The sequence below is a fragment of the Pinus tabuliformis genome, chromosome 6 (assembly GCF_031772625.1).
Source record: "Pinus tabuliformis cultivar Carrire ecotype Pingquan chromosome 6, CPIR1, whole genome shotgun sequence".
Taxonomy (NCBI): Eukaryota; Viridiplantae; Streptophyta; class Pinopsida; order Pinales; family Pinaceae; genus Pinus; species Pinus tabuliformis.
Genome location: NC_142292.1, coordinates 1,708,462,138 through 1,708,534,226, shown reverse-complemented (window position 1 = coordinate 1,708,534,226; position 72,089 = coordinate 1,708,462,138). Strand labels below are relative to the sequence as shown.

Sequence of the window (72,089 nt, the reverse complement as noted above, 5' to 3'; positions counted from 1 at the left end):
ACACAATTCATAAAATATCATTTTCCTATAGAGCTCATAGTTAGTTCTTATACTTGATGACATTCTAATTAGGTTTCACACACATTTTACACAAGAAAATATTTGTTCGGCCTTTGAGTTAAACCGTCCGCTTCACCTGGAACCTCAAATCTCAAGTCTCATGCTTTATGCATACACTGATTTTCTGCATCACCTTGGTTAGCCAAAACATTATTATTTTCCAAGATTCTATCATCAAGTCCTAATAGAATATTTCCATTCAAATATTTTACTATGTCTCACTTCTAATGTATATAAAAAAAAAATATAAGCTTCATATATTTAAGGAAAACATAAACAATTTTCCTTTTTTTTGTATACTTATCTGATAACCTTCTAGGATAGGCTAAAGACCTCCATGATCCACCCAACTATGAACCAACTTTTTGGTTGGTTCCCCCCTCCTGCCCCCATAGCTCTCCTCTAACTACGAGGGAAAACTTTTACAAAATTTATTCTGATTTGTGCCTCTTGAACCCTTAGCAACATCCTACTAATTTTTTCTAACTTTTGAACCCTTAGTAGCGTCCTACTAATTTTTTTGGGTTCTACCAATTTTTATCTCCCACTGGTAATATTTTCATGTATTTTCTTTATCTCCCATAGTCCTGATTTAATAGAGACCACACTGTGGCATTTATCTCCAACCATAAATTTTATTGTGGTTAGTATATCTTTTAGTTTTTCTTCCTCTTTCCCTTGAATCTTTTCAATGGAATTTTTCTTTTTTCCTTTGATTTTGCCTCTACTTCAACCATTTTTTCCTTGAGAAATAGATGTTAATCTCTCACGTACATATTTTTGAGAGGACTATTATACTAACATAATTTCTCATTTCATTTTCTTTTTGAAAATAAAAATAAAATAATATTTCATCACATGTCATTTTTCTTATTATTTATTTATTCTCATTAACTTTTCAACCAAATGTTAAAAGTCATAAATATTACAAATATATAAAGAAACATCATGTAATATATGAATAAAAAATTGCTTATGCTTGGCTAAGAGCTTGTCTTCCTCGGAAATAAGGAAACAGGCTAACGGCCCAAGACCCATAGGCATCTGGAAGGAGTGAAAGCCCGCCCCCTTACGGACCACTGTTCTAGGTGGCATGGTTTTCCTTGAATAAGGGTGATGAGTCAGCCTGCATTCGCAGTTAGAAACCACATATGGTTGTCCTCACTACTGGTGTGACAATTGAGTTATGATAGGTTTTCCCACTTGTGAAAAGAAAAAAGTAATTGATCTTAAAAGGAGATGTTTGGAATGAATTTTAAACAATGTATGAGATGTTTGGAGAAAATTTTGAGTTAATTTTTAACTTAATGGCATATTTTAGAGAGATATTGTAATTTGTTGGACATGAGTAAGGTCAACTGTTATAAAATTCAATTGAACGATTGAAGAAAATAGATTTGTAGAAAAAAGTGAATATGGTAGGTGTAATAGAGAATGAAAAGAGTTTTAGATTAAAGAAACGAGATTGATAGAAAAATTCAATTGAAAGATTGAAGAAAATAGATTTGTAGAAAAAGGTGAATATGGTGGTTGTAATAGAGAATGAAAAAAGTTTTAGATTAAAGAAAAGAAATTCATAGAAAAATGTAAATATAGTCAGAGTAATAGAAAATAAAAATAAAAATTGTTTTTATAGGTATTTTGATATTTCCAATTTTCTTTCAAAATTAAAAATATTTATACAACCATAAAATGTCATCATCTTTAATTATTGTCTTCATATTTAATTATTCTCTTATATAACATTGCAAACATCCTATAATATATAAAGAAGTATCATGAAGTATCATGTGATGTACAAATAAGTAACTACTTGCAAACATCCTATAATATATAAAGAAGTATCATGTGATGTACAAATAAGTTACGACTTTTTAAAAGGAGGAGATGTTTAGAAAGAATTTTAAACAACTTATGTGATATTTGGAGAAAAGTTTGAGTTAACAAATTTTGGAGACACTTTGGAATTTGATGTAATGAATGATGTGAACTATAATAAAATTTAATTAAAATGTTGAAGAGAAGAGAGTTGTAGAAAAATGTAAATACGGTGGGTGTAGTAGATAATAGAAAGGAAGTTTTTAGGAATTTGTTGATATTTCTAATTGGTTTTTTGAGAAGATTTTTTTGGCGTCAATCACATTAGAATGCATTTGTACATATGTTTCCAACCAAGTGTGGTTAGGACAACTTGGACAACTTGTCCTGATGAACCACACTCATTGGTTAGGACAACTTGGACAACTTGTCCTTATGAACCACACTCGTTGGTTCAAAACAAGTCGACAAATGCATTTTAATGTGATTTACACCGAAAAATCTTCTCAAAAAACATGATATGGATCGCAGAAGCCTAAATTCAAAAATTTCAAATTGGTGTTGTTTACATAGGCTTGTCGTCAAATTTTCTTATAAGATTAAAAAAAGGAAAATAAGGAAATTTGGAAAAAATTATTTTCAAAAAAGACTAGTAAAAGTGTTTGAATAATGGTTTTAATTGGAGTACTATCAGGAAAAAAAAATATCGGGCACCCAAAACCTTACTGTAATCCAAATTTACAAAAAAAAAAATTGTAAAATTTTATCAAATCATACTTAAATTTCCAAAATTTTCTAAGCAACTCTGACACCTCTTTAGACTACAGATTTCCAATTTTCATTTATGGTTATAAAAGTTAATCAATATTTAAGAAAAGGTAAGCAAATGTGTTAAATGCAGTGGATAACAGCGTGAAAAGTGTTACGATAACAATCGTGCTGTGTTTTTATAGTTTGAAAGTTCATTTGAATATATTTGTGATGCATGTTGCCACCGCAATATGCTTTTACAAGCCTAAGTCTGCAGTGAAGCTTCTAAATGTGGAAGAGAAAAAATTAATGTAGGATATCATTAATTTGTTGTCTCTCAGTGATTCCAAATTTGTTATCAAAAGTAAAGTGTTCGGAAAAATATTTCCCCGTTTGATGTGATGTAAAAAAAATATTTCCTCGTTTGATGTGATGTCTAATATTGATGTATTAATGCCAAAAACATTATAAGGTAGTTTTAAATTGAAAAGATGATGATTTAGGGTAATTTTAAAGTGAGAAGATGATGAACTGTAATCTTGATAGTCAACTATTTTAACTATACGATAGATCAAACACTAATCTTAGCTCATGCAAGAGATCCATGTGGGTTAGCAATGACTTATGCTTTCAAATAAAGTCACTGTTGATCATCATTTGCTATCATATTATAATATCAACAAAGATTCGGATATCAGTTTGGTTTTTGTTTTCACATGGACAAGTGTTTGACAAGATTCGGATATCAGTTTGGTTTTTTTTTCACATGGACAAGTGGTTGACAACGGAGGGTCTTCATATGTCCCAAGAAAAGCCCTCTACTTTAGCTAGTATGAACCCTGCTCTATCTGGTACATATATCATGAAGAAGTTTATAAAGGTAGGTTTATTTATTTATTTATGTTTGGGTAATTTTGTGAATTCAATGATTTTTGGTCATTAATATAAATTTATATTAATTGAAATCAAGATATTTTAAAATGGTTTTGGAAAGGGGAGAATTTTTATTTATGTTTTAAAATTATTTTTTTACTAAGAGTTTGTTTAATTTTAGATAGCATAGTTTTTTTAATAACATTAATGAGTCTACCGACAAGTTATAAATCGTGAATATGTAATTCTAGATAATATAGTTTTCTTTGAATAACATTAATGAGTCAACGCACATGCATTCAAGGAAGGATTTGAGGAAGGCATACATTTTCTACCTCTCTGATTTTAAAGATATAACCTCTTAAAGAAAACATACTCTTAACCATTAAGCCCACTAAAACTATATACAATGCAATAAATGCTACCCAATATATTAGAATTACATTAAAATATCATCATCAAAATAAATTCTCAAACTAAAACTATATACAATACAATAAATACTACAATACATTAAAATTACATTAGAAAATAGATTCTCAAATCTAAAATCAAGTTTATTCTATATTAATAGATTTTCTAACCATAAGGAATTTAGATGAGACCGTTTATGTATTTCAAAACAAAACCTGGAGTTGATGATACTAGAATATCTTCAACAAAATAGATTCGCAGGCCCTCGGATCAAGTTTATTTTATGTAAATAGATTTTCCAACCCTAAATTTTTTTAATGAAGCCAAGTTTATTTGTATATTCAAAACAAAAGATAGACTTATTGAGCGCCAAGAATTCCCAACCAAAATATCTGAAATGATGAATATTTTATATAAATAGATTTTCCAACCCTGAGAAATTTAGATGAAGCCAAGTTTATTTATATATTTAAAACAAAAGATGGACTTATTAAGGGCCAAGAATTCCCAACCAAAATATCTGAAATGATGATACGTCCAACGCCAACTATGATCTTATTTGACCAATTTAAAACCGCAAGTACGTACTCCCGGAATCAAAGTAAGTGGAGGGTTTCTATGGTTTCCAATCTGGGATCATTATCGATAACGTAATTACCGGAGGAATTGGTGGATAGTAATCTACCAGTGCCTTTCTTTGAAATATCTGCGTTTGTCTCTGTACCTAGAAGTTTAGAATTACTTACTTCACCAGTACAATCCACTTTGTTTTTTCCCTTATCTACCTCTCCTACTGGCAAAAGAATAGTTATGTACCGGATCCTGCTAGAACCTTCCGTAATTTTGGCTGGATCTCCTCATTCTTCTTATCAGAGGCATAGCCATGGTGATAAAAGTAGAAGTTTACTAGCATGGTCGAGTTTATGGATTCTTCAAATATTCGGCAATCAAACTGAAAGTAAAAGTTTACTAGCATGGTCTTTGATATGGGTATTTTTCTTTCAAATTTAAAATTCCTACCCTGATTAGAAGAATGGCAGTTAACCACCTTTCTACTACACCAAATACTCGCGCTGCTTCTTGCGTCATCTCCGTATACCAGAAATACTCGCGCTGCTTCTTGCGTCATCTCCGTATACCAGAAAACCACTGTGCAAAAGGGCGGAAAGTGCCCAGTAAACTAGAATCAGATAAGGTATAAATGTTTGTCAATGTTTAAAGGTACACCGACTTAGGTTTAAGGAATATTGAACTGCACCGCCGTATCAAGATTGGCCATCTACTTATTACAAGCTTTGCACACGACGAAATTTCTATGGGGAATATCCATTCGTTTACTTTGGTGCGTTGTTGTCCAATCCTCCGAACGCACAGTCACAATGAAAACAAATTTATGAAAGGAACAAATTAAGTTGGAAATTAGGTTTACCGTGTCCAACTTGGTTTCGTTTTATTTAACTCCATGACGTCTTCAACTGTTTTTTTCACTTTGCCGAAAGAAGTGTATATTTTAATCGGTTAAGAGTGTTTTTGGTTTTTGTGAAAGTATTTTTTTATTGGTTTTTGTTATTTAAAATATATTGTGTTTTTTTGGCTCAAAGTATTTTTTTATTAGTTTTTGTTATTTAAAATATATTTTTAAATATATAAATATATTTAATAGTTTAAAAAATATTTTTGTGATATTTTAGTTGTGTAAATTTGATAACTTTAATTTATGATTTTTTGTGATATTTTAATTATGTACATTTGGTAACTTTAATTTGTGATTCTAATATATCTTTAATAGATTTTAGATAAAATTGACTATAAAAATGTCTTATAAAAAGTAAAAAAAAAAGTAAAAGTATTACATTAAGAAAATGTGTTTTTGAATGTAAAAGTAATAGACTAGGAAAATGTGTTTTTGAAAGCATAAATGGATTTGAAAAATATATTTTTAAATATATAAATATATTTAATAGTTTAAAAAATATTTTTGTGATATTTTAATTGTGCATATTTGATAACTTTAATTTACGATTGTTTGTGATATTTTAATTGTGCACATTTGATAACTTTAACTTGTGACTCTAATATATCTCTAATAGATTTTAGATAAAATTGACTATAAAAATGTCCTATAAAAAGTAAAAGTGTTACATTAGGAAAATGTGTTTTTGAATGTAAAAATGTGTTTTTGAAAGAATAAATGGATTTGGAAAATATATTTTCAAATATATAAATATATTTAATAGTTTAAAAAATATTTTTGTGATATTTTAATTGTGCATATTTGATAACTTTAATTTATGATCTTTTGTGATATTTTAATTTTGCACATTTGATAACTTTAACTTGTGACTCTAATATATCTCTAATAGATTTTAGATAAAATTGACTATAAAAATGTCCTATAAGCAGTAAAAAAAAGTAAAAGTATTACATGAAGAAAATGTGTTTTTGAATGTAAAACTAATAGACTAGGAAAATGTGTTTTTGAAAGCATAAATGGTTTTGGAAAATATATTTTTAAATATATAAATATATTTAATAGTTTAAAAAATATTTTTGTGATATTTTAATTGTGCATATTTGATAACTTTAATTTATGATTGTTTGTGATATTTTAATTGTGCACATTTGATAACTTTAACTTGTGACTCTAATATATCTCTAATAGATTTTAGATAAAATTGACTATAAAAATGTCCTATAAAAATTTAAAAAAAATAAAGTAAAAGTGTTACATTAAGAAAATGTGTTTTTGAATGTAAAAATGTGTTTTTGAAAGCATAAATGGATTTGGAAAATATATTTTTAAATATATAAATATACTTAATAGTTTAAAAAATATTTTTGTGATATTTTAATTGTGCATATTTGATAACTTTAATTTATGATCTTTTGTGATATTTAATTGTGCACATTTGATAACTTTAACTTGTGACTCTAATATATCTCTAATAGATTTTAGATAAAATTGACTATAAAAATGTCCTATAAAAAGTAAAAAAAAAAGTAAAAGTATTACATTAGGAAAATGTGTTTTTGAATGTAAAAGTAATAGACTAGGAAAATGTGTTTTTGAAAGCATAAATGGATTTGGAAAATATATTTTTAAATATATAAATATATTTAATAGTTTAAAAAATATTTTTGTGATATTTTAATTGTGCATATTTGATAACTTTAATTTATGATTTTTTGTGATATTTTAATTGTGCACATTTGATAACTTTAACTTGTGACTCTAATATATCTCTAATAGATTTTAGATAAAATTGACTATAAAAATGTCCTAAAAAAATTAAAAAAAAAAGAGTAAAAGTATTACATTAGGAAAATGTGTTTTTGAATGTAAAAGTAATAGACTAGGAAAATGTGTTTTTGAAAGCATAAATAGATTTGGAAAATATCTATGAAATTTGGATTGTGCACATTTCATATCTACAAATTGTAATTCTCTCTCATTTTGTTGGATTTCACAAAAAATTCCATAGCTCAAACTTGTGATTTCTTCACATCTATGTTAGATTTCAAACAAAATCTACCAAAAAAATATGCCCCAAAATGGGCCAAACTGTAGAATTATTAGAGAATGGCTATAAGAAGTTCACGCTCTAACTATTTTAAGATTTTATTTTTTAGCTTGAATCCAAAATTATAATTTTTTGTGAGCTAATGATTTTTTTTTATCTAAAATATGTTAACCTGTTTTTGAATCCTTAAATGCATTCAACACACTAAGAAGCTCTTTGAGACTTCATATCTATACATTTCATAACTCAAATTTGTGATTCCAACACATCCTTATGGGATTTGAATAAAATTTGATTAGAGAATATGCTAGAAAAAAAAGATAAAACATGTAACTTTTAGATTATAGCTATAAGGAGGGAACAATTTAATCTAAGTTTTGGATTTTTCTGTTATGGGATTTGAATAAAATTTGATTAGAGAATATGCTAGAAAAAAAAGATAAAACATGTAACATTTAGACTGTAGCTATAAGAAAGGAACAATTTAATCTAAGTTTTGGATTTTTTTGTTGGAATTTATAAATACAATTAAAAAATAGATCCAACACCATTCATTATTAAATATATAAATGGACACTAGGATTGTGGGTTACATAAGGACAACTATATCGCCATTCATTTTCCAATAAAGAAAGCATCAAAGCTTATCATATCACTAGTAGGATTTAACTTTGTGTTGAGAGGCTAATAATTATTTTTCTTAACCACTCAAGATAACCCGAAATTATAGTAAATTTGTTATTTACTTGAGTATGGGTTATTTTTAGGGATTTTAATTTTTGGTGGTTTTGCTAAAAAACCTTAATAATAAGAAATTATTGTCGAGATCATATTTAAAATTCATGACAATAATATTACAACTATATCTAAAAATTACATTAGCAAATGTAGGAGATAAATATTCACTTGACATTATATTATATGAAAGTTGCAATAAACCTTTCAAATTATGATCTCATTAAAAAAATATTAATAAAAAATATTTTTCAAAATTAAACTTTATATTTTACTTTAATTATTGTTGTACTATTAATAATCAATATACAATCTAATTTTAATAATTTTTTTTCATAAAGATTAATAAAAATTTATATTTTTTATATTTATTTTATAAAATTTTATTTATAATAAACTGTAAATATATTTCTATATAAAACTTTAAAATTGATATAACATATATAAAACTATGAATATTTTACGAGATAAAATTAGTTAAAATTATATATATTCCAATATGTCCCTTCGCAAAATTATACAATTAATGTGTATTTGTAAAAGGAAATGACATATTATGAAGAGGGTTGGATAACAATGGTAAGTGAAGTGGTGGTAAAAAGAGAGGACATATTATGAAGAGGGTTGGATAACAATGGTAAGTGAATGGGGTAATGTTGAAGAAGGGTAAGTGATTTTTGTAACATCCCTCGTGAAAAGTTAATGTTGGTAAATAGTAAAAGTAATTATGAACAAAGACTTTATTTGAAAAAGTATATAACTCTATTATTAATTTTATGTTAATTAAAAACAATTGTGTTAGTACTATTTGAGCTGAGCCTATAATTAATCATGGTTAGAAACTGTGGAAGTAGTTACAATGGAACCCTAACTACCTTCAGGAGGTAGTTGAGGCCCCAGAGGAAAAAGGGGAAATATTTGCCAAGTCTGGTTAGGATCAGATGGTAGAGAAGAAAGAAAATGATCATGCTATGTCTGGTTAGGATCAGATGGCATAGGGGGAAAGGAATTTTCCTGTGTACGCTACGTCTGGTTAGGACCAGATAGCGATTACTGGCGAGACGAGTGTAATTGCAGTCGAGAGGACCTGCAAGTGCTTGGGGGTGGAAGATCAAAGAAGAATTCTTCCTACGGACGGGTGGATTGACAAGCATTACAAGTAGGTTGCAGATAAGTAGGTAAGGCTTATAATGCATATATCTATTGAAATATTCCTTGCATTGTTCTATACTGAGAAAATAGAAATAGTTGAAGGACATCTGGCTAATCTTCTTTAATAGAAAACAAGGAAAAGCATTAACTTCGGTATTATAGACAGAGACTGAAATAACATGCAATCGGTAGGGAAGAGTATTAAAAGTTCACATGAAAAACTTGCATTCTTTATTCGAAATAAACAGAAACAGAAGTAAACAGTTCAATCATTTCGGTGACAGCAGGGAATTATCAACAGGGAATGATATGTTAAAACCCTGTATTTATATTCAAGAATCGAGGAAAAGAACTAGAAATCTTTACGCTCAGATAATCGAAAAAGAAATACCTACGCGTTCTTTGCTAAAGAACTATATTAAACACATAAAAATCATGACATTTACCATAAGGCGAATCTGGTGTGTTCCGCCATCTAACTGAATCCAAAAATAAGCCGTGAGATTTATCATAAACAGTGCTGTTGTATATATAGAACCTCGGTCGAGTAGACCGTGAAGAAAACACAGAAAGGGTTAACAAAACCGGACCACACCGTAACAGTTCAGATAACCATATAGCTGTGACGCACAGACTGACTAAATAGATTTACGCATTCACTGTTACAACATAACAAATATGTATGGATGCCGAGGAAAGAGCAATGGTAACCAGATTCCCATGCTCCCTCAGCCAGTTTAACCAGCGAAACCCCGACTTGGTGAACCTCTCGAGCCGAAGCCGAAGGCGAAGCTTGTGCTCGGCTAGCGGAAGCACCAAAGCCGAGATCTTATGTTAAATATATTTCTCATTTAAGCTAGAAGGGAAATATAGAAACTCTGTAAAATATAAACATATATTAACATCAAACATTAAGCCTGTAACAGTTCAGTGAAGGCGAATAACCAGAAGGAAATAAAACGAGTAGAGTAAACCCACGGGGTTCCCGTGATAAAAATACCATATTCCAACAAGATTACTACATTTCAACAAGATTAGACAAGATCAAACCCTCTCAGTTCGGAGTCACAGTTTGCGTTCAAAGGGAACCAGTACATAAATTAAACGATAATTACATTTGATAATAAGTCATGGCTACACAAACAAAGCTCATAAGGAAGGACCTCCTCACAGAGGAGTCCGTCTACCAAGGGCTAAATTCAGTGGCCATCAGGGAAGACCCTGAGCTTGTGCAGGGACAGACCCGAGAAATTAATGCCCGGTATCCCTGCCAAGGGAATAAAAAGATAACTCAGTCATAGATAAGTAAATCCAATACACATAGTGGGGATAGTTTCGGAACGTACCTGGCGATAGGCTAGCCAGCTGTTTAGAGAAACCCTCGTTCATTATGGATTAACTTTGAACCACCTGCATAGAGAAATTTAGCTGGGTTAATAAACGGAATACCCTGGTGTAAATCCATGATAGAATGTAAAGAACAGAGAAAAGACATTAATACCTTCAGTAGCCAAGTCTGGTGTCGTTTAAGCAAGAATGCCCGATAACCTCAAAGGATGAAGGGGCCGAACCGAAAGGCAGGAGCTGCATGCCTGAGACCAAAGAGCGGTGTAGCTGGATGCGGAAAGAATGCCGACAGAGCTAAGACTTACAGCGCTGTGGCGAAGCAGAGGTATGAAATGAGAACCCAAGCTACCGAAAGGAAAAAAACATTCATTTAAATAGCTCCATTACCTCACCGTTTCGTGGCACAATTATAACCTTAGATCTGCGGTAAGCTTCTGTTAGCCGTTCGATTGTCGGTGGCCTCGGTGGAAACTTCGGGCGCGAAAATGGCAAGCCCGAGGGTCAAGCTCGGAGTACAGGCGCACATGGCAGCTTGCCATCTGCCCTTCATCCCTCCAAATGGACGACGATAAACCCTCCAGCTGGATCGAGGCTAAACGCCGGACAAAGTACCTGAGTTTTTTTTAGCTGTGACCATAAATACGCCTTTAAGACTGACAGTGCCAACTGTGCGTTAATTGGTTCTCGAGCTACCATTATAACATATGTGGATGATACCATTTCAACATATACATGTTCATATAGTTAGTCCACGAATGTATATTTCCGCGAACCTTCAAAGTGATGTCTGTGGATTATATTTCATTATGACTGTTGCGTATTTGGGATTTTGTATTGGTAAATAAATGTTTATGATTAATGCTTATCCAAACATAGGTAAATGCTAATGTAAGAACCTTATGTAGTAGAGGTTAATATTGCTGTAATTAAATTTTTTTTTATGTACAGCTTAGAAGTGTGACAAATTGGTATCAGAGCCCAAGGTTTACAACTCTGTGACCTTTGGGAAAATTTCAAAATTACAGTAACATAAATATAAACAGTATCATGATAAAAGTTCAGAATACGCTAAAGATGAATTATATCTGTTTAATGAGTTATTCTTAAGCAGGTAGTAGCAGAATGAGGAGAGCAAATAGTGCTCCTTATGGAAATTTGGAACCACCTGATAACATGAGGCAACCTCAGGGAAATCCTGAGCTTTGGGTGCAATTGGGAGCAGAAGGCCGCAATACTGATTCGACGCTAATGAGGACAGTTCAGGAGCTAAAGGACGAAATGGCCCGGCTGCGTGCGGATAACGCAAGATTAAATGTAGAACAGGAGAGGATTCTGAAAAGCTTATCCGATAAGCAACATCAACAACAGTCACATCCGAGGCCCGAACAGCCACGGGTAACAGATGAACAGAGCTATCATACTGAACAAGAAGAAGCAGAGGACAGAGCAGAGACGCGAGGAGAGAAGTCTGTCAATGCTTCTGAATATCAAACCCCAAAAAGACCCCGGATGGAACTACAAGGGGAGTTTCGGAAGATTAAACCACCTCATTTCGATGGGGAATCAGAAGAAGCTGCAGAGGCTTGGCTAATTAATATGAATAAGTATTTTCAAGTATACGAATATGATCATCATCTTAAGGCAAGACTGGCTATATTCCAGCTGCAGGCCAAAGCCACGCTATGGTGGGAGGAGGTCAAGATGGTGCGGGGAGTGAGTGAACAGGATGTGACCTGGGAAATGTTTCAAAGATATTTCAAGGAGAAGTATCTGACAGAACGCTTTTATGATGAAAAAGCACGAGAATTTCATGATCTGCGGCTTGGACAGCAGACCATTGACGAGTTCGTAACTAAATTCACATCCCTGCTTCGTTACGTGCCATATATTCGTGAGGAGAAGGCTAAGGTACAAAGATTTGTTAGTAGCCTACCTCTGGCAATGCGAGAAAGAATAGAGTTCGATAATCCGAAGACGATGGATGAAGCAATTCGGAAGGCAAGACTGTGTTATCAGCAAAACAAATCAAAAGGAGAAAATTCTGGGAAGCGTTGGACAGATAAGCGGGGCAGAAAAATGCCTATGGGAAGTAAGGGAGCACGCAGCAGTTTTCAAAAAGGATTCTCGAAAGGAGCCAATACTAGAAATCCAACTAAAAATCAGAACATATTCAAGCCTCCTGCAGAATCCAAATATAGTGAACAACAAGTTAGATTGGACAATGAAGGCTAAGCTCGGCCACCTGTTCAGTGTTGGGGTTGTGGCGGACCCCATTATATTAAAAATTGCCCTCATCGGAAGGACAGCGATCAGTTGTCCCAGATCTATGAAGCTTCGACAGTAGGAGATGTGGCTCGATCTATGCCCAGAATCAATGCAGCACTGGAGGATCGACAAGCTGATTACCAGCCAACAATGATAGAGTTTGAAGGTAAGATCTTTGATCGAACTGTTTCTATTTTAGTAGATCCAGGAGCTACTTTAAGCTATGTAAGTCCCAAAGTTGTGGAAAGTTGTGGTTTGCAAACTACTAAATTTAAAAGCCCTTGGCTAGTACAGCTGGCCACTGGGGCCAAAAGACGAGTACTAACTAAAGTCAGCAACTGTCCATTAAGGTTAGCTGGCCAAACAATAACAACTGAATTAAACGTACTCCCTCTTGGTTCCTATGATGTGCTGATAGGAATGGATTGGTTGGAACGACGATGGTCTGTAATTAATTGTAAAACAAAAACAGTCTCTTACCGAGATGAACTGGGTGTGGGAAAAGAGATTCAAGGCATCCATAAACAAGTACAGATTCGGCCGATCACGGCCTCACAGCTGGTTAAGTGTATCTGGAAGAAATGTCAGATTTATGCAGTACAAGTGGGGTTCGCAGATTCTGTGGATAAGGTTGCAACTGTTAAAAATATACCAGTAGTGCAAGATTTTGCAGATGTATTTCCTGAAGAAATTCCAGGGCTGCCGCCCAAAAGGGATTTAGACTTCACCATTGAGCTGATACCCGGAGCAGCCCCAGTGTCCCGAGCACCCTATCGGATGAGTGTGCCGGAGTTAACTGAGTTAAAAATGCAACTGCAAGAGCTGCTGGAAAAGAAGTATATCCACCCCAGTGTCTCTCCTTGGGGAGCTCCTGTGCTATTTGTAAGGAAAAAGGATGGAACTTTGCGTATGTGCATAGATTATAGGCAGCTGAACAAACTAACGGTTAAAAACAAATAGCCCCTACCCCGCATTGATGAGTTGTTTGATCAGGTAAAGGGGGCGACAATCTTCTCAAAGATCGATTTAAGATCAGGTTACCATCAAATCGGAATCAAAGATGAGGACATAGCCAAGACAACTTTTCGTACTCGTTACGGACACTACGAGTTTGTGGTACTGCCTTTTGGATTAACTAATGCACCTGCAACATTCATGTGTTTGATGAACAGTGTATTTCATCAATACCTAGACAAATTTGTATTGATCTTCATTGATGATATACTTATATACTCCCGGAATATCAAGGAGCATGAGGAACATTTGAGGATAGTGTTACAGACATTACGGGAGCATCAGTTATATGGAAAATTCAGCAAATGTGATTTTTATAAAGAATAGATCCTGTATTTGGGCCACATTATTACGAAGGAAGGTATAGCTGTAGGCCCCGAAAAGATTAAAACTATAATGGAATGGCCTACACCCAAGGATGTAGCAGATATTCGATCCTTCATGGGGCTGGCTGGATATTACCGGTAGTTTGTAGAAGGTTTTTCCAGAGTTGCCTACCCTATTACCTCCTTGCAAAAGAAGGGAAAAGTGTTTAAATGGACAGCAGACTGTCAACGGAGTTTCGAACAGCTCAAACATTTACTTACCACCGCACCTGTGTTGTGTGTGGCAGATCCTGAAAAGGAGTATGTAGTTTGTACAGATGCCAGTAAGGAGGGCGTGGGTGGAGTGCTAATGCAGGAAGGTAAAGTGATTGCATATGAATCCAGAAAGTTAAAAGAACATGAGCAGAAATATTCTGCCTAGGATCTGGAATTAACCGCTGTGATCCATGCATTGAAGATGTGGCGCCATTATTTAGTAGGGAGGAAATTTTTGTTAATGACGCATCACCACAGCTTGACTAGTTACTTTAGTCAACCCACTTTAAACGCAAGACAAGCAAGATGGGTGGACTTTTTGGGAAATTTCGATTTCGAAATTAAACATTTAAAGGGAAAGGAGAACAGAGTAGCTGATGCACTGATCCGAAAAGTGCATTGCATTTATGAGATTGGTATTAGTCAAGGATGGTTCACCCTTGACAAAGAGATTGAGGAGGCTGCGGCGCAAGATCAGATTTATTTGCGAAAGAAGCATTTGGTGCAGAATTCATATACCCGTTCAATACAACAAGGTTACACCTTGAATGCAGCCGGAATTTTGTGCTACCAGAAGAAGATTTATATACCCAATCAGAGCGGTATTAAAGAAAAGATTCTGGATGAAAATCATAGAAGTCCTTATGCAGGACATCCTGGTTACCAGAAATTAATCACCTCGCTAAGAAAGGAGTATTACTGGCCAGGCATGAAAAAGGATGTTATAGAATACCTGGCACATTGTTTAGAGTGTCAACAGGTGAAGGCTGAACATCAGCACCCTGCAGGATTACTACAGCCATTACCCATACCAGAATGGAAATGGGAGACCATAACCATGGACTTTATTACCGGTTTGCCGAAATCCAAAAAGAACAATGATTCTATAACGGTGGTAGTAGATAAACTCAGCAAGTCAGCTCACTTCATACCGGTTCAATCCACTTATCGTGCAGCTCAAATCGCAAATATTTTCATGCAAAGTATATTTAAGCTTCATGGGCTGTCGAAAGTAATAATATCCGATCGTGATGTTAAGTTTACCTCAGTTTTTTGGAGGACCTTATTTGAAGGTCTAGGAACTCAATTGAGCTTCAGCACCGCATATCATCCGCAAACTGACGGACAGAGTGAGTGAGTGAATCAAGTAGTGGAAGACATGCTGAGGTCTTATGTGATGCAGCAACCTACGCGATGGGAGGAGTATTTACACCTAGTGGAATTCGCCTATAACAATGGTTATCACTCATCCTTGAAGATGAGCCCATTCGAAATACTTTACGGTTGGAAATGCCGCACACCCTCCAGTTGGGGTGGATCGGAGGACAAATTCTTGCTGGGTCCTGAGATGTTGGAGGAAATGGAAGTTATGGTGAAAAAAGTTCGAGCTAATCTAAAGATGGCACAGGACAGGCAGAAGAATTTTGCAGATCGGAAGAGAACATTTAAAGAGTACCAAGTGGGTGAACATGTGTACATCAGAATTTGAGCTAGAAAAAATACCCTCCAATGGAATGCTTGTGCCAAATTGGCACCGCGTTTTTGTGGACCATTCCAAATTCTGGCACGAGTAGGGCCGGTAGCTTATCAGCTCGCCCTACCCAGCCATATTCGGGTTCATAATGTCTTCCATGTATCAGTTTTAAAGAGATATGTGTATGACCCTAGGCATATAATAAGTTGGCAGGACATTCAGGTAAGGGAAGACTGTTATATAATGTAAACTGAAATAGAATACTAGTAAGCAGCTGATCTGATTGTCATGTGTTTCAGGTGGAACCGGAAGGAGAGTTCCTGGTCGAACCAGTGAACATATTAGATCGGAGAAGAGTCGAGCTGCGGAAAAAGGTCATCAGCCAGGTTAAAGTGCAGTGGCGGCACTTTGGGCCTGAAGAGGCCACCTGGGAGGATGAACAAATGATGAGGAATACTTATCCCAGACTGTTTTTGAATGAACAGCAACATCGAGACGATGTAGACTTTCAGGAGGGGGAGATGTAACATCCCTCGTGAAAAGTTAATGTTGGTAAATAGTAAAAGTAATTATGAACAAAGACTTTATTTGAAAAAGTATATAACTCTGTTATTAATTTTATGTTAATTAAAAACAATTGTGTTAGTACTATTTGAGCTGAGCCTATGATTAATCATGGTTAGTAACTGTGGAAGCAGTTACAATGGAACCCTAACTACCTTCAGGAGGTAGTTGAGGCCCCAGAGGAAAAAGGGGAAAGATTTGCCAAGTCTGGTTAGGATCAGATGGCAGAGAAGAAAGAAAATGATCATGCTATGTCTGGTTAGGATCAGATGGCATAGGGGGAAAGGAATTTTCCTGTGTACGCTACGTCTGGTTAGGACCAGATAGCGATTACTGGCGAGACCAGTGTAATTGCAGTCGAGAGGACCTGCAAGTGCTTGGGGGTGGAAGATCAAAGAAGAATTCTTCCTACGGACGGGTGGATTGACAAGCATTACAAGTAGGTTGCAGATAAGCAGGTAAGGCTTATAATGCATGTATCTATTGAAATATTCTTTGCATTGCTCTATACTGAGAAATAGAAATAGTTGAAGAACATCTGGTTAATCTTCTTTAATAGAAAAACAAGGAAAAGCATTAACTTCGGCATTATAGACAGAGACTGAAATAATATGCAATCGGTAAGGAAGAGTATTAAAGTTCACATGAAATAAACTTGCATTCTTTATTTGAATACCAACAGAAAACATAAGTAAACAGATTCAGTCATTTCGGTGACAGCAGGAAGTTATCAACAGGGAATGATATGTCAAAACCCTGTGTTTATATTCAAGAATCGAGGAAAAGAACTAGAGATCCTTATACTCAGATAATCGAAAAGAAATACCTTCGTTCCTTGCTAAAGCACTATGTTAAACACATGAAAATCATGATATTTACCATAAGGCGAATCTGGTGTGTTCCGCCATCTAACTAAATCCAAAAATAAGCCGTGAGATTTATCATAAACAGTGTTGTTGTATATATAGAACCACGGTCGAGTAGACCATGAAGAAAACACAGAAAGGGTTAACAAAACCGGACCACACCGTAACAGTTCAGATAACCATATAATTGTGACGCTCAGACTAACTAAATATATTTACGCATTCACTATTACAACTTAACAAATAAATAAGGATGCCGAGGGAAGAGCAATGGTAACCTGATTTCCATGCTCTCTCAGCCAGATTAACCGGCGAAACCCTGATTTGGAAAACCTCTCAAGCCGAAGCTTGCGCTCAGCTAGCGGAAGCACCAGAGCCGAGACCTTATGTTATATATATATTTCTCATTTAAACTAGAAGGAAAATATAGAAACTCTGTAACATATAAACATATATTAACATCAATCATTACGCCTGTAACAGTTCAGTGAAGACAAATAACCAGAAGGAAATAAAACGAGTAGAGTAAACCCACAGGGTTCCCGTGATAAAAATACCATATTCCAACAAGATTACTACATTTCAAAAAGATTAGACAAGATCAAACCCTCTCAGTTTGGAGTCACAGTTTGCGTTCAAAGGGAACCAGTACATAAATTAAACGATAATTACATTTGATAATAAGTCATGGCTACACAAACAAAGCTCATAAGGAAGGACCTCCTAACAGAGGAGTCCGTCTACCAAGGGCTAAAATCAGTGGCCATCAGGGAAGACCCTGAGCTTGTGCAGGGGACAGACCCGAGAAATTATTGCCCGGTATCCCTGCCAAGGGAATAAAAAGATAACTCAGCCATTGATAAGTAAATCCAATACACATAGTGGTGATAGTTTCAGAACGTACCTGGCGATAGGCTAGCCAGCTGTTTAGAGAAACCCTCGTTCATTATGGATTAACGTTGAACCACCTGCACAGAGAACTTTAGCCGGGTTAATAAACGGAATACCCTGGTGTAAATCCATGACAGAGTGTAAAGAACAGAGAAAAGGACATTAATACCTTCAATAGCCAAGTCTGGTGTCGTTTAAGCAAGAATGCCCGATAACCTCAAAGGATGAAGGGGCCGAACCGAAAGGCAGGAGCTGCATGCCTGAGACCAAAGAGTGGTGTAGTTGGATGCGGAAAGAATGCCGACAGAGCTAAGACTTACAGCGCTGTGGCGAAGCAAAGGTAAAGAAATGAGAACCAAAGCTACCGAAAGGAAAAACATTCATTTAAATAGCTCCATTACCTCACCGTTTCGTGGCACAATTATAACCTTAGATCTGCGGTAAGCTTCTGTTAGCCGTTCGATTGTCGGTGGCCTTGGTGGAAATTTCGGGCGTGAAAATGGCAAGCCCGAGGGTCAAGCTCGGAGTACAGACGCACATGGCAGCTTGCCATCTGCCCTTCATCCCTCCAAATGGACGACGATAAACCCTCCAGCTGGATCGAGGCTAAACGCCGGACAAAGTACCTGAGTTTTTTTTAGCTGTGACCATAAATACGCCTTTAAGACTGACAGTGCCAACTGTGCGTTAATTGGTTCTCGAGCTACCATTATAACATATGTGGATGATACCATTTCAACATATACATGTTCATATAGTTAGTCCACGAATGTATATTTCCGCGAACCTTCAAAGTGATGTCTGCGGATTATATTTCATTATGACTGTTGCGTATTTGGGAATTTGTATTGGTAAATAAATGTTTATGATTAATGCGTATCCAAACATAGGTAAATGCTAATGTAAGAACCTTATGTAGTAGAGGTTAATATTGCTGTAGTTAAAATTTTTTTTATGTACAGCTTAGAAGTGTGACAATTTTTTATTTTTATTTTGAGATAATATTTGAATATGAATATCATATTATTTTTAATTATTTTTAATTTTTAGAAATATTAGAGGATATAGAGAGTAATAAAGGTGGTGGAAAATGGTCCAAATAAATGTGACAATTATGGTAAATATTATATGGTTGAAGATATTATGAATGTTTTCATCCCATAAAAAACTTCAGTCATCATGAATATTGACATTATAAGTTTTTATAAACATGTTTTTTTAAATGAAACACCTAATTATGTATAAGAAAACCTTAAAGTACAATATCAATATTGATTGGGAAAGAGAAAACTCAAAAAAAGATATTATTGTACTTCAAAACCTACTTAAAAAATAAGTTCAACATTTAGCGAATAATTACTAAGAATTTGAAAAAACACATACATATTTGAAAAACTCTTACGCATAAAAGTGTTTGTTTAATTTATAATACTAATAATACTCATTATGGATGAAGATTAAAATTGAGAAGGTTATGATATGAAAGAAAGATTTCAAATCATGACCTTAAAATATCTTATCACAGAAGCCTTAATCTTGTAAATAATCTCCATTGATCATGTGGTAGATATAAAATACGAATTCAAGCGGGATCCCTACGTAACAACAAGGGCTTCCATTTGTAGGCAAAAGAATCATTGAACATGGTTTATTTTCGAGTTATAGCATTAAAAACAATCAACTACTCCTTTGGTTTTACATTTGTATGGAGGTTGAAGGCCTTTGAGCCAAAGGTTTCAAACCTACTTTCGTGTCCTAAATAATCCTTATTAATTTGTAGATTCAATATTTGTTTCTTGCCACTTACATGATAGTTTTATTTAACTTCCACAAAATATTTTAATGTATATTTATATTTTAAAAATTTCTTTTTCTATTCAATATTCAAACTTTCTTAATTATATAAGAAAAACTAATAAAAAATTAAAAAATATTTGTAAAAAAACACCTATAAAGGATAGAATAAATATGTAACATTAAATTTGTAAGTATACCATATACATAAAAATGTGATTTTCTTTTTTTTTTTGGAAATTCCAAATTTCTACTAAGTCGCTAGTAAGATTCTTATGCACCTATCGAAAAGTATAGGTATAACAATTAAAGGTTTTGGGCAGGAATATGATATTAAAAGAACATTTAACTTGGGGATTTTAAATGGATGAATATGCATCACTATTTCTATCTTAAATTCAGTTATACATTAATATAAATTGAAAATTAAAATGAAAGTTGAATTTTTATATATAGTTTTTTCTGTATTTTTTCATGATAAAATTTTAAATTAAAATTTTCATGGCCAACCAATTACAAAGTTCTAAACAAAAGAATTTATCACTTTATTATTTATTTTATAATTTTCTATAAATACACAAATGTAAAATTTTTGGTTAAAAATGTATGTAATAAAGTTAATAAAGACAAAATAAAACCACGGTCATACTACATGTATTCCAAGTTGAATGTTGGGCAAAAACATAGTGATATCGATTACTTGTGATTAATTTATGGCTATGGAAATTGACAAAGGAAATGACAAAGGCAAAGAGGCATTTATTGGTATTTATTTACAAAATAAAAGAAAATAAGAGAAAAAGAAGTGAAGGATCCAAAATTGCATGTGAGGAAAATTGAAGAAAAACTAGAAGTCTCAATGATAAAAAAGCTTCTCAGAATCAATTCAAAACTTTTTGTAAGTTCATTCTTTGGCACTCTCATTCTATTTTCTCTCTCTCCTACTCTTACACACTTCAAGAAATCTTGGAGCGTTGTTGAAGCATGTTTGGAGCACTATAGTTTTCATTGGATTTACAAAATAAGGCAAAAGAAAAGCAGAAAAGCCCAAGGGGATAGCGAGATCAACCACTACAATTCAATTTCTTTGAGGTATCAAGTTGCATGTATGCTTTTCTTGTTAGTTTTGGCATGCATGATATATGCATGTGATTATTTGGTTATGATTTGTCATTTACATGGAGGATTCTTAGATTGATTGTGGTTTTGCCTAGCCTTGTCATTTCCCAGATAGCCATGGTGTTGTGGTTTTCCCACTTGATTGTTTCTGATTGGTGCTCATGTTTCTCATTGCCATGGGTTGAGTTACTAGTTCCTGGAGCCCTGGTTGGACAAACCCTCTTGAAGCCTTGGAACAATTTGGGTTGAACTTACTAGTCCTTGAGTTGGACAAACCCTCTTGAAGCCTTGGAACAATTTGGGTTGAACTACTAGTCCTTGAGTTGGACAAACCCTCTTAAAGCCTTGGAACAATTTGGGTTGAGCTACTAGTCCTTGAAGCCTTGGTTGGACAAACGCTTTGGGGTCCTTGGTGGGTTGACTTACTAGTCTTTAAGCATTGGTTGGACAAAATCTTTGGAGCCCTATGACAACTGTGGGTTAAGTTACTAGTCTTGGAGTTGGGTTGGAACAAATGCTTCAGAGTCCTGGACATCTTGGGTAGAGACCGATATGGTGATGGCTAGTGATGTCCGATCATGAGGTGGAATCACTGGTTGAGGGTTAGGTGGTTGGCCTTTGGAAGTCTGGTTTGGTTTTGCTTGGTTTATTCCATGAAATCTTACATTCATGCTTGGAATATGGCACGAGGGTGATTGGATCAAGGAGAGATTTGGTTCAGCCTAATCTATGGTCGGGTGCTACGTGGAAGTCACTTACTTGGTTGACTTTTGCATATGTTAATAAGAGTTCTTTTCCATTTGCACTTTTATGAATATTTATACTTGTTATTATGTGGCTTTGATGGTTGTTCTATTATTGTTATTATTTTGGTTATATGATGGTTATAAGCTTTGTTTCATGAGAAATTCTAGTTATGGCTCTTACCATGTTTGATTGGTAAATGAATGGTTATTGAATGCATGACCTAATAGATGTTATTGAAGCCATTGTGAGAGGGCATTAGATCTTCTTGACTATTCTGAGATAAGTATCAAACCCGTATGATCAGATATGCATTTATGATTTGTAGATTACATGTTCACGACGTGTTTGACGAAAATTCTGTCATGGTTACGCCTATATAGGTCAGTTTTTGACTAAATTTTGCATTAATGGCTTTGTCCTTATGTCATTCATCATTCTATAATTTTTTATCAAGCTCTCAACAGAGGTTTGGATAGTAGCTCCCAAAAAATGGCTCAAATTTTGGGGTCGCATACTCAGAACTGGAAAATCTAGACTACAGTCGTTGGAACGCGGGGTTATCCATCGGATTGGAGGGTCATAGTCTTTGGCTTGTCCTTTTATGCAAGTGACTTTGAGTACAGATCACTTAAAATGCAAGTATCTGAGGGTTTGGGCACTTGGAGTGGTTGTTTAGCTCGTGTGGGCTCTATAGTTCCTGAGGAAGGTCATTAAAGTTTCATGAGGGTATCTGAGGGTTTGGGCAAGTGGTTGTTTAGTTCCTGCTCCTGAGGAAGGTCATTAAAGTTTCTTGACGGTTAGCTCCTGTGGGCCCTGTAGCTAGTGAGGAAAGTCATTAAAGTTACATTTTCTCGACCATTTCCTTAATGTGATTTAGGAAGTCAAGTCATGTCATAGTAACTCTTCCTCTCATGTTTACAACTCTTCTTCTCATGTTTACCCTCACAAGCCGTGAAAACAATTCTAAATAAAATTACAAATAATAAATTTAGAATTTTCATTCCAAAAAAATGACAAGCTAATTTGTAATAAGTACAGCGAAAAATTCGTTAAACCCATAATGATATTTGCCAGCTTTCTCAGTGTAAACGATAGCCTTCGTTTCCAATGTTCATCCTTACATTAATAAGTTACTGATATCGTAAAACACAGAAGTGCCAACCTAAATAGTACAGTAATTGAAGTTAAGAAACTTAGGCCGATTATAGACGACAGTGGCGGTTTAGACACTAAGTGTCAACCCTACAAAAAAAATGACGCAGCAAAGAAGAAGATGTTAAAGAAAATGTAAAACTAAGGTCCGATTGCCTCCTCTTTGTGTTTGGGGGCTGAACCATAGCGAAGTTACAATGAGAACAAGAACAGTGAAAGTTAGAGAAGCGCTACTGCTATGATATAAAGCCCACCTCCCTTTTTTCAACAACAACGGGAAAACCCCCCTTCATGCGCGCAGTCAAGCTGTGAATGAGCTTTGGAGCTCCCGCAGCAGAATACTCAGCAGGCCGCCGCAATCTGAACATGGAAATCACAGTCGCCGCAACATATTTCATCTGAGTAAACGCCATGTCTTTACCCAGACAGGTCCGCGGTCCTCCATGGAAGACTGCAAACTTGAATGGACTCTGCGGGACGAAATGGCCATCCTACCCCATGGCCCCACATGGCGTCAATTCTACCCATGGCGTACGGGTGATAAGTCACCCGATTGCCTTTGCCCACGAAAGTCCCGTCGGGCAGAACGTCGTTGTGGAGGGCGTGTCTGGAGTCCAAAAGGACCGGCGGATAAAGTCTCATCGATTCGCAGATTGAAGCGTGTAGGTAATGCATGCTTCGCAGATCCTCGTATGAAAATACCAGGGGATTTCCTTCCCTTTTGGCTCCGGGTTTGACGGCCATGAGACGTGTTGTCTCTTTGTGTATTGCATCTTCAACATGGGGATGTGAGGTGAGGAGCCAGAAGAACCACGTTAGTGCAGCCGAGGTGGTGTCTCTGCCGGCCAAAACGAAACTGATGATGGAGTCTCGAAGAAACTCTTCGGAACGATAGGCGTTTCGTTCTGGCAGATCTGCTTGTACATTTGTGAGCCCCATGAATCTGGAGAGCAGATCCTGTTTGCAGGGAGAGCCGCTGGCGATCTCCTGTCTGCGTTGCAGAATAACATCCATTGCGAATTGGTGTACGGCCTCCACCGCTCGTGAGAGGCGCCTTTCTGAGCCAACGTTAAGCATTCTCTTTATCTTCCACACCAACGAGATGGGCTCAGTGGACCTCCGAGCGCTAAGCTCCGTTGCCAAATCGAAAGCCTGCGACAATTCCGAAACAGGAAGGCTTCCATCGAGAAAAGCCGGATCGACCCCAAACGCAACTTTGCATATATTATCAAAGGCGAAACGCTGCAGAATATCCTGCAAATCCAAGCAGCTACCCCGCTCGCTCGCCTCCTCTAGAATTGGCAAGAGTCGATCCGTGACAGCCTCCAGGACATGTAGAATGAAATTGCGGATAGAGTGGGTATTGAACTCGTAGCTGGCGACCTTCCGCTGCAATTTCCAGGCGTCCCCATCAGAATTGAAGATACCCTTCCCCAACAGATCGTGGAGAATGGCCGTGAAAGGCTCGCCCTTGGGATAATTGTCGAACCGCGTCTTCAGTATGTGCTCTACATTCTCCGGATTCGCCGTCACAACTGTTCGAACGTATCCGAGTCGCTCCACCACGATGGTCTGCGTGGGGGATTCTGAAAGCTTCTGGGCGTACCATTCTATTTGCCTGCTTCGATTCCTCCAAAATCCAAGCAGCAAACCCACAACCGGATACCGTCTGGGTCCGTTGATCACCGTTCTGCATAATCTAAATCCTACATTAATGTACAGAAATACCAAATAAAACACCAGGGGCAACAAAATCGCCAATACGAAGAAGAAGAACATCCTCCATGAAGTTTTCACGCACTTTCTTGCACTCGCAACCAGAAGCTTGCGCTTTTATCACGACCAACAGGATGAGGGGTTTTAAAAGCCGCGGTTTCTTAATCTAATCAAACCGACAAGCTTCGCTAAGCGAATGTCACTATCTGAAACTGTATCCAGCACGGATTTCACGTGCGGCAATCTTTGAGAAGCGGTGCGGCAACGTCACCCGTGTATATTAGCTTTTGTTTGGCAGTTCCTATTTCCACCTCCATAGCAAAGTTAATGCTATGGAGGTACACTCTCTGACAGCGGCAGCACCAGTTTTGGATGCATGTTTTGGACCCATATGCCATCGATCCATGATACCATGACCTATTTACATGCGTTTTCTGGCAGCTCCGTCACTCCAACTCCGGGACGCTCCACGGTTCAGCGTAATCAATGCAAGTAATCACGGCATTAATGTTATTCAAATAACGAGGCCATTTGAATTTGAATTCAAATTTGAATTCAAGCGCCCAAAATTCAGCGCTCATCCATATTTCAGCGACCACATTCGAATTCCTTCCGGAAAAAATGCATAGCTGTATCTCCCGCGGTCCTTTCAAATATTTTCAAAAAGGCCGGCCCGCTCTTTTGCATATTGATTCCCTGTTCATTGTTGTTTTGTCAATGAAGTTGCAGACGATAGAATATCATGACCTCGCCCTTCAAATTCGGTCTGCACTTGGAGTACTCATCTGTTTTCTTTATAGGTTTTATGTTGCGGCAAATTCTTCAATGGTATGTAGACAACAGGCGTCGTTTGTTCGATCCGGTATGAAGATTGTACATGGAAAGCGAGTTGCTCACTAATTCCGACACATTGACAGCAGTCGACGCTATGAGAGCTCTTATAGGATTCGTAGCAGACAAATTCATGTCGCGAAAGCCACTGATGCATGTGTCCAGGCTTGTCAAAGCTGCGCTCAGCCAGGTTGGGATATCTTTTTCCTCGTAGTTATTGCTGAAACAAACGTTGATATGCTCAGCTGTGGCTTCAAAGTGCTTCACACAGTCTCGCCACGCTGCACGTTCTCTGCTATTCATTTGCTTATTTCGCAGACTGAACGCCATGTCGTGGGCTTTCCATGCCCGTTCCATGCTCACCCTCATCGCCACGTACATCAAACCGCGAGGCGTTGCCGTTTGATTTCCAGTATCACAGCAAACAGTAAACTTGACGTAATGTCGGTTACCAAAAATTTGGTGCTGCATTTTTTCTTTTCGCGTTCATAGACGTCAACGTGCACATTGTTGTAAGGCCTCGACATCTTCAACCAATTCAGAGCTCTAGAATTACAGAACTTAACTGCAAGATTGCCGATATTTTTTTCAGAACTCGGATATTAGATTAGAGCAGAGATTGCTAAGTTCATGAAATAAAGAATATGAGAATACCATTGACCCTTACAAACTGTGTAAATCGATATATATATATATATAATGCATTCTAATCAATAGATAAATCCATATATATAGCAACATGGTCCATGCATTTTAATAAATATAATCCATATATATAGCAACACGGTCCATGCATTTTAATAAATATAATCCATATATATAGCAACACGGTCCATGCATTTTAATAAATATAAGATTTTGGAAATAGTACGGCCGTAGTAAGTGAACTTAGTCGAATATTTGCTTCACCAATTCGGACAGAATAAAGTCGTCGGTATAAGGCGTTAAGATGTTGCGACGCTTCCTATTCTTTTTGTGAGGCGATAAGTTCATGAAATAAATAATTCGAGAATACCATTAACGTTTAGAAAATATTGATAAGTTGATCTATGCATTTAACAGGATTCATGCATTTGACAAATTGTGACGTCCAATTCGGATGAAGACTATCCCATTGTGACGTCCAATTTTGATCAGGATTATGTACAATTGACATTCCAGTTATTCTAAGCGCGATTTATGGGATTGAAAAAAAAATCCATACATTTTGATAAATACATAAAGATTCTGTAAATAGGATGGTAGTAAACGATACAAAAATGGATCTTTAACCAGATAAGCTTGGTGTTTATTAAAGAATAGGGATTATAGATTTTTTATTCTTTAAAAAATAAAGAGTGTATAGATGGTTTATATTTAATAATTTGTTTCTTTTCAAAGTTTACACACTATATTTGTAATTTTTATTTCTATTCTGTTACAATTTTTCAGCTATTTAATGTGTTTTTTATTTCTGTGTTTCTTATTTCTATTTTGTTACACATTCTTAGCTATTTAATGTGTTTCTTATTTCTATTCGGTTACAAATTCTTATCTATTTAATTAACACATTAAATGACACATTCTTATTTGTTAAAATTCTCAGTTTTATATAAATTAAATAATTAATATATTGAATGGTACATAAGCGTTTTGAGGATGATATACTTTTATCAGCCATTTATATATATAGTTGGGCTAGCCATTAATAAATATGAAGTTATGTTAAATGTATTTTTTTTTTAAGTTTATTTTTTTAATTAATTTGTTAGATTACAAAAAGTTATATAACATGTTTAATCTATATAGTTCATGAGTTTAGAAACACATGTTAAATAACAGAATATTACAATATTAAAAAAAAAATCAATATTTTTTTTTATAAAACATGATAAATAATTTCGATGCCAAATATTTATTTTATCCAATTAATTAATATTTAAGATGAATCCAATCTCAATCTCAACTCACTACTAAAAATAAGAATAAAAATAAAAACATATACCTTTCGTTCAACTTTCTCTTTAAAAACCAATAGAAATTTTGAATTAAAAAATACAATTTTTTATATATTATTTTCTAATATTTCTTTCACCCTTACTAAAACTTACAAATTTTCCACACTGAGAGACCTTGAAATTCTATATTCGAAAACCCACACGACATTTTTTTTTCTCAAATCTCAAGATATGACTACAACTCTAACCCATTGATATGCCATTCTTTTCTAATCTACACAACTCACACAATCATTGCAACAAAACCATCAACAATACATACAACATACATAAAAGATAATAGGATGAAAACATGATAAGAAAGTATGAAGGAAATGATCTAAAATCCTTCCTACTCTATTACCATACTACCGCATATAATCTTGGTTGAATCATAGTTTTGCTTCCATCTTCTACCATTGCGATCTGCTGAAGATATTCTGCATAAATCCCTGCACAGTTTGCACACACCACTCTTCACTCACTCACACTCTCCAAGGTCACACCATCATCCCACTTACTTCCTAAGTGAACCAACCAAATAGTCTCATGATCTCCATCTATTTGTAATCTTTTGTAATGATAAAACAATTAATTCCAATTTTGTAGTGGACCTATGTTCATACTCTGGAAGTGGTTTGGTTCATTGATTCATGACTCAATCAAGCCACCAACTTCATTTACTAATGAATATCCATCTTCTAGAAGCACAATAACCTTTTTCCAACCTTTACATGATGATTCCCAAACAAGACAAGCTAGAAAAACAAATAAACATCTTATGAGCACGAGCAATACGACGAAATTTTAGTGAAAAACCATGGTCGCACCCACAACTCAGGTTTCATGAAACTGGAAATCCTCAGTCACTCCCATAGGCCTTCTTACCAGCGACTAGAGCTTTTAGTCGCTCCCATAAGCCTTCCTGCCAATGACTTGAGCTTTCAGTCACTTCCACAACACTGTCATGTAAGTGATTATGGCAGAGGATGACTAAAATCACTTTTCATTTGCTCAAATTCTTCCCAAACTTGCTCCACTAGTTGATCATCATCAAAACATCCTCAGGAAGCCACTATAGCCTCTACAACACTTAAGCAATCCACTGTAACAACTCCATCATCATCACAAGTCAAACTAGGTTGACTTAGATGCCATCCATCAACTGGTTCAACACTCAAGCCATTAAACTTCACCACATCTAGTCTAACATCTGCAACCATCAAAGGTAGACCTTGTAATACCATGCAACTGATCATACTAGCTGAGAACCATCAATACACACACATAGTACCATAAACATGACTTGAAAGTCTCCAATACTATCAACAAGGTGTAGCAGCTCCACATACTGCCAAGGCATCTACACACGAGCCAAAAACCTGCACTAACATATACAACCACCAAGTCAAGGTTTGCAACCAATGCAAAAGTCAAGTATCATCTCACTAGCATAAGCCTAGTACTTGCACCAATCAACCATGTAGAAACTCATCCATACACACGCACACACACACCAGAGATCATAAACCACTTGTTTGTTCCTCACATTGCAACATTGTTTGTTATTCTTCACATTGTGAAATCATTTTTTATTCACCACACTGCAACATCATAATGTGACACCATTTTTTGTTCATCACTCTATGATGACAAATTTTTTTCACATTCTAATTTCAACTCTTTGTTTACTAATGATTGCATAAATGTCTGCTAATGTTGATAAACTAGCTAATGTTGATAAATTAACTAATGCCTATAAATTCATAAATATATATACGTTACTGTATAGTTATGTCTATGTATAATTATTTTATGTATAGTTATTTCTATGTATAAGTATATTTATATATAGTTATGTATTAATATTTTTGTATTAATGTGTTAAAGTATAGATTAATGCATGATTGAGATTAACCTCTCATACTCATTCCTTGACTCACTGCATCAGTCACACCCTTGTTACTGACAGAGTTATCTTACTTTCCTCTGTGCGACATCGCGGTCAAGGCATTACCTTACGACCCACTGCTGGGACTCCTACACCAAATGGTTTGAGGTTTAATTGGGACTTCTTACCGGGGAGATCCCCTTGACATGTTGGTGGGTCCAGCACCGTCAACATTTCTAGCACTAGAAGGAGGGCCTGATGACAAGCGGTGTCCTCTCATCCAGTTTTGAACCTTTGCATATCTTTCATGGAGTCTTGCATTCTTCTTCCCCCGAGGTGTTTTTTGAATCATGAAGATGTCTCCATCTCGGGGAAGCTTTTCAATATCTTTTCCACTCACACGTATGATGGTGAAGGCGAAGTGGCTTGGCCTGAGCACTTACATAGCTTTCTTTCCATGATTTATGAGGAAGATGAATTTACTGACGAACAGGCTGGTCTACTACTTGCATTCACGCTTCGCGAATCTCCATTTCGTTGGGTGCTCAGCCTACTGGCTTACACCGTGCACTCATGTGAGAACTTTTGTGATCTTATTGAAGACACATTCCATCATTTTGATCCAGAACATCATGACCAGAAACTATTACAATAACGGAGGGCTTTGCATGAATCTGTTATTGATTTTTGGTAGTGCTTCCGTGACTTGCAGTTTCAAGCTCCGAGAAGCCAGATGAAGTTTTCTTATCTCTAGGACCAGTTCAAGTATTTTCTTAAGAAATTTGCCTATCCCAATAGAAAGCTTGATGTCAAGCCTCGCTTAACCTTCTTCTTTGATGGAACTATGCAATCCCATTTGGGAGAAGGAACTGTCTCAATGGACTGTCCGCCTCCCTTTCATTCAATAGTTCCACCATCACCCAGTGATGTTGAGGATCATTTTCGCACATTTGTTCATTCTTCACACCCTCCCAACATCACTCCGCTCAATTTTCGCGCAGAGTTGGTTGTGAGTCCTTTGAGTTCCCATATGCATTATTTTCTTCAACCTACGTCTTTGCACTCAGGTATTTGCTTGCATGATTGTTTGCTTACATTCTTTGTTTGCTTGTTTATTTGTTTGCTCATTTGTTTACTTGCTTCGCTTTCATTTTTCTTCTCTTGTTTTTCTTTGTTGATTGATTAGTTCATTTTCTTGTTTCATTCGTAGGTTAGTTGGCATGAAACCATGTATGACTCTTGAAACGGGCTGGGTGAAGTACAAAGGGCTTGTACAACTATCAGTACTTGGTTATTTGTCATCTTGCCTCTCTACGATGAGCTTGTTACTTTTATTCCATGATACATCGAAGGAAAATACGTACTGTTCGAAGTGAACCTTGGTGAAAACACAACACTTGCACGCTAACTAGTGTCACCTGCTCTAGTTGGTTATTTTTGGGTTAACCCCTGTCAGCTCAGTCAAGTTGAGTAAGGTGAGGGGGAAAACCTTAACAAGAACATTAAATATACAATAAACTACTTCTTTGTTGGAACAACCTCTTCTGCTCTCAATAAGTCAAGATCCCTCTTCCACCTCTGAAATAAATAAGTGTTATGCATAGTGAAAAATGAAAAAAATGAAAAGTCAAAAAATTCAAATGAAAAATGAATAAGGTGAAAGAAGAGAAAGGCTTCCTATGTAGGAAGGTGATGCAAATAACTCCGTCGAGGTACTGACCAAGATCGCTAGCAGCGAAGCCATGCTTTTGTTCCTATGTGACTCCACCGGGGTACTGTCCAGGCCTACTAGCAGTGGAGCAACATCAGAGATGAAACTTAGACTCTAACGAATACACTGCTTGTGCACTTATATACCCCTCAACCGCAATCGAAAAAATCTGTTTTAACTTGGCTTGGAATGTGTGTCAATCAACCAAGAGTCTGGCAGATGCTAAATCTTACAATCAAGCTAGTGTTAAGCCAAGACAAGATGAGAGATAAAAAATACTTTTGTAGGTGTTAGACTTTCTTTTCATGAACAAGGTCCGTTCAGAGAGCTAGAGTTCTACCAATGTGTCGCCAAGTGTTGTATCTGCTACAACCATGCTCCAAATTTTTCCTTAGCCTATTTTGGAGCCTCCCTACCAACATTCATAACAACTTGCCTTACTTCGTCAATTCCTCAAGCTTCAGTGTCTTTCTTGCTCAAAGGTAGCCTGTCGATCACAATTTGATCTTTTCCCTTCATAGGTTGCTCACCTGGACTTGGTCTAGTTGCAGGTTGAGCAGCTTCCAAGTGAAATTTGTGCATTTCCTGAGGGAAACTAGCCTTGCCTCCAGGAATTGCGTAATTCCCTTTGACAGCCTACTAGGCTCCAGGATTGCGCAATTCCCTTTGACAACCTACTAGGCTCCAGGATTGCACAATCCTGCCAGCCAATCCTCCCAGCAGGATTTGCACAATTCTTTCCATCAATAAGCTGTTCAGCCCAAGATTTGTGCAAATCTGGGCAACAGTCAGTTGCTCTACCCAGAAATTGTGAATCCCCTTGGGCAGTCAACCCAGCTTACAGTCAGAAATGCACATTTTTCTCCAGCAGTCGAGCAGTCGCTTGCATGTGCAACTGAGTTGACTAGATCCCTCTGGGACCGAGCAAAATAGACTTGCATGCATAGGTTGCTTCTCTCACGGCAACATGCAAAGGTATCGCTTGTTTTAGGGATCTATGTTTAGCAGTTGGAGCTTACATGCAAGGAACAATTCAGAAACCTCCTTCCAAGTGTCACTTCCCCTAGATTTGTGGCATGCGCGTCACAACCTCGATGTTATCAAAACTCACCAATCAGACATTGCAGAGCTCATTGCTTGCACCAACCCTGTAGCTTTGACATCCCACATCACATCTAGGAGCAGTCGACATGTTCAACTCAGTTGTTTTGGGGTAAGCTTGCTTCCCATGACTTGTGTTGCATTTTTGTCGCTTTTTGTGTATTCACTTGTGTGAGTTTTATTTGCTTGATTTCTTTGAACGCCTGTTGTCGTTTACATTCATTCTAGCTTGTCCTAGTACTGTTTCAATTTTTGTTGCCATCTCACTGTTGTCACATGCGTGAAACTGTTTTGCACGGACATTTGCCCAACCGAAAAATTACCTCACCCACATGCATGTTGATCTGTTTTCTCAATCTTCCATTCATGTTTTGCATGCACTGTTTATCAGTTCTGCTATCACTTAGTGTCATCATGCATTTCATTGACTTACTTGCTTTTAGTTGCCCGTCGACAAGTCAGGCCAACCTTGGCCCAGTCTCTGCCTTCACCAAGGCTGCATTGCACAATCTGGAGAAGGAAGGCTCACCTTCCTCTCCATATTTGTGCATTCTCACCCAACACTGGCCTCTTGGACTGACTTTCACATTTCTAGAGGTAAGTTGCTACTTGGCCCAAAAATTTGCACAAATCTATCCCTAGGCCAACAATCCTTCCCAGTTGGAATCATGCATTGTGCAATCCTAGCAGCCAACTGCCCAACTAGACTGTGCATTGCATAGTTTCAATAATCAGTCAGTCTCTTAGCAGCTCGGACTAGGACTAGGACCTGATCTCTTAGTTAGAAGGAAGATCAAGGATCATGGAGAACTAGGACCTGATTACCTCAGTTGGAGTTCCATTTTTGAATGGCTCAAATTATACAAATTGGAAGGTAAGGATGAGAATCTTCTTGCAACATCTTGATTTAGATGCATCACATCTTCCGTATATGCCCAGTTTCTGTATATGCGCACATCTTCCGTATATGCCCAGTTTCCGTATATGCGCACATCTTCCGTATATGCCCAGTTTCTGTATATGCGCACATCTTCCGTATATGCCCAGTTTCCGTATATGCACACATCTTTCGTATATGCCCAGTTTCCGTATATGCGCACATCTTCCTTATATGCACACATCTTCCGTATATGCCCAGTTTCTGTATATGCACACATCTTCCGTATATGCCCAGTTTCCGTATATGCGCACATCTTCCGTATATGCCCAGTTTCCGTATATGCACACATCTTCCGTATATGCGCCCATCTTCCGTATATGCGCACATCTTCCGTATATGCCCACAGTTTCCGTATATGCCCAGTTTCCGTATATGCGCACATCTTCCGTATATGCCCAGTTTCCGTATATGCTCACATCTTCCGTATATGCCCAGTTTCCGTATATGCACACATCTTCCGTATATGCCCAGTTTCCGTATATGCACACATCTTCCGTATATGCCCAGTTTCCGTATACGCCCAGTTTCCGTATATGCACACATCTTCCGTATATGCCCAGTTTCTGTATATGTGCACATCTTCCGTATATGCCCAGTTTCCGTATATGCGCACATCTTCCGTATATGCCCAGTTTCCGTATATGCGCACATCTTCCGCATATGCCCAGTTTCCGTATATGCACACATCTTTCGTATATGCCCAGTTTCCGTATATGCGCACATCTTCCGTATATGCCTAGTTTCCGTATACGCCCAGTTTCCGTATATGCCCAGATCTTCCGTATATGCCCAGATCTTCCATATATGCCCAGTTTCCGTATATGTGCACATCTTCCGTATATGCCCAGTTTCCGTATATGCGCACATCTTCCGTATATGCCCAGTTTCCGTATATGCACACATCTTCCGTATATGCTCAGTTTCCGTATATGCGCACATCTTCCGTATATGCCCAGTTTCCGTATATGCGTACATCTTCCGTATATGCCCAGTTTCCGTATATGCACACATCTTCCGTATATGCCCAGTTTCCGTATATGCCCACATCTTCCGTATATGCTCAGTTTCCGTATATGCCCACATCTTCCGTATATGCGCACATCTTCCGTATATGCCCAGTTTCCGTATATGCGCACATCTTTCGTATATTCCCAGTTTCCGTATATGCACACATCTTTCGTATATGCCCAGTTTCCGTATATGCACACATCTTCCGTATATGCCCAGTTTCCATATATGCGCACATCTTTCGTATATGCTCAATTTCCGTATATGCACACATCTTCCGTATATGCCCAGTTTCCGTATATGCGCACATCTTCCGTATATGCCCACATCTTCCGTATATGTCCAGTTTCCGTATATGCCCAGTTTCCGTATATGCGCACATCTTCCGTATATGCCCAGTTTCCGTATATGCACACATCTTCCGTATATGCCCAGTTTCCGTATACGCCCAGTTTCCGTATATGCACACATCTTCAGTATATGTCCAGTTTCTGTATATGTGCACATCTTCTGTATATGCCCAGTTTCTGTATATGCGCACATCTTCCGTATATGCCCAGTTTCCGTATATGCACACATCTTCCGTATATTCCCAGTTTCCGTATATGCGCACATTTTCCGTATATGTCCAGTTTCCGTATATGCGCACATCTTCCGTATATGCCCAGTTTCCGTATATGCGGACATCTTCCGTATATGCCCAGTTTCCCTATATGCGCACATCTTCCGTATATGCCCAGTTGCCGTATATGCACACATCTTCCGTATATGCCCAGTTTCCGTATATGCGGACATCTTCCGTATATGCCCAGTTTCCGTATATGCGGACATCTTCCGTATATGCCCAGTTTACGTATATGCGCACATCTTCCGTATATGCCCAGTTTACGTATATGCGCACATCTTCCGTATATGCCCAGTTTCCGTATATGCGCACATCTTCCGTATATGCCCAGTTTCCGTATATGCGCACATCTTCCGTATATGCCCAGTTTCTGTATATGCGCACATTTCCGTATATGCCCAGTTTCCGTATATGCCCACTTCTTCCGTATATGCCCAGTTTCCGTATATGCACACATCTTCCGTATATGCTCAGTTTCGGTATATGCCCAGTTTCGGTATATGCACACATCTTCCGTATATGCCCAGTTTCCGTATATGCACACATCTTCCGTATATGCCCAGTTTCCGTATATGCGCACATCTTCCATATATGCCCAGTTTCCGTATATGCGCACATCTTCTGTATATGCCCAGTTTCCGTATATGCCCACATCTTCCGTATATGCCCAGTTTCCGTATATGCCCACATCTTCCGTATATGCCCAGTTTCCGTATATGCACACATCTTCCGTATATGCCCAGTTTCCGTATATGCACACATCTTCCGTATATGCCCAGTTTCCGTATATGCGCACATCTTCCGTATATGCCCAGTTTCCGTATATGCGAACATCTTCCGTATATGCCCAGTTTCCGTATATGCGCACATCTTCCGTATATGCCCAGTTTCCGTATATGCGCACATCTTCCGTATATGCCCAGTTTCCGTATATGCACACATCTTTCGTATATGCCCAGTTTCCGTATATGCGCACATCTTCCGTATATTCCCAGTTTCCGTATATGCACACATCTTTCGTATATGCCCAGTTTCTGTATATGCACACATCTTCCGTATATGCCCAGTTTTCGTATATGCGCACATCTTCCGTATATGCCTAGTTTCCGTATATTATGCACACATCTTCCGTATATGCCCAGTTTCCGTATATGTGCACATCTTCCGTATATGCCCAGTTTCCGTATACGCTCACATCTTCCGTATATGCCCAGTTTCCGTATATGCACACATCTTTCGTATATGCCCAGTTTCCGTATATGCACACATCTTCCGTATATGCCCAGTTTTCGTATACGCTCAGTTTCCGTATATGCACACATCTTCCGTATATGCCCAGTTTCTGTATATGTGAACATCTTCCGTATATGCCCAGTTTCCGTATATGCGCACATCTTCCATATATGCCCAGTTTCCGTATATGCACACATCTTCCGTATATGCCCAGTTTCCGTATATGCACACATCTTCCGTATATGCCCAGTTTCCGTATATGAGCACATCTTCCGTATATGCCTAGTTTCCGTATATGCCCAGTTTCCGTATATGCGCACATTTTCCGTATATGCCCAGTTTCCGTATATGCGCACATCTTCCGTATATGCCCAGTTTCCGTATATGCGGACATCTTCCATATATGCCCAGTTTCCGTATATGCGCACATCTTCCGTATATGCCCAGTTTACGTATATGCGCACATCTTCCGTATATGCCCAGTTTCTGTATATGCGCACATCTTCCGTATATGTCCAGTTTCCGTATATGCGCACATCTTCCGTATATGCCCAGTTTCCGTATATGCCCACATCTTCCGTATATGCCCAGTTTCCGTATATGCACACATCTTTCGTATATGCCCAGTTTCCGTATATGCACACATCTTCTGTATATGCTCAGTTTCGGTATATGCCCAGTTTCCGTATATGCACACATCTTCCGTATATGCCCAGTTTCCGTATATGCACACATCTTTCGTATATGCCCAGTTTCCGTATATGCGCACATCTTCCGTATATGCCCAGTTTCCGTATATGCGCACATCTTCTGTATATACCCAGTTTCCGTATATGCACACATCTTCCGTATATGCCCAGTTTCCGTATATGCACACATCTTCCGTATATGCCCAGTTTCCGTATATGCGCACATCTTCCGTATATGCCCAGTTTTCGTATATGCACACATCTTCCGTATATGCTCAGTTTCCGTATATGCACACATCTTCCGTATATGCCCAGTTTCCGTATATGCACACACCTTCCGTATATGCCCAGTTTCCGTATATGCGCACATCTTCCGTATATGCGCACATCTTCCGTATATGCCCAGTTTCCGTATATGCGCACATCTTCCGTATATGTCCAGTTTCCGTATATGCGCACATCTTCCGTATATGCCCACATCTTCCGTATATGCCCAGTTTCCGTATATGCGCACATCTTCCGTATATGCCCAGTTTCCGTATATGCGCACATCTTCCGTATATGCCCAGTTTCCGTATATGCACACATCTTCCGTATACGCCCAGTTTCCGTATATGCACACATCTTCCGTATATGCCCAGTTTCTGTATATGTGCACATCTTCCATATATGCCCAGTTTCCGTATATGCGCACATCTTCCGTATATGCCCAGTTTCCGTATATGCGCACATCTTCCGTATATGCCCAGTTTCCGTACCAGTTATCCTCACAACAATCTACATCTAGTACCAGTTATCCTCACAAGATCGTGGATGATAAGAAATCAAAGGAGGAATTCACTAGTGTGAAGCCAAAGATGACTCATTTCCACATCTTGGGTTGTCTACTTTATATCCATGTACCGGTAGATAAAAGGAACCAGATGGGTCCCTCCAAAGTGAACGGTTTATTTGGCGATTATAGTGAGATTTCAAAGGCTTACAAGGTCTATGTTCTAAAGTAGAGGAAGACAGTAGAGATATGGGATATAAATTTTGAGCAGGACTTTATAATCAGGAAGTCCCATAAACCTATTCTAGTGATAAAGGATAAGCCGCAAGAAGATTTGAAGATTGATTTGAGGGTTATTGGTGATTTCCAGGGCAATATAGAAGCCTTTAGGTTAAGACCGGGAGACAAGGGCCCCCTTTACTTTTGACAGGAGACCTTAATGGTTTAGTCAAACATCAAGTGATGTTTAGGAACATGTTGAGACTCCTAGGAGATCTTTCAAAGAGAGCAAACCTCCGAAGAAGTTTCCAAACTATATGGCATTGAACAACATTCTAGATTTCTAGCCACTAGGTGAGCTTCTATTAGAGTTTTTGTGTCCTTGGTTTCATTTATAAGATGGAGGATACATCAAATGGTTATGAAGGAAAATTTCCTTAATGGGATTATTTAGGAAGAAATGTACATAGAGAACCTCTGGGCTTTGAGGAAAATGGGAAAGAGGCCCATGTGTACAAGCATAAAAAACCTTGGTGTGGACAAAAGAAGGCATTGAGAGCATGGTTTTCCAAGACTTATGGGCTTTTGCAAAGTATGAGCTTCCCCAAAAACGAAGCCAATTCTTAATTATATTATATATTTTTCAAAACAATCTTCTTATTTTGGTGCTATATGTAGATGCCTTGTTTTTTAGAGTGCAAATAAGCTCATTATAGAGTGCAAAGAAGACATGTCAGTTGAGTTTGAGTGCAAATATTTTTCTTAATACATTTCAAGCACAAAAATTAAATTAAAAAAAATCTCACATAACCCTTACCCTCTCCTTATCTTTTTAATGTCTAATATAACTTGATTGGGCCTAATGGTTAAGAGCATTGAGCTAGCCTGGCAGCTCGTGAAGTTGTTTATTAAGTAATTTAAAAAAAAAATCACAATCTTTCCATTTATGCCTTCAAAATTGTATTTTAAACAACAAAAGGATACAGCCTGGAGTAGTTTATAATGATAGCAGTTGGAATATACCTCTTATCACAAAAGTAAGAAATTGGCATAGTAGTTTATATTATTAAAAGTATAATAATAATAATATATATTTAAGATATATTAGTATAAATTTAATTTAAACTTTATGCTTTTTAAATATATGGAAAATTTCATCTTAGTTATTTTTAAATATTTTAATACTTACTCAATTTTAAAATTAATAAATTTAAATTTAAAATAATTGGGTTAAAAGATCCTCTACAACCTAGTATGAAGAAGATTTGTAGTGTCTCTAAATAAATGTAAGCATTTAAATATTAAATTAATATGGAGAAAATGTTATAGTGGTTGTAAATAAGTGTAAACATTTAAATATCAACTTAATATGGGAGAGATATTATAGTGTCCATAAAATAAAGCACTAAATATAAAAATAATAATATTAAAAAAGTATAATGTCACAAAAATAAGTTATGAAAATAATAAATCTATTCCATTCAATTTATTATATTGTAATTTTACTTTTATTAATAAAATTACAAACAATTTTTTATTAATAATAATAATAAATTGATAATCATATAAAAACACACACACAACAAATATATTTCAATATATATATATATATATATATATATATATATATATATAATAAGTATATAAAAATTCAATATTTACAATATTTGTTTCTTTAAATTATCTATTTATTTAGATATATCATCAATGATATGCATATAACATTAAAAAATTAAATTTATAAAATTATAAAGTATGTAATTATATAGGCATAGTTTAATTAATACACAAAATACTATTTTTTTATGAATTTGACAACACAATTTTGAGTGAGATTGTGATTTCTTATTATTCAAAATGCACTTCTAATACATAAATGGATTCAACACTCTGAAAAATCCATGAGGTATTCGAACTTTGCAGATTACATAACTTAAACTTATGATGCTTAAAAATCTTTACATTATTTTGGTCAAAATTAACCAAAAAAAAAAACTAAAAAAAGGTCATTTTGTCTATTAGTTAAACTACTAAAATTATCTATAAAGAGAAATTATTTTTTAATCAAATTAAAAATAACAACATTTTTAACATTTTTATATAGAGATGTGAAATTAATATAAAATATAAATAATATTATCAAGAACTAGCATAGAGTTATCTTAAGTTCTAATCTACCAAGTGTGAAAATGGATCAAATCTCTTCAGGTGTAAATGAGGTTTAAATATTAAAATATTTGATCCCTCTAAATATTTAGTAAATTCAAAGTAAAGATAGATCCATTAGGGATCTAGCAAGCCTGGAGAGGGCTCAAATCTCTTGAGTTCTAAATGTATTTTAGAGTGCACAACTTGAAAGTTTTGCACTTTGAGAGATTTGATCCCTATTAGTGCTTCATAAATCTGTGGCTAAAATGGATCTATATGTTTGTGATATGTGTATGTTATCTAGTTAGTATAATTATGTGTGTGTGTGTGAAAGTGTGTGCATGCCAGTAAAATATATCTTAATCAAAGATCGTTGAGAGCCATCAAATCTCTTAAGGTGCAAAATTTTTTAAAGTGCAAAATTTGAGAAAAGATTTGCAACTAGAGAGATTTGGTCCCCTTGCCCCTAAAATCCATCTTAATCAGAGATCATTGAGAGCAATCAAATCTCTTAAGGTGCAAAAATTTTTAAATTGCAGAATTTGAAAAAAAAAATTGCAACTAGAGAGATTTGGTCCCCTTGCTCATATATATATATATATATTCAATTGGATTTTTGAATGCACAAATGGAATCATGCTTTGAAAAAAATTTGGCCAATTGAATTTTGTAAAATACACAACTTAATCTTTTATCGTTGGATTTTATATAAAAATAGACCCAAAAATATACCTAAAAAGAGGCCAAAAGATAGAATAGTAATACTACTTGTTTCCACATTGGAATCATCTATTTCTCTAGATCTCCAAAAAGTCCTGGACAATCATTCCAAGGTATTTGAGACTCCCAAAGGTCTCCCACCTATGCGTGATCATGATCATGCTATTCATCTGATTCCAGGAAGTGTTCCTCCAAACATCAGGCCGTACAGATATCCCTATGTCCAAAAAAGTGAAATTGAACGTATGGTTACAGAAATGTTAGAGGCTGGTATAATTCAACCAAGTCAAAGTTCTTTCTCTGCTCCAGTAGTATTGGTGCACAAGAAGGATGGATCATGGCGCATGTGTCCAGATTATAGGGAGCTCAACATGCTCACTATTAAAGATAAGTTCCCCATTCCTATCATTGATGAATTACTGGATGAATTGCATGGATCAATTTACTTCACCAAGTTGGTTCTTCGTTTGGGATATGATCAAATCAGAATGAAGATTGAAGACATTTTGAAAACGGCATTTAGAACTCATGAGGGTCATTATGAATTTTTGGTCATGCCTTTTGGCCTTACTAATGCACCTTCAACATTTCAAGGTTTGATGAATTCAATTTTCAAACCATTCCTTAGAAAATTTGTGTTAGTATTTTTTGATGATATACTAATCTACAACAAGTCTTGGAAGGATCATGTTGAACATGTTGACAAGGTGCTACAACTATTAGAGGAGAAACAATTATTTGAAAAAAGGTCCAAATGTTTCTTTGGAGTCCAGGAGGTGGAATATTTGGGTCATATTGTATCTCATGAAGGAGTTAAGGTAGACCCTAGCAAAATTAAAGCCATTAAGGAATGGAAAATCCCCACATCCATAAAGCATCTGCGAGGATTTCTTAGGTTGATAGGGTCTTATTGCAAATTTGTTAAGAATTATGGGAGAATAGCAGCACCTCTAACAACATTATTGAAGAAATATTCATTTTCTTGGACTCCGGAAGCAACAAAGGCCTTTGAACATCTTAAAGAGGCAATGTGCCAAGCACCAGTCTTAGCTACACCAGACTTCACAAAAACCTTTATTGTGGAATGTGATGCTTCAGGAAATGGAATTGGTGATGTTCTAATGCAAGATGAAAGACCCAGATACGGAAGATGTGCGCATATACGGAAACTGGGCATATACGGAAGATGTCCGCATATACGGAAACTGGGCATATACGGAAGATGTCCGCATATACGGAAACTGGGCATATACGGAAGATGTGTGCATATACGAAAACTGAGCATATACGGAAGATGTGCGCATATACAGAAACTGGGCATATACGGAAGATGTCCGCATATACAGAAACTGGGCATATACGGACGATGTGTGCATATACGGAAACTGGGCATATACGGAAAATGTGCGCATATACGGAAACTGGGCATATACGGAAGATCTGGGCATATACGGAAACTGGGCATATACCTTTAGGGATCCTCCCCAATGTGCCTATCACATTGAAAGGGAAGATCGTTCAAATGAACGTGATGGTCGTTCAAGGACCCTTGGACTATAACCTACTCCTTGGACGAGACTGTATATATTGCATGGGAGCCATCGTCTCCTCACTCTTTAGAGTAATGTGTTTTCCACACGAAGGAAGAGTGGTCAAGCTCGTAGACCAACTTTCATTTCCGGGATCACGCATCGCAAATAGTCATATACCAACCCTAAATGATCTGTTCAGGCAAGAAATGTCTCCACCCCCAGTCCTTCTTCCCGATGAGCGCGAGTGATTCAGAAGGATGTGACTGGAACCCAGGGGGCATGCATCCTGGTCTGCTTCGGGCAGAAAGAACTTTGGGTATAGAGTAGGTTTCCGCGAGAGAATATGATGGCCGATTGTGATCTGCTCCAGACCCTGATTGTGATTTATCTCCACACCTAGTCATTTTTCATGATTTGTTGGGCTTTTCCAAGGTAGTCTTTAGAATGCTTTAACTTCTGCTCCATTGGTCCATTTTTGGACTTTCATATACCATTGGAAAGCTATTTCTGAGCACTAGGCATTGGAGGGGATTTGGGGCAGCTCTAAGATCTTTTGTGGCATGGTACTATGGCTCCAAATTTCACTACTCTTGGGAAATCTTTACCAATTGAAACCCATACTGCAGTGACAACATAGGAGTCATAAGCAATAGGAAGTGAGGGCAATCTGCCAGGATGACCATGGCAGCAAGGGGAGGAGAGAAACCCGACAAATCAAATTTATTTAGGCACAACTGAAAAATAAGAACGCGTGATTAACTAACTAGGAAAGAATAATCCCCTTCAGATTGGTGCTGCATTTTTGTAAATAACAACTCTATTTCTCATATTAAGTAACAAGAGCAACGTTAAACAAAAATGTAACCCCATTGTTTTGAGACAACAAATAAGCATACTATAAAATTTATTTAACAGGTAATTGAACTACAAATAAGAGCAAAAACATCAATATAAAACTCAACCGAATATACAGTTATGAATTAACTGAATATAATAGTTATGCATATGTCAACTATATTAGGAAAAACTTGTATCACAAGCTAGGGGAGGAAGGCTTGGAGCCTAAACCCTCAGCCAAGTCATAAGTATATATCGACAAATAAAAACTAGGAAATCATTACACAAACATGAGCCCTAAGGGTTTTCTCAGTCACAACTCCCGAAAGCCAAAGTCCTATGAGAACTGGTAGATACACCAAAACGCTTCAAGGGACTGAGATATGCTCGAAATCCAACCTGGAAGAGGAAGATTGTCACATATGGGTAAACGACTGAAGTCGTCAACCCTAGAGTTGACCCACTCTACCTGCATACAACAGTCAGTCTATTAGGATTTATCTCAAAGGGGAAAATGTAGCTCAGAAAGGAAAAACAATAAAACTGGGTAATCATTCCAGAGAAATCTTACCTGAGCTAGTGGTGAGTGGTGGAACTCAATGTGCTGAAGATTGTACATAGAAATATTGTGTAGCAAACATGCCAACAAGGAATCAATATTTCTAGGGTAAGCCTGTGCAAAGAAGGGTCTAAATGCAAAATAATGCCAAAGTTAAAGGGATTATGCACTCTTTCCACCGGAGAGAAACAACTGTGGAACAAAGGTCGCAGAGTCATGTTATTCGGCAGCGGTGAGCGGAAATGAACCTTGTTCTCAGTACCTCCGCAAGTGAATACCCTAACCTCTTCGCATTGAACCTCAGTAGTTGGATGAGTGTCATATGGGGCCATTGCCAAAGGTCTTTCGTGTGGTGTTTGGGATTGGTGTGCATTTGTAGGTGTGCCTCAAAGTTTCGAGGACCACCTAGTGTCAATTAACAATGTTTAGTACCATGACATGAATTCTCTCCTTAAATATAACAAACCATACGGCTAATCTTTGTAAATTCTTTAATTATCGTCTATGGCTTCAATGAATGCAGACACATACAACACTGGTTAATACACTATCTAAATGTTGCGGTATAGTTGGTTAATGCACATTAACATGATAACTAAATGTATAAAAACTATGGGTAAGTGCAATATAATGATCCCAGGCGCCAACACAGAAGGACCCATATGTAATCGGTGGATAGAAAATTAAATGTAAACCACGTAAGTTAACCATCTATCGTATAGCATTAAGAACTTATTGTACAATAAAATTCATTAAGTATTAATTAAACAAGATTTGTAATGAGAAATGGAATCGAGTTAAATTCATGAATGAGAACCTAACAAACCTTATGTTGGGTATGATAAGGGGAGGAACCAAGATTAATTATTCAATCCGCATAATCATATAGTCGCAAGAGTCCTAGTTTGCTAGGTCTTGAAGTAATATAGTCATGTAATAAAATAAAAATAAAAAAATTATTTTGTTGTTTAGTGGTAAGGTGGAACATGTTACATTTGAATACTTTGCACCCATTTCTTTATGAAATACAATTTACAAGATCATAATTAAAGTGATATGGATGTGACTAAATCCAATGTTATTAGAAGTAATATCAATAGTTCATATTTTGTACTTTTAAGTGGTGGACAAGTACATGATGTGGTTGGAATAACTCAAAAGGCCATGAATTCCATCTTGAAAATGCAACAAGAAATTCCTAATTTAATTCTTCCTTCGATTAAATTAGGAGAAAATTGAAATTCCACATCAATAGACAACTTGAATGAGTTAGTTGAGTTGAAATAGTGCTATAACTCAGTTAGCTTAGTTAATTTGAGTTGGGGGCATGGACTTGAGTTCTCTACAGTGATTCCTAATTTTTAGGATCCTAGGTTGAGTTAATTTTAGTTGTAACATTTTAATTCAGTTAAACTAGTTCTAATTGTTGGAGGAACTTGTGGAAGGTTTAACAGTGGGTTGTAACTTCGGTGTTTAACCAGTTAACTGATCAATTGGCCTAAATTAAATCATGCATGCAGAGAATTTGAGTTACCCACTTGAGATTGGAGTTCAAGGGAAGTGTAATATCAGTTGTAGAATTTTCCAAGTTGTAGAGGTGGTGCATGCTATTAGAGAAGGGAATAAAGGAATTACGCAATTCTCAATGAGTAATTTCCATAATTAATAAGGGTTAATTGCTCATCAAACACTGCAAGGAAATAAGAGCTTCGAGGCTAAGAAAATTGGCCAAGTGTTAGCCAAAGTGAGTCAATCAGGCAGAGGATAGAAGACACTTATGGAGGTTGTGCTCAAGTTTGAGAAAGCATATTGTATTCATCCAAATTATTTGATTAATGCAATACAAATAGGAAGGGGTTTTGATTAGCTGCTTTCCCCTAGATAAATCTATGTGTATGTGTGTTGAATCATGATGCATGTTTTTTATATGTGTTCTCGATCATGAATTGATTTCCGCCGATGGGTAGAGTAGATTTGAGTCTCATGTTTTAGTAAATTAAATGAGCAGTATTGAATCTACAATTAAATTTCTACTTTCCATGAAGATAAAAAATTTTATAGCTCTCACACCAAACTAAATATATAGAAGGCATATGATAGGGTAAGTAAAGTTTATCTAAGATGCATTATTTTTCATGTAGGTTTTAAGTTTCCTCTTATCATTTGGATAAACACATGCTTGTCTTCATTATTTTTTGTTTTGTTAATAAACAGAATTTCTTCAAAATTCTTAAACTCCTCATGGGGATGAGATAAGGATGTTAATTTCTTTACTCCTATCTATTCTATTGGTAAAATAATTAGTCAGGGCATAAGACATCTTAATGGAATGGGAGGAATAAAAATATTTCAAATTTATCACCAAAGAATTAATCACTAACACACCTCTTTTTTCTTGATGATGTATTTTTATATGGAAATTCGACTACAAATAATATAAGCCCTAAAATGGCTCGAAAGAGAAAACAAGAATAGAAAAGAATGGCGATTAAAATTGAAAAAAATGTTACATCCTCCGTGAATAAGGTATCTCCCATGGCATGGGTAGGGTATTAGGAGAGTTATTTGTTATAAAATCTCTCCTCTAGAAAACAAAATTAATTATTTAGGGTTTGATTTAAATCCAAAATGATTATAAGATAAAATGTTGTAAATGGTTAATCTAGAAAATTGAATGAAGGATCAAGACTTGATGTAATAAGTGGTTTTTTTTCTTGGAGGAAGATTAATTTCGATACAATTAGGCCTTGAACCTATTCCATTTTATTGAATATCAATATCCCTCGTAACCAAATCAATCATAAATGGAATTAGAAATAAATGGGAAAAATAATATAGGAATCCCTTTATCCCATTGGAGGAGGCCTACCAAAACTATCCATATGGTGGGGTGTGCTTTAAATTTCCACTTCAATTTGGTAGCTCAATGGCATTAAATAGCCTTTGGTGTTTGATCTCCACAAAATTGGGAGTGGTAGAAAAACATGGTGATGAAATACATGTAGCCACAATAAATTAAAACTTGGATTAGAGATCCTATGAAAAAATGCCTCTTGGCTCTATCTTTTGAAAGGCCTTGATCAACACTTTTCACTTTAGTAGGAAATTCACTAGGTTGGAGAATAAGTAATGGGAGTTAAGTAAAATTGGGTCTTAACCTTTAGATAGGAAGGAAGGACGTGAATAAAATTCTAAAAGACCTTATACGAGTCTTATCTAAAAAATGATGCATACATATATCACCCAAATGGGGGACGTTATGCATTTCAAGTTAGAAAACATACACTGGTATTAAACTAGAAAAAAGACAAAAGGATGAATGGAAAGGGCTGATGTAGGAAGTAACAAAGGTGCATTTTAATTTACGGTATGAAGAGGAAATATTAATAATGAAAAAAACTTGCGTAAAGTGTATTATGCTTCTAAGATACATTATAGCTAATCACATGGAGAAGAGGAGGATCCAAGGTTGTGTTAGTCAAGAGTATGGAAACTAAAATATCCTCTTAAAACTATAGCCTTCTTGTGGCTTGTCGTAATAAATAAATTTGGCTTGGGATAATTTGTAGGGGAGATCTTGGATGGATCCTACTATGTGCTTTTGGTGCAAAGAAAAAGGAAAAAGAGTAACCTTTTTGTTCATTGAATGCCAATTTTCCAAATCAGTTTGTGATGCAATAAATACATCAACAACAGAAGTGAGTTGATGATAAGGAGGCTAGTGAACATCAAGCCGATGCAGTAGTGGTGATATGGTCAATTTGGATGACATGGCAATTTTTTTTTCAATATAGTGCCCTTGAGAATACATTTATCATGGTCTTTAAAAGACTAAAATCAACGAGAAACATAGGAAAGTCTATGAAGACAACACCTAGATTAGGATTTTTTTATGGAGCCTTTGAGGGTAACCTGAAATGAATGTGGAATGGAAGGATACTTTATTTGTTTGAAATTCATTGAATCTCCTTTTACTATAATTGGGTATGAATAGAAATAATTGGGAAGAACTCATAGTTACATTCTTACACATGGAATTAGTAAAGGAAAGGAATTTGAAAGAGATATTAGTGTTTGGAGTTATAAACTATTGGTGGAATGGATATAAATAGAGGATTTGGAAATAAAAACCTCTTAATGAAGGATGTTATCCTTTGAGGAATTGAGCTTAAGGGCATATTCGAAAAGTACTCTTTTGTTTATGTATTTATGGAAAACAACTCTATGGCTAATGATATGGCAAAAAGAGTGGTAAATTCACAAGAAGGTATCCTTATCTTAATAGAAGAGATGAGGTTTCCTCTCTCTCCACATGCAAAGTCACAGGTTTCCTCTTTCTCCACATGCAAATTTACATCTAAGACGTTTTTTTCTCTAGTATCTTCCAAGTTGGCATTTTTAATAAGTTGTTTTATATCTAGTATAGTTTTATTGCTTTTAAGGTGTGATGCAAACATGTTGGTGAGTAAAAATTGGATTGCTAAAATTACTTTTTTATACTACTTTTTAAGAAATTAGAGGTCTTTGGTTATAAAATCAATATCCCTCTTTAATTTTACAAAATGTATTATTATTTAGCTTTAAAACGAGTATAGATTCATCTTAACCACAAATCTAACATGAAAAGAGAAGGAAAAAATTTCTTCAGGTGTAAACTTACTAGTGCAAAAAACAATGTGTAATTTTTTCTCTGACATCTTCCAAGTTGGCATATTTAATAAGTTGTTTTATATCCAGTATAGTTTTATTGCTTTCGAAGTATGATGCAAAAATGTTGGTGAGTACAAATTGGATTGCTAAAATTACTTTTTATACTACTTTTTAAGAAATTAGAGGTATTTTGTTATAAAATCAGTATCCCTATTTAATGTTACAAAATTCATTATTATTTAGCTTTAAAACGAGCATAGTTTCATCTTAACCACAGATCTAACATTGAATAGAGAGGGGTCAAATTTCTTCATGTGCAAAAAATAATGTGTAATTTTTTTGGCATCTTTAATAAGTTATTTTATATCTAGTATAATTTTATTGTTTTTAAAGTATGATGCAAAAATGTTGGTGAGTAAAATTAGGATTGCTAAAATTACTTTTTATACTACTTTTTAAGAAATTAGAGGTATTTGGTTATAAAATCATTATCCCTCTTTAATTTTACAAAATGTATTGTTATTTAGCTTTAAAACCAACATAGATTCATCTTAAACAAAGATCTAACATGAACGGAGAGGGATCAATTTTCTTCATGTGTAAACTTACTAGTGCAAAAAACAATGTGTAATTTTTATTGTTTAAATTGCATTTTTTAATGTTATAGAGATTACATAAGGTGTGCATTGGGTCATTTTATCAACCCACATTAAACTAGTTTTTTATTTATTTATTTTTTATTGATATATTTTTAAGTATAAGTGAATATTAATTCATACTAAAATATTTAATTCATAATCCATATTGGATACAACATTAAAATATTTTATTTTAACAATTTTCTCTATATATAGATATATATGAAATTGATATGAGTGTTAAAAATCTTACTTACATAATATTTTTTTTTTTGCTTGTAATTACATTACATGAAATTATATTAGGTCCTCCATTAAATATACATAGCATATTTATTCTTGTTTTTTATTATAGCCGACATTGCTTTTCTATTTAGAGAATATTTTATTTTTATTTTGAGAAATACACATACTTACCTATCACATTCACTTTTTATACCATTTTTGAAAACATTAGAAATATTTAGTTATAAAATCATTATCCCTATTTATGGAGTTGGTTAAAATGGTTTTTTAACTGCATATTTGGATTCAACACCCTGAAAAACCCTGGGACACCTTCATTGTGCAGAAATTAGCTATCAAACTTGCGATTCCAATAAATTGCTGCCGGATTTTGACCGGAAAAACCCACCGGAAAGACTTCCAAAAAGTCTCATTATAGACAACTCCCCTATTTATTTTTACAAAATATATTATTATTTATTTTTAATATATATATATAGTTTTTTCTATATAAAATATAAAAAGTATAATAAAATTTACAATAATAATATTAAAACATACCATATAAAAATAAATAAATAAAATAGTACAATAAAATTTAAAATAATAATATTAAAAATAATCTATAAAAATAAATAAATAAAATACAAATAATAACTACGAAGAAAGCATATCAATATAAATTACTTTAAATTAAAATAATTTAGTTTTACTGAACCTAAATTAATAATAAATGTGGTTCTTTTTATCTTTCTTAATATTTACTCAATTCTTTTTAAAAAAATAAAAAAAATAAGTAATAAATATTGATAAATACCCATGAAACAATACAACCATAAAAGGAGTCTTAACGGTAGTTTCCAATAGTTTCCAATACAAGGAAGACATGAAGAAGTTTTACGAAACCTGTTAGTGCAATGGGACCTTTGCCTGCATAATAATGTGTTTGTCGAAAATCGAATCCAAAGGAATTCAAATACGCTTTGGATCCAAAAATGTTGGGAGAATTTAATTGTAAACTCCCCCTCTAGAAATAAATATATTTTATCTTTTTTGTCTAAAATGTTAACGATCGGTTTTTGGTCTTATTATCTTTTTTCCATTTCAGCATGTTAATACATTAAATGTATTAAACATTATATGCATTTTGTGGTAATTAAATTTACATGATTCATTTAAATTTGATAAACATTTACATCTTTTTGGGCTTTATGCGGAGGCTATATTATTTTCAATACACTTAGCAATGCTCATTCTGAAAATTCCTAAAATCATTCTTCGTCCAAATTAAAATTTAAAAACGTTCTTCCCCAGATTAAAATCATCTAGAAAAATTAAATTCAGAAATCCAAACACCCTTTTGAGGTATATAATTGTAACCTCCTCTAAACGGTTCTCCACTGCCAAAACAAATAAGTTGATACGGTACAATGGCGTCAATTTGGAGTCGACCATACTAAATCAAGTAGAGGGTCGGCAGTTTGTGGATGGACTAAGCGGTCTTCGATAATTTTCTCCCATCTACACGGTCGTTTTCTTCTTAATATGCTCATTTCGTTTATTACATTAAATGCATTTTGCAGTAATTAAATTGAAACGATTCGCTTGAATTTGATAAACATCTGAACTCTTTTTGGGCCTTATGCTGATGCTAATTTATTTCCAATACACTTACCAATGCTAATAAAACCTCTCACACAGCAATTTTCATTTGAACAAAATTAACATTTTATTTTACAGACCATCTCTGGATGGTTCGAATCCAAAGAACCCATTGGCTGAAAATAACAAACAAGTATCACATAATATAACTCTCTCTACAATAATGGAACTAACCCATATCATAGCAATTAACAGCTACAAATATCACACAATACAAATCTCCCTGCAATAATGGAAATAACCCATATCATAACAATTACCTACCTGATCCTAGGAAAGGCAATTAGCGACATGGTGACAATGAATATGCGAAAGGGAAGAGGAGGGTTCTCAAATCCACATCTACGCAGGTGTGGCGCGGTTTCTAATAATTTAAGGCTTATTCGGAAGACTCTGTCCATGGCAATCTCTGGTGTGTCGCTGGGTGAACAGAGCAACAAGCCCCCTAGCGTTTAGAGTTGTTACCGTTAGCGGCTACAATGATACAGACTACAGTAAGTCTGTATAGCGGTCATGAGGAGAGCCAAGAAAGTAGCGACCGGAGCTACAAACTTCCAGCTCAACACAAAGTCATAAACTCTACAAACCTTCCTTTTGATTTCGTTCTTCCAATAGCTTCTTTCGGACCATTCCCGCAACGCGTGATAGAGCTCCGCTTGAACTTCGGTCACGCCGCCGTAAAGGAAAGGTTGGCCCAAGTCGTGCCACATCTTGGCTGTGCACTCATCGTCATGATATTCTATCGTCTGCAACTTCATTGACAAAACAACAATGAACAGGGAATCAATATGCAAAAGAGCGGGCCGGCCTTTTTGAAAATATTTGAAATGACCGCGGGAGATACAGCTATGCATTTTTTCCGGAAGGAATTCGAATGTGGTCGCTGAAATATGGATGAGCGCTGAATTTTGGCCGCTTGAATTCAAATTTGAATTCAAATTCAAATGGGCTCGTTATTTGAATAACATTAATGCCGTGATTACTTGCATTGATTACGCTGAACCGTGGAGCGTCCCGGAGTTGGAGTGACGGAGCTGCCAGAAAACGCATGTAAATAGGTCATGGTATCATGGATGGATGGCATATGGTTCCAAAACATGCATCCAAAACTGGTGCTGCCGCTGTCAGAAGGTGTACCTCCATAGCATTAACTTTGCTATGGAGGTGGAAATAGGAACTGCCCTTTTGTTTCGTGTCGGACCAAGATTTTGACAGTAGGCTTACTACACCGGGCATCGGGAAGCACGCATGCGTCTGCCTTGCTCGCTCTCCACGAAACTCACAACCACCGAATATTGAAAAGTCCCTTGTCAGCGGAGGGAACCGACCGACTTTAGGATTCATGCATCCCCTGTCTGTCAATCAATCGGTGTTTGAGATGCCCACTACTTTCCGCTGCATTATTGTTTCGAGGTGAAGGAGAACTTAAAGTCTTCATTTCACATTATCCAAATAATATATGTGCATGTCAATTATAAGGAATTTTTAAAATTGTTTTGGAGATTTTTCACAAATTAATAATATATCAGCAAAATTGCATGCATAATTAAACCTTACCTTCGTAATAGATAGATGCAATGCTTGTAGTTTTCTATTCAGCTCGTCAAAATGACGTATATTAACGTATAATGAGGGGAGAGTTCTTAGATTTCTAAATTACTGAACATCTAAATAAGGGAGTGAGATCACCTACTGAACTTATTTTGTCGATTTGAGAACTGTCTATAAATTTGAGAACTGTATGACTTTTTTGTCAATTTCATATTTCATATTTGTGAATTTAGAAAATGTTGGCAGTAGACAACAATTGTCAATGGAAAGACAAGAACCTGGCAAGGCAGAGTCAAGAAAACAACATTTGTTAAACAAGTTTGCTAAAATTGTATCCCAAGCAGCTTAAGCAAAAATACGACAAAAGAATATCATAAGAGCTAAGACAAAAATAAGGCATATAGGTTGTTGCCTGAATGATGCGTAAAAAATAACTTAAAAAATAACTTACTAAGACCAGTCCTACACAAAATTACGGGCCTGAACCTCATGGACAGAAAGATAATCTAATAACAAGTCCTTCACTGAAGCATTATTTAAGGTGAGAGGGTGCAAGGATGAGCGATTATCACATACATAAATGCACACAGACCTCCTTCCTCTCTAATGTGAGGGTCGCTTTGGCATCACATCCCGAATCAAAACTTGGTTCAATTGACTCTCTTTGTTTTATTAAGCGTAGCCATAATTAGGTGTGCAGATGGTAAAGAGTGTTGTGGGTTTCCATTGTTTGCAGGCTGTGACTACGCTTTGTGGGCCGGTCGGGTTTCCACTTCTTGGTTGTACAAGAGGTCGGGGTTTAGGCCCGATTAAAAACCTACCACATTTAACTTCTTTACCGCTAATCTCCAGCCTAGATAGCAGATATTGGGCCTGAAAATAATTGCAGATTAAAGTTTCTAAACTTGAGAATCAAGTCAAAGGGTTAGAAGCAGAAAGAGATTAGCAAACAACATCCTCGGCAGCAGTTTGTAATCAAAAGAATGAGGTTATCGGAGGATTACAAGAAATAATAAAAGATAAGGATACAAAGTTGTGATCCCTACAAAACTTGTTGAACTTAGAGTCAATACGGAGAAAAACCCTTATAAAAGAAAAATAAAAAATATGAAGTTTGATGTTATAGAACATAGTTTTTGATGTTATGGTAGATAATTTTCCACCAAATGATGCCAGCTTTTTAATCAATTACTCTGATGTGATATAGGATTCAGTTCCAATACATCAACAATAGACATTTCATTGGTCATATATATTGATATCTAACTCGGTGATGAGAGTAATTCCAAAAGCTTTTCATCTGTTATAATTCTTCTTTGTTACATATGAGACTAAATGTCTCATAAGATCTAGTTTCTTACTTGAGTTTCTTATCAGGTAAGAAGATACAATACAAATTTAGAAGCTATAAATCCAGCTATAGCGATGTGTAAGAGAGTCTTTCCATCATGTAGAAGTGGTGGTAAAGATAATAAAAACTTCTTAACAATGATGAAGTGACCAATGTAAGATGCCACATGTAGTGCTGTGTTTCCATAATAACCGTAGACTTTATAATATCTGGTTATACTATATAATATCTGGATATGCTGTAAGAAGTAGCTCCTCCACCCCTGCACTACAAAACGATGCATGTATCATGAACTAGAGTATAAAACCAAAAGAGTGTCATGAATCAGTTGGTTGAAAATTTGTGACGAGTTAGTGAAGATATCCTAGACCTGGGTTGAGTTTTATCAATTTAAAAGAAAAATCATAAATTTAACATGAAAAATCATAAATTTAACATTTTTTTATGCTTCATCTCGTCATTCCATGAAATATGTACATGTTTGCAGCGTTTTTTGAAGTTTTTTCAATAATTTCTAAAGAGAATGCTATCAACGGCTGTAAGGAAAAGAAAACATTGTAATTGATAATGCAAAATATAGGCTACACTTATCCTGATCCATTCCAATTTCCTGCTAATGCCATAACCCAAATCCATTCCTTTTGATGCTAAAAAGGCATCTTTTTGGATGTAAGAAGGACCTAATGACTATTCTATCAAAGAGAATGAAAAATGGCATATGAACTGAAGCAACAATTCTGATAACCTGCGCCATGTTCATCAGTTTCTAGTATAGTAATATGAAGGACTAATTTCATCAATTTTTAGTAGAGTAATATAAAGGACTAATTTCAAAAGAAAGCTACATGAAAGAACTAATGAAGTGTTAGAAAATCAGAACTACATTCTAGCATGAGATTCAATCTTTGGAAAACTAATAGTTGATTTTCAGAGATCTTTGTGTCCTTGTGCTTCTAAATAAACTCATCCACCAATTACCTTCGCCACCATACTTTTTGCGAACTAGGATGGAGATGGCCTGTAGTAGGGTTTTTTAATGCTCTTAACTTGAAAGCAGGAAAATCTGCCACCGTACTTTCTACGATCTAGACAGGAGTCTCTGGCACCATACTTTCTGCAAACTAGGCTGGAGATGGCCTAGACTAGGATTTTTTACCGCTCTTAACTCAAAAGTAGGAAACTTCGGCACCATATTTTCTGTGATCTAGGTTGGAGTTTCTGTCACCATACATTTTGTGAACTAGGATGGAGATGGCCTGGAGTAGGCTTCTTTACTGCTCTTAACTCGAAAGCAGGAAAACCTCTTTACCACTTTTAACTCGAAAGCGGGAAAACCTTTGATAACATCACCAATTGCTCTTTTGAAATACCAAATTTGTTCTGAATGCCCAAAGTTTTGAAGGCAATAAAATCCATTTAGATGATAACTAAAAGGCGTACAAATGGTAGGGATATGGTGTCCTATCAGATGGTGGGGATATGGTGTCGTCTAGCTAAAATGCTAGATGAACTAACTACCCATATATATATAAGATGTGAGCGAACCTGTACTTTATAAGATGTGATCAAACATTTGAAACATTTTTGAAGTAATTTTAAATATAAATTCACATTAAATTAGCATTGAAATATAATTTCAAATTGGTTATCCTATGTTTTAGGAAAATTATACACTCAAGTTGGAAATAAGAAACTTTGCATAAAAGTTTGTTTGGCGGAATATTTTTCGTAAAACATTGGTTTAAAGATGAAATAGGTTAGTTGATAACACTATTTAATGCTAAATCAATACTTATCGAATGCTATATTCCTTGCCTTTATCCTAAGTTTTAGGAAAATTATACACTCAAGCCTGCAATAAGAGGTCTAAACAGAAACTTTGCATAAAAGTTTGTTTGGCGGAATATTTTTCGTAAAACATTAGTTTAAAGATGAAATAGGTGAGTTGATGACACTATTTAATGTTAAATTAACACTTATCGAACACAATAGTCCCTGCTATGCCGAAGGCAGGGACTAATAACACTCATTATGGATGAAGATACGTAAAAGTGTTTGGTTTAATTTATAATACTAATAACACTCATTATGGACAAAGAATAAAAGTGAGAGGATTATGATATCAAAGAAAGATTTCAAATTACAATCTTAAAATATCTTATCACAAAATCCTTAATCTCGTGGATGATCCTATGGTAGATATAAAATATGAATTCAAGTTCATGTATGGGATCCCTAAGTAACAACAAGGGCTTCTATTCGTAGGCAAAGAACTCATTGAACATTATTTATTTTTTAGTTATAGTATTAAAAACAATCGACTATTTCTTTGGTTTTACATTTGTATGGAGGAGAAATTCGTAATGGAGTGCCTTTATTTTCAAAATTTGTTTTTCTTAAGGATGTCATGAGAAGAACAATGTCTACTTCAACTTTTCTGAATGTTCCTATATTTAATGCATATACGATGGATAAACTTATAGAGATGTCAAGGTTTCAAACCTATTTTCATTTCATAGATGATCCTTATTAATTTGTAGATTTAATCTTGGTTTTTTCCTCTTACATAATAGTTTTATTCAACTTAATGTTGGAAAAAACATAGTCATGGAGATCACTTGTGATTAATTTAGGAGGCTTTTCTTACTTGAACTCCTATGGAAAGTACTACTTCTCACTCCTCCTATACGAATGGTGATGGTGATGATGATGTTGTCTCTCTAAATCCGAACTAGAATGAGATCCACGATCATCACCCCTCCTGCCAGGTTTTTCCAGAACCTACATCTATGACTATATCATCCCTATCAAACCTGTATCCTAATTGAGACCTACTACCATATGCCCCATTGGTCTTTTCCTCCTATCCATGACTGATCCTAAGTGTTCCCTATCTATGAAAATTCTATTCACTCTAAAGAATTACTACATTAACCTCTACTTGTTTCTCTTGTGCCGTAGCAATTCTTTCCTATGACTGAATTATTCTGTCAATATGTCTTACAACTTTTGATCTCTGCTTTCAAACTTCTCAATGTATTTGTTATGTTAGGGAAGTAGTCATCACCATGTTGTTCATTTGATATGCAGGGAGAATCATGTCGGATAAACCAAACATAAACATAATCAACATACCTGAGTGAAGTTCAGGGGAGGCTTTCTCGTCTCCAAGATCAATCTGAATTAGCACATATATATATATATATATATATATGAAATCAACATATAAATCATGTCAACATCGACATCATCAACCTCTACTTGACGACACTACTTAAAATAGTGATAGTCATAATGCATGCATAACGAACACATATACAACTCACATACATGCGTGACAAACAAATTCCGCCCATCTAGTCCAAGTGTTGAACCCGAGAGCTTTGATACCATTCTATAACCACCCCTCCCATATCTACCTAGTTTCACATGCCTGCTGGGGTGAACATGAGAGGATGAACTACTATGACATGACCCGGCCTCCCAGGTTCCATTAAGGAAGTGGAGTTGACTATGAAAGTTAAACTGACAACCCATAACATTCTACAAGGGATATAGCTCACTCAGAGGCTATGTAACCACCCTAGGTCGCAAAAAGTTGAGCTAGACACCCTTTCCTCTAACCTGGGTCCCAAATCGTTCCCAAAACATCCCCTCCATGCGATCATAAGCCTCCAACTGCATACATAAACTTACATCCCTATTGTTGCAACCTAAAATCTCTAGTTTAAAGCACGCAGTCCTGGATTTTGAGCCTATATTCCAGGTCAGCCTCCAAACAACTTCCTAGAACTCAGTGAGACTTTCCATAATCAATAATGACATGGAAACAATGTTAGACATACAAATTTGAAGGCATAACTTTACGTAGACTGCCTAGAACATGACAGGAATTCCGTAAAACGTGTTGAGGACATGTAATGTACAAGTCATGAATGCATATTTAAACATAAGGGTATGATACTTATCTGAGAATCATCAACAAGGTTTAATGCCCTCTCATAATAGCTTCAATAACATATATTACCTCATGCATTCATTAACCATTCATCAACAAGTCAAAACATCAAGAGACATAGCCAATTTACATCAAATAACCAGCAAATGAGCAATATATACACCATGATCAAACAACCATCTAAGACACATAATAAAAAGTACAATTACTCATGAAAATACAGGAGGAAAGAGATATTATTAACATATGCAAAATCCAACCAAGTCAAGGACTTCCACGTACCACCTGACCATATATTGGGTTGAACCAAATCTCTCTTTTGGCCAATCACCCTAGCTCCATATTCCAAGTGTGAATGTGGTATCTCATGGAATAAACTACACAAAACCAAACTAGGGTTTCGAAAGGCCAAACCACCTCAACCCTAAACTAGTGATTCCACCTCACATCTAGACATCACTAACACTAACCATATCAGTCTTTACCTAAGATTTCTAGGGCTCCAAAGTGTTTGTACCAACTGCGACTCCAGGAACCAATAACTCAACCCACGACCTTCCAAGGGTTCAGAGCGTTTTTCCAACCCAACTCTGAGACTAGTAACTCAACCCACCAAGGGCTCCAAAAGGTTTTTCCAACCTAGGCTCTAGGAATAGTAACTCAAGTAAAGTTGATTCAGGGCTCCAAAGGGCTTGTTCCAACTAACAGTTCCAAGAACTAGTAATTCAACCCACAACCATAAGAAAATTGAGTAGCAATCAGAAACAACAAGTGGAAAAACCCACAACACCATGGCTATCTAGGAAATGGAAAGGCTAGAAAAAATCATGATCAATCTAAGAAATCCTCGATGTCAATGACAAATCATAACCAAAGAACCACATGCATATACCATGCATGCCAAAAATAGCAAGGAAATCATACACACAACTCGATACCTGCAAGGAAATCATGTTGTAGTTGTTGATCTCATTTTTCCCTTATGTTTTCTAACTTGTTTTTGCCTTCTTTCTCTAATTCCAATGAAAACTAGAGTGCGCCAAGCATGCTCCTACAATTCTCCAAGATTTCTCTAAGTGTGAAAGAGTGTGAGAGAGAGAGATTCAAGCTAAAACTGACAAAATATATGAATTGATCCCGATAATACTTTCTATCATTAAGGGCTCTATTTTCTTCATTTTTAGTTAATTTTTGTTCAATTATCCTCACATGTAAATTTCTGACCTTTCACCTCCCTTTTCTCCTATTTTATATTATTTTCATAAATAAAATGACAATTAATGCCTCTTTTCATTTTTAAATTCTGTTTCCAATTTCCATAGACATAAATTAATCACCAGTGATCTCCATCACTATGATTTTCCCAACATTCAGCTTGGAATATGTGTCATGTGACGTTGGTTATTATTTTTATTTATTTACACAGGAAATCGACTAGGGGTTGTTACATTGCACTACAAAGTTCTAGTGGATAGTGGGTTCATCCCTCAATCCCTATAAATCTAAACTACATAATCCCTTCCTCCTCTTCCTTGAGAACTATGCATTGTGCAGTCATAATTAGCAACTACTCCACCCTTGTCTCTTGGACTTGTCGTTTGTGCAAAATATCTGTCAATTCTCTCCTACACTACATAGTGTGAATTTCAAGTCAAATGTGAGGCATCCATGGACCTTTGCAATAGAGAACTGTGAAAAAACTTCTCTCTCTATCTCTCTCTTGGGCAACTTTAATCCTCAAGCCTCTAGTTACTATCACTGATACTTCACACACATGATTTTTTCTTCCTATTTCCATAGAATAATGTAAATTTCTAGTGCACAGTATCCCACTTCTTACCTCCTGTAGCTACGCCATGCACCCAAGGAAGCCTCTCTCTCTCATCCCTTGTCCATTGTCCCATGACAGTGAGCATCCTCCATGATAAACAAAATATATAATAGATGGTTTTCAAACTGATTTTGGCTTGTCATGAGTGGACTTCATTTGTAGGTGTTATCATATCAACATGGTAGGGTGATTCTCAAGGGATGTCATGAAGGGGAGATTACAAGAAGGCACTTGTGAAGAAGAAGAAAAAGGAGGAACCATCATGAAGGAAATTAAGGAATAATGGACCAAGAAAAAGATATGGCAACGTATGCTTACTTGAAAGGTTCCAACACTCGGCTAGACCATTTTGAGGGTAAATATCGAGCCTAAGAAAAGTTCTATCATGAAGAAGTCAAAGTCATAGTAGCAAACAGAAGAGATTGGCATTGATGAAATGAATTTTTATGCCATCATCACCAAATCATGGCTTCTCAAAGTGTCACCACAAAATTATTTTACAACATCACATGGGGAATTTAATTATGTAATTCCCAAAGACTGTGAAAATGTAAAATGCGTGGAAGCCCAAGGGTCCCACATGGAATGTGAAAATTCATTAAAAAGCTCTAAAGTCATGTAGAAGCTAAAAGGTCACATAGGATTTTGAAAAGTCATATTATGATCTCAAGAGTCATTAGGGAGGTGAAGAGTCACATGGGAGGTGAAGAGTCACGTCATTTGTTATAAATACACCCTCATAGCTCAAGTGATGGATGTTGGACTTTTCACCTTGGCTTCTCTAGCTTGGCATAGGAGAAAAGATCATTCTTTGGAGGAGTAAGTGGTGACTTAATGTTCCACTATTGGGACTACTGTCACATCATTGTAATCGTGTATCTTGGGACATTCACTTAATATATGAAGCTCTTGGAGCTGACGCATTTCCATGCATATGTCATGAATCATGTGAGACTATTCTTTCATTGTTTGCGGTGTATGTTTATGTTAACACATATTAACGAAAACGAATTATTTTTTTAGCTTTGGTATGCATATTGTTGAATGTGCATTGTTATTTATTTTATGACCGTTGTTATCTTGTGAACTACTTTACAACTTAATCATGATTCCTTCTAGGCTCGTGGGTGTCTCTTTTAGGATAGTACTACTATTTTTCTTCTAGATGCTCACTCTTTCCTTCCCTTCTGTGAAAGTGACTTATATACATTACATTTGTGTCCTTTATAATGTCTACTTAATTTCTTGTTTAAACATTGTTTTCATAATATCTCATGTTGATAATTGCATCTAAGGAAAATCCCTAAGAATTTTGGCAACCGGCCTTATTTTCTGGTTGGGGCTCCTGCTCCAAATGGTTTGAGGTCTAGATGGGACTTCACACTCGGGAGAGACCCCTTTCTTGGTAGATTTCCAAGAGAAAATTTCTCTGCAAGTTCTGGATCACCTACAAACCCTAAGGGTTTTCGTTGGAATTTCAAGGAGGATTGTGTGTTTGGGGAGGTGAGACCCTAGATTCAGTAAGAGAGTTCACCGACACTACCATCATGCTCAACCTACCCTTTCTTTAGTAATCTTCCTCACATCCCCTGATAACTTTCCTCCGACCTGACCATGCTTCTTCTCATCATTTTCCTTTGAGTTTTACTCTTGACATTACAAGGATAATTTTTTAATTCTTGTACAAATGTTGAATTGATAGGATAGTGACCTCATTACATAAGGATTTCACATGTAGATTTGGTTATTGGTTGATAGTTTCAAGGTTCGTTCTGACTCCTTCTGGAACCAGCTAACCAGTTAGTGTGGTAAGTAATTTTCATATATATATATATATATATATATATATATATATATATATATATATATATATATATATATTTGAACGTCACTTTGCCAATAATGGCTCCTCTTTTTGGGGTTCGGTGGACAAAATAACTCACTAGGGTTTCATTTATGTGCTTGAAAATACATGTATGGAAGGTGGTTTTACCATCACTGCATGGGTAGAAAGGAGAACCCTATTCGAGAGGGTTTTTTCCTTTTACAGATCCTTTTAAAGAGAGAAACCCATGCCTCAAATTCCTTACTAACCTTGTTATTCTTGTCTATTTGAAAGTACGATGATACTTATACAACCAAGTCGTAGAAAGGGAAGAATTCGACCCATGTCTTTCCTTTAGTTGACAAAATAGATATGACTCTTGTAATGGGTTCTCATACATATTTTTATTATTTGGAACAAGGTTGTGGTTTACAACCTTGCAAAATTGTGTTGCGTATTACAGTTGTTGTGAAATTCCTAACTCATTTAGGGTTGGACTTCGTCCCAACTTCTTTTCAATTTTACCTTGAATTGTTGGAATCTTTTGATTTTTTCCCTAAAGTAATATCTTGTAGGCATTTGTTTTTCTTAATCTATGTACAAGGGATTGTTAATTTCATACTATAATTTAGTTACCTAGATTTTTGGTACTCTCTGTGAACTAGAAAAAAACAAGGGTTCAATTTATCATTGTTTTACTATATGTATTCAAGAGAACTAATTATGCCATATCAAACTATAATATAATTATGATTATTTCATTGATTTCATACCAATATATTCTCATGGCAATGCATAATTTATATGAATTAGGAGTTACACATTAAAACATGCAACTTTAGATATGGATTACTTTGAATATTTCTTCTCTTTCTATTCTTTTTGTCTTTATATGTGTGTGTGTGTACCATAATTTTTTAAATGATTCTGTCCTTATAACTACTTTATGTTTTTCTTTAAAGGAAAAAAATTTCTTTTATTTCTCTTACTCTTATTGTCTCAGTGCTATGTTCAAAAATTACCCTATCCTACAAACAATCTTCTTATATGTTTATACTTACATAGAAAAACATTGTTAGTTCTCTAAATGATTTTATGTCTTTTCTGTTTATGTGTAATTTCACACATTTAGGGTTAGTTCATTTATATTTTATCGTTTATTTTATATGGTCATATGCTAGAGAATATACTCAACAGATCTCTATAATGGTGAACCCTTGTTGATCCAAAAATAAAAGTGAAGGTTTTATTGATCAATTTGCAGGGTAGTTTACGTCATTGTAGGAAACGGATCGAAATTGTGAAAGTACACAAACATGAGTTAATTTGCAAAAAATATATAGATAAAGTGGATAAAAATGCAACATAATACAAGTGTGAATTGATAACAACTTTCATCCATCTTGGGCTACGTCTTCGACTCTAGCTTCCAATGGCAACCGCTTTATTAAGATACTCAAATGCTCATTACTCAAAATATAATCCTCAATCTGCAAAAATAACACTCCTATGTCGTCTAGAATGCTGAAAAACCCCTATCTAGGCTCTTGTTGTACTAAAAAAGGCCTCCAAATGGTCAAGAAACAACTCTTCAAAATTATACAGTGATAAACTCTACAACAAAAGGGAATTCATTCTCAAAACCATTCAATAATACGGCTCATGGCCTAATGGTTTTGCGTTGTAATAGTAGAAAAAAGGTTATTGGTTCGATTCAGCGGGTTTGGTTTCATTGCCGGGTTCACTGTTAAATATTAATTTTTTTTTAGTACAATCCCCACCTCCAGCACCCGATCCCAGTCTTCTTGAACAAAGATACGACTAGGGCCATGGGAAGTAACTCCATGCACCCAACCCATCCTCTCCTCTAGTGATGGTCTTGCCTCTCAATACATATTATCACATGAGCATAAGCCATGGGAGCGGGCGGTGTGCCATGCGCCCCAACCCCCCTCATTCCATTATTGTTCCATTGTCTCATGAAACCTTGGGTTGGGGCAGTCAGGCTACCCCAACCGTCGACTCCATAAAAATTAAATAAAAGGCACACCCTAAAGGTTAATAGGCACCATACATAGCCCAATTGGTTAGGTGATCAATTTATGTAACAGAGGTCATGGGTTCGATTCCACTGGAGGTTGGTCGAACTGTTAACCAATTTTTCACCTCATCTAGAGTGCCATGTGGTGCTATGGGTTTGGGCCACATGTCACTCTGTGATTGGCCCAACTACGAAACCATCCACTCAATAACAGTGTGTCACGTTCCCTCACATGATTGGCCCACATGTCGGCTTCTAATTTGCTTCCACCTGATGAGTCCATACTCCCAACCAGCACTCCCATGCCAGAACTCGTACCCTACAAGTTGACTTTTTAACTTTGGCCAAAACTTCAGAACGCTATAACTTTCTCATATGTTTTTGGATTGAGTCGATTCAAGCCTCATTGGAATCAGAATGAAGAGATCTATGATTTTACATTGTTTCAAGAGAATTTGAGCACTTTGATTTTTGAGAAGTTTCTTGATCCCCTAGATCACTCCTCCCCATTGCAACCTTTTTAACCACCAAAAATATTTTTTTACTGAGCAAGTAAGTGAGGGTACAACTCCATCACTTTCCAATCTTTATCCACCTTGCTTTACCTGGATTGGTACCTTTGAGCCCCACACAAAGATACTCCACATTGCACCTGCATGAAGTCTTTATTCTTTTGTCAAGAATAATATCTTCTTGCAACTCATTCAAGTATTCAAGAGAAAAATATTTTTGATCCAGATTTATGCAGGAGTGAAACAAAATATAGATATAAACATAAACACTAAGATGCAGGAAAAATAAATCTTCATTTCATTAATATCAAAGAACTAAATGATGCTTACATACAGAATGGAAATAGACTAACTTGAGCAATGGTATCTTATCTTTGAGAAGAGATGTGGTGGCTACATGCCTCTAAACTCTATTACAGTGAGGCTCGAAGGCCTATTTATTATTGAGAAATAATGGAAAGCATTAAACATCCAAAAACCTAAACCCAGGAGATGAAGCTCCAAAACTATGGGCATTATTGGGGTTAATTGCTACATCAACTTCTCAGGGTCATAAATTTGGCATACGACCTCTCTTTGACATTTGCGATACATTATTATAAATATCTATTTGAGGGCTACAACTCCAAACAAGAGTTTGCCCATTTTCCAAAAAAATGTTGTTTAGGGCCTCAAAATGGCCCCGAAAGTTCAGGACCCAAAAACTGCCAAAATAGTAAAATATGTTACTATTACGGAAACTAAAAGAAATAATGGTACAATGGTGGGGGTCCAAGTGGAATATTAGAGTGGTCACCAATATCCACCTGGATCAATCCTCCCCCATAGGAAGAAATGGACCCCATTGCATTGAGTGCCTCCATGAGATGGGGAAATTTATGCTAAAGTTGGTCCCTAGTGAACCACTTGCCTTGGTACAGGAGCTAGCCAACTTTGACAACCTGATACAGTTGGATCTCTTGCTAGTGAGTGTTCTTGATCTACGTATCCATTATCTGACCAGTTGTGGTTTATTCCATGCATTTTTGGTTTAGCTATGTTAGTGTGAGTTGTTCTGCAATGTATGATGTGTCCACTAATGGTGGAAAGTATGGATGAAGGTGGTCCACATTGAACATTGACTATAGGCCAAGGAATTGGGTAATGATGAGCTCAAAATCATTGACTCCCACATCTTTGGTAATGGTGTAATGCCCATATCAGAGTGGTTTGAGCTTCCGATGGGCTCTGGTAAGGCATTCCTTTTGCAAATTCAACCAAACTTTGTCGCCCACCTAAAACTTGTGTGTCACCCGATGTTGATCATGTCGCTGCTTATAATTGGCATTGGATTTCTCTAATATGTCGTGAACTTGTTGGAGGATGTGCTGGATGCATTCAATAAATATGGTTTCTTTATCATCCTTGGACTCTACATGTGTGGATTTTGTTTGTGTAGTCGCATGAGGCATGGAAACATTAATTAGACACAATGGTTGAAATCCTAAACCCACTTGAAAGGGACTGCAACCATTCAAGCTATGGGGAGATCTATTATAATTGTGTTGCAGATAGGGAAGGCTCTCATCCCAGGTTAGTGGATACTTGAACTTGTAAATGCATAGTATGTGCACTATCATCTTTTGGACGACCTTTGTCTGGCCATCAATCTAGGGATAGAAAGTAGTCGACTTGGTGAGCTTGGTATCCAATAATATCCAGAGGCTTGACCAAAATTTTCTCAGGAATCTTCTATCCGGATTTGATATAATGGTTTGCGGGATCCAAAAATGTACCCACAATCATTCAAAGAAGAGTTTGGCAATGTCCTAAGCTATGATACTCTTCTTGCAGGCTGCCAATATAGACATCTTAGAAAATTTGTCCGCGACCACAAATACACAATCATTACCATGCTTGGTAGAAGGGAGGCCAAACAGATAGTCAATGAAGATGGATTCCCAAGGTTGGTTGGGAGTAGGCAAAGGAGTGTAAAGGCCTTGCTTCTTGATGGTTGGCTTGGCGATGGCGCAAGCAATATAGGATCTTTTATATTTCCTAACATCCTGTTAAAGTTTTAGCCAATAAAAGTACTTTTGTAGTATGAACACAGTTCTCTCCAAACCAAATTGTCCTGTGACCCAACTGTAGTGCACCTCCCAAATCAACTTAGCATGCACGCTTGAAGGAACAAAAAGGTGTCCTAGGTAGCATAATAATTCATCTTAGAGGTGGAAATTAGGAACTTGCTTGCCATCCACTAGCATATGGTATGTGGAGGTGAACTCTGGATCATTTTTGTATAGTTGCGACCATATAAAGGTCTCGTGGCCACAAGAGTTGAGAAAATTAATCAGTACTGCAACTGGGAGCCGACTGACGTAGTACACAACATGATTGTTATTTCCCTTTATGTATTTAATGTTCAAGTGGAATTGTTGCAAATATGTAGACAAATTATGATGGAAATCAATATGAAACTTCCCTTGTGTCTGTATAAACTGAAGAGGTCAGTAATCAGTGTGGATGATAATCTCCTTCCCCAGAATGTAATGATTCCATTGCCGACAAGCCTACATGATGGAATACATCTCTTTATCATAGGTGGGTTACTTTTGAATTGTATTAGAAAGTGTCTCATTATTATAGGCCACTAGATGCCTATGTTAGGGACTACACCAATAGCATATTCGGAGGCATCTGTCTCAATTTCAAATGGTTGTTGCAGGTTTAGAAATGTGAGTACTAGTACAAAGAAGAAGTGACACTTCAACTCAACGAACACCTTCTGTTGGTACTCGAACTAGGAAAACTTTGCTTTTGCTCTACCCCTGGTAAATTGACTCAAAGGCCACGAGATATGGGAGAATCCCAACACAAACCTCTAATAAAAATTTGCAAGGCCCAAAAAGCTGTGAAGCTCTGTTATAGTGGTTGGGGTGGTTGAATCCTGAATGAATTGGGTCTTAGTCAAATCCACATGCATGCCTCACTCATCTATGATGTAACCCAGATATTGGACCTAGCTCATGCCAAAGGTGAATTTCTCCAAGTTGGCACACAATTTGTGATGTTGAAGGGTTTGAAGGACCTGCCAATGTGTTGCAAGCTTTCTTCCCAACTCTTGCTAAAGATGAGGATTTCATCCAGAAAAAGAACCAAAAATGAGTTGGTGAAGGGCCGCAAGATGTCATCCATTGTCCTCATAAAAGTAGCAGGGGCATTTTTCAACCTAAAGGGCATAACCAACCATTCAAAAAGGCATTCCTTAGATTTGAAAGTAGTCTTCCATATATATGTGGGATCAATTGGAATCTAGTGATATCCAGACTCCAGATCGATCTTGCTGAAATAATTAGTCGCCTTGAGTTAGTCTAGGAGGTCATCAATCTATGGGATTGGATACCTATTCCTGATAGTTTTTTTTTTAGTGCCTGATAATCAATGCAAGGCCTGCAAGTCCCATCATTCTTCTTTACAAGTATAATCAAACTCTCACAAGGTCAAAAACTTGGCCAGATGTGCCCTTTTTGCAGCAATTCCTCGATTTTGTTCTTAATCTCTTCATTTTCCAGAATGGAGCGATGATATATTGGCCAGTTGGGTAGAGGTGCTCTGGGAGTCAGATCAATCGAATGCTTGACCTGACAGTGTAAGGGTGCCCCTGTGGGTGAGGATAAGATGTCCCTATATTTTTCAACAACATTATCCACCTGCTTTTTTTGCATGGAGGAACCCTTCCCAGGGGCCATGGATTTAGCCACTACATTCCCCTTACTTTAAGAGAAAATCGGAAAGAAAAAAAATTGATGATCTGGAAGATGATCTTGCTACATTTCTTAGCAAAGATCAAAGAGATGGTGGTAGGAGAAGCTACCTCTGGTATCCTGTATAACTTATTTCCCAAAGATGTAATAATAGTGTGAGGTCTTGACTCATACACAACATGACACTTCCATAATTATCGTTAGACTAATAATACATCAAAAACTTCAAGAGGAGAAACATCACAAAATACCTCATCTGTGAAGGGCTTGATGATGTAGGGAAGGGGCGTTGCTGGCCAATGTTAATATCTCGACCTTGATGAGGCCACCTGATGGTGTACAACTATGGGTGTGGTGTAGTTGGTAGGTCCAACCACTTCACAACCTCTATTGAAATGAGGTTATTTTGCTCTCGCTCTCGAAAATTAATTGTAGTGGAGAACCCTTCGCCCACATCTATGAGTGGAAGAGATGCTCCCTCTCCTCTAGATCTTCTAGCTCAATCTTCGACATCTTGGTGGTGGCAACAGTGGCACTCGGCTCCGCATCAACAATCTGCTTCCCTTTTTCATTCTCCTTATTAGCTTTTGACTCAAAGTTGGAACATGTATCTGACTCTGAAGCCTTCAGCTCGGCCACTAGGAATTGCTTCGATCGACACTCACTTGTGTTGTGAGTGGGGCTGTTATGGAACTCACACAATTTTCTTGTGTCCTTCTTTGTCTTAATTGTGTTGTTCTTTTCTTGTGGCTTCAACAGGTTTTCTTGGGTCACCCCGCCTTGGCATTTTCATTTTTTCTATGGTTTGGGGGCGCCTTTCCCTTGCTTCAGATTCTGAAATCCAAAGTCTTGCTTCTTTAGTTTAAACTTCTACCTGATCTTGATAGCATATCGGTAGGTAGTGCCAAGCGAGGAGATGTTTAGGAACTCCATCTTGTCCTGGATGTATTTGTGTATAGAACCACTGCACTTGACTACCAAATGTTGCTCAGAATCCTTGATACCCAAATTCATACGAAGGGTATGAAAAATATTTATGAACTCCGACACATCTTGGTCCCTTCCCTATTGTAATGTGGTCCACTTTATGTACTTATCTTCATAGTTCCTGATAGGGTAATACTACTCCTTGATGGCATCTCAGAAAGAGTTCCAAGTGGGTGCAACTAAAAGTAGTGGGTTCCCTCTTGTCATTCTACTCATAGTAGGTTTCCCACCAGTCCTTGATGTGGGGGGGTGGCTTTGAGCAGTGCAATAGTAATCTTTTCCTTATTGGAAAAATCATGGACTGAAAAATACCATTCCAACATATTTAACCATACATCTATGATGTCTGCATCTATTTTTCCTTCAAATATGGGAATGTAAAATTTGACTTGTACCTTGAAGGGAGTGGTGCCACTGGAGTGGCTGTTAGATGAAGATGCATCGCTTATGGGCATACACTGAAGGATCTGGGAAAAGTTGTCCATCCTCACATTCCTTTGTCACTCGAGGGCTTCTTCATGCAATATTTTGAAAGGATATCCTACTCCCTCATCTTTCTTTTCTTCCACCATGGGAGGTTGTCGGGTTTTGTGCCAATCCTACAAAGGTTCAACTAGTTCAAGCCCTAACTCCTTGTACCTTGACCTCATTGGGGACATGCAAATAGAAAGAGAGAAAGAGTAGACTGCTCTGATACCAGTGATCCAGATTTATGCAAGAACAAAACAAAATAGAGATATAAACATAATCACAAAGATGCAGTAGAAATAAATATTCATTTCATTAATATCGAAGAACTGAAATATGCTTAAATATGGAATGGAATTAGACTAGCTCAAGGGATGGTAGCTTATCTCTGAGAAGGGATGTGGCAGATACACGCCTCTAAACTATTTTACAATGAGGCTTGAAGGCCTATTTATTATTGAGAAATAATAGAAACCCCTAAACATACAAAAATCTAACTCTACGAGATGAAGTGCCAAAACTATGGGCCTTATTGGGGTAAATTGGTACATCAACTACCTAGGGTTGTAAATTCGGCATATGATCTTTGTTTGATGCACATGATACCTTGTTAGAAATATCTATCCGACGACTACAAATTTTGACTACAAATGTGAGTTGAAGAATCATGTTTTCCCATTTTCCAAAAAAAACGTCGTTTAGGGCCTCAAAACAGCTCCGAAAGTTTAAGACTCGAAAAACTACCAACATAGTAAATTGTGCTACAATTACATAAACTGAAAGAAATAAATGGAAAAATGGTGGGGTCTAAGTGTAATAGGTGAGTGGTCACCAATTTCCACCTAGATCACTTTTATAGATGGAATTTGAACATTATTTTCTTGGTCAGTGATCACATGAGGCTCATGCAATCTCAAGTTTTCCACATTCACAATAGAATAAATTTTCATGTAAGGTGGAAAATCTAATTAGAAAGCCTTGTCACCAATTTTTTCCAAAATATTGAAAGGACCATATCTAATTGGTTTGAGAATTTTACCTTCACCTTTCAATATTTCCTTGTTGATGTACATCCAAACTTCATCTCCCACATGGAAATCATGATCAACCTGATGCTTATCATGTCTTGCTTTGTACTTGACATGGATTTTCTCCAATTCTTCTTGTACCCCTTGATGCACTAATTGGATTTGTTCAATGAAATGCTTGGATTTTTCCACATCGCTATGTCCATCCACCACAATATCTTTACCAAAGATGAAATCCAAAGGAGACTTTGGCAAATAACACATATAAGCTTCAATTGGAGATACTTATGTAGATGAATGCTTGAAATGACTATAGGCATGATAGATGTAATGAAAATTCTCATCCCAAAGTTTGGTATGCCTACCACAATATCCACAAAGGAGATACACTACTATCTTATTCACTACCTCTATCTAACCGTTGGTTTGGGGATGAAATGTTGTGCTCTTCTTCAACCATGTGTCCATGAGTTCCCATAAACTTGACCAATACCTCCCAATAAATCAATAATCTCAATAAAAAACAATAGAAGTGGGTAACACAAAGTTAACCCATACATTTTGGAAGAACATTTGTGCAACTTGTTTAACTGTGACCTATTTCTTATAAGGCACGAAAAAACACATTTTGCTTAAACGATCCACTACAACATACAAATAATCACAACCTTTTCTACACATAGGTAGTCCCTCTACAAAATTCATAGAAAAACTTTCCCAAGGATGAGAAGGGATAGGAAATGGAGTGTACAAACCCGATTTCCTATTACTTAGCTTACTAGTAGTGCACATAGAACATCCTTTTACATATCTTTATATAGTTTCATTCATATGAGGCCAATAACAATACCTCTATAGTTGAGAAACTATTTTTTCAACATCAAAATGACCAACGATAAGAGAAGTATGGGCTTCCCTTATAAAATTAACTCTTACACCATGTGGAATATACAACTTTCCAAGATGATACAACAACTTTTTATGAACATGATAATCCAATTCTTCAACATGATTGCCTTGACTCAAGGTTGCATAAACATCTTTAAATATTCATTTTGAGCATATTATTCTGTTGGGTTGTGTTATATTCTTTCCACGACTAGCTTACCTAGTTAACCAGGGGATTAGAGGCGGGCGGGTAGCCCCCCTATACGGAGTTGAAGGCAGTGCACCAGGGAAATTGTTTTTTGGACCCAATATTGGGTGGGGCGAACCTACCTATGGTTTTGTGCATGGTTTTCGCACATGGTTTTGGGTGGGATTGTTTTCAGTCCATGGTACTGGATGCTTCGACATGTATATATATATGTATTGTAACATTGAAAGGAACATAATGAAAAATCAATCTGGTAGTACTGATTTTGGGATCCAGGGGAAAATCTTTGTGTATATGTGTTTTATGTGTTATGCTCTCGCATTGTTTATATTTTGTGTTTTAGAATTCGTCTGTAGGTAATTTTTGTACGGGGTTAAAACCTACATTTGGTATTGGAGCCAAGTTTTGGCTTTAAGGGGATGCCTTTGTTTCTCAGGGGATTCGATTGGGCCTGTGGTAGACCCTGTTCAGTGGGAGATCTGCGGGATCAATTCTGGTGGTGAAAGAAGATGGCAAGCAGTGGAAAGATAGAGATCGAGAAATTTAATGGTCAGAGTTTTGAGTTATGGAAACTCAAGATGGAGGATCTGTTGGTAGATAAAGATAAGCGGATCGCAATAGATTCGGGTACTAAACCAATGTGAGTGTTAGATGAAGAATGGAAGAAGTTGGATGGGAAGGAAAAGAGCACAATACGATTGTGTGTCTCAGATTCAGTATTTCTGAATGTTTCAGGGGAAGCTATGGCTAAGGCTTTGTAGGTCAAGTTAGGGACTTTGTACCAATCTAAGTCTTTGGTGAATAAATTGTTCCTACGAAAAAAGTTGTATAACTTGAGGATGATAGATGGAGACTCAGTGATAGAGCATCTGAAC

The 72,089-nt window shown here is 36.2% G+C and overlaps 1 protein-coding gene and 1 pseudogene across 1 annotated transcript; both read right to left on the bottom strand.

Annotated features, from left to right (window-relative positions):
• Window positions 1-23,060: 23,060 nt before the first annotated feature.
• LOC149265574 (cytochrome P450 94B3 pseudogene) lies at window positions 23,061-24,955 on the bottom strand (annotated as a pseudogene).
• A 720-nt stretch (window positions 24,956-25,675) lies between these two features.
• LOC149265573 (putative pectinesterase/pectinesterase inhibitor 17) lies at window positions 25,676-26,155 on the bottom strand. Its single transcript, XM_089404894.1, has one exon. The coding sequence runs from the start codon at window positions 26,153-26,155 to the stop codon at window positions 25,676-25,678; it is 480 nt and encodes a 159-aa protein (XP_089261020.1).
• Between the last annotated feature and the right edge of the window lie 45,934 nt (window positions 26,156-72,089).

Excerpts from the sequence above, each read along its gene's own strand:
- LOC149265573 (XM_089404894.1), bottom strand. The coding sequence starts at position 26,155 with ATGCAGCACCAAATTTTTGGTAACCGACATTACGTCAAGTTTACTGTT.